The sequence below is a fragment of the Oryctolagus cuniculus genome, chromosome X (genome assembly GCF_051225735.1).
Source record: "Oryctolagus cuniculus isolate XC-2025 breed Fujian yellow rabbit chromosome X, ASM5122573v1, whole genome shotgun sequence".
Taxonomy (NCBI): Eukaryota; Metazoa; Chordata; class Mammalia; order Lagomorpha; family Leporidae; genus Oryctolagus; species Oryctolagus cuniculus.
In genome coordinates, this window is record NC_142888.1 from 35,386,406 (window position 1) to 35,458,494 (window position 72,089).

General features: G+C 45.3%; 1 long non-coding RNA gene and 1 pseudogene across 7 annotated transcripts; one reads left to right on the forward strand and one right to left on the reverse strand.

Annotated features, from left to right (window-relative positions):
* The first annotated feature begins 3,965 nt into the window (after positions 1 to 3,965).
* LOC149119603 (uncharacterized) lies at positions 3,966 to 21,126 on the forward strand. Of its 7 annotated transcripts, none has more exons than XR_016228539.1 (5): positions 3,966 to 4,360; positions 4,819 to 4,998; positions 6,364 to 6,449; positions 6,962 to 7,200; positions 8,328 to 8,454. It is a non-coding gene; the product is annotated as an uncharacterized LOC149119603 (long non-coding RNA). The 7 variants fall into 7 exon arrangements; XR_016228533.1 differs by having other exon boundaries at positions 3,967 to 4,360; positions 4,862 to 4,998; XR_016228534.1 differs by lacking the exon at positions 8,328 to 8,454 and adding an exon at positions 20,829 to 21,126 and having other exon boundaries at positions 3,970 to 4,360; positions 4,862 to 4,998; positions 6,962 to 7,105.
* Positions 21,127 to 42,401: 21,275 nt separating this feature from the next.
* LOC103345154 (26S proteasome regulatory subunit 4 pseudogene) lies at positions 42,402 to 43,842 on the reverse strand (annotated as a pseudogene).
* Between the last annotated feature and the right edge of the window lie 28,247 nt (positions 43,843 to 72,089).

The following is a 72,089-nucleotide window of genomic DNA, read 5'->3' on the forward strand; positions in this document are numbered from 1 at the left end:
GCCCCAGTTGGCGGGCCTGGGGAAGACCGAAGCCAGGATCCTGAAGAAGCTTCCAGTTCTTCCAGGAGTCTGAGGGGTGCAGACCAAGCAGACCAGGAAACCTGCTGCTGATTTCCCAAGAAGGTAATCATGGAGTTGGATGAAAGTTTCAGCAGTCAGGTCTTGAACCCGTGCTTATTGGGGATGCCTGGCCATAGCGCTGCCTGCTGCTTACCCTGCTTGGCCACAGCTCTGCACCGCCCCCAGAAGCAGGACTGAGGAACGGGTGGCTGGGGGTGGACATGCGGACTGGCGGGTGTGGTACTCCCTGTGATGCTCACACCCCACGTGGGAGGGCCTGGCGTCCAGTGCAGGCTCTGCTCCAGTTCTGACTCCTCCCAGACACACTGTGCGAGGCAGCAGGTGAAGGACAGGGGAACTTAATCCCTACCGTCCACGTGGGAGAGCTGGGATCAGAGAAGCTGACACACAGAGAGAAAGGACACCTCTCATCCGAAGTTTGCCTGCACTCACTCCGATGCAGGTAAGTAACCTGTGAATTAATTAATTAATTAATTACTACAGATCTTGAAGTTTCACTTTACCATGTAGGAGATCAGTGGGTCCTGTGGGCATTTTGGGACCAAACTAGCTGATGCATGATCACTCTTGTCTCTCTCTCTTCCTCGCTGTCTCAGTCCATTGTAGCTATCCATGAGATGCTGCCACAGAACCTGAGGACCTGGATTCACATCTGAAGTCTTACATCCGATGGTTCACTCCCCAAATGGCCACAATGACCAGAGGTGCAGTACAATGGCTGGAGCTGCATTGATCAAAGCCAGGAAGCAGGAACTGCTTCTGGGTGTTTTACGTGGGTGCAGGGGCCCAAGGATGGAGGCCATCTCCTACTGCTTTCCCAGGCCATAACGGAGAGCTGGATTGGAAGTGGAGCAGCTGTGACTTGAACTGGCAGCCATATGAGATGCCCCACTGCAGGTGGCAGCTTTACCTCCTATGGCACGGTGCCAGCCCCTGGGTGTGCCTTTTAAATGCAGACAGTTTTGATACTGAAAGGTCAAGTTGTGTGATGTACATTTGTAGCAACCGTCCTGATATTTCATGGGATGCCCATCTCCAACCTTGCAGAGCCTGGGTTGGGGTCCAGGCCCCACGGGCAATTCCAGCTTGCTGGGATACACACTGAGGGAGGCAGCAGGTGACAGCTGAAGCACTTGGGATCCTGCCACAGACCCTGGAGGCCTGGAGTCAGCTCCTGGGGCCTGGCTTCAACCTGACCCAGAGCTAAGTGTTGCTGAAATTGGGCTGGGACTGAGTAGGTGGGAGGTTTCTGTCTGTTGGTCTTTTGGTCTCCCTCTGTCGTTCTGCCTTTTATTGATTGTGTTGAGAGATTTTCTCTTTGTGAAAGACAAGAGGGACACAGAGAGCAGCAGAGACAGAAAGAGAGGTCTCCTCTGCTGATTCATTCACTGAATGATCAGAGGTTTGGCGGGGGGGTGTCCAGTGGGCAGCTAGGAGACAGAAATTGTACCACGGACTCTCCCATGTGAATGGCAATGTCCCACTTGGGCCGCCTTCCTCTTTATTCCCAGGTAACTTAGCATGGAGCTGCAAGGGCACCATGCACCAGGAATGCACCCCATCTCAGTTAAGGATTGTGGGAGTTGTAAGCTGCGTCATTGCTTTCTGAGGAAGATTGCCAGCACCCTCTCTGCTTTTGCAGATAATTAACCTATTGATTAATTAATTAATTACTATAGATCTTAAAGTTTCACTTTACTCTGACAGGAGCAGCAGTAGGTTTTGTGGGCATTGGGGACTGAAATAGCTGATGGAAGATGTTTTTTCCCTCTCTTCCTCACTGTTTCAGTCCTTCTGTAGCTTGATGTGTGTGCCTTTCAAATACAATTTTGATCCTGAAAGGTGAAATTGTGCTATATGTGTTTGTTTCAATAGTTCTGCTGCTTCTTAGGGTGCCAGCGTCCCACCTTATAGAGCCTGGATTGAGGTCCAGACCCTACTGGCCATTCCAGCTTGTCGGGACACACCCTGCAGGAGGCAGCAGGTGATGGGTGAAGCCCTTGAGATCCTGACACAGACCTGGAGGCCTGGTGTCAGCTCCTGGCACCGGGCAACACCCTGGCCCAGCACGAATGGTCTCAGAGATGTGGGGAGAAACACAGAGCATGGGAGATTCCTGTCTGTTGGTGTGTCTCCCTGTGTCCCCCTTGGCGACATGTTCCACTTTGAGATTTCTATCCTTATTTGGAAAGGCAGAGTGACAAGGGAGCAGAAGATGGTGCTTCAACTGTCCCCGCTGCCTCCTGCAGTGTGCATCCCCAGCAAGTTGGCATTGCCACTGGAGCCTAGATCCCATCCTCATCTCTGAAGGTAGGACCTGTTTCCACAAATGCACATTATACAACTTGATCTTCAAGGATGCAAATTATCTGTGTTCGGAAGGCACACATAGAGAGCTACAGATGCACTGGGACTGCAAGGAAGACTGAGAAAAAAGGGGAGTTTCATCAGCTGGCTTGGTCCCAGTTGGTCTTTCTGTCTCTCAGTGTCCCTCTCCTGGTGACATACTGCTCCTTAAGGTTTCTTTACTTAATTGGAAAGGTAGAGTGACAGAGGGAGACAGAGCAAGACGTGGTCCAAACTGGTATTCCTGGGGTTGGCAGGAGCCTGAGTACTGGGCTGTCTTCCTCTGCCTCCCAGGCACGCTAGCAGGGAGCTGCATGAGAGGCAGAGCATCGGCAGTGGAACCCCAGCTCCTACGGCTCATGCACGGGTTGGAAGCAGAGAGTTAACACCCTCAGCCACGGAGCTAGCCGGCTCCCAGCCTTTCTGTCACTTAATGACTGACTAAATTTGTTAATGATAGGTAAAACCTGCCTTCCAGTGGAGCTGTCACGTATAGGGAGGGAATGCATACTGCTGGGATTTAGGGACTGAACCAGCACATAGGACCGCTTCCCTTTCTGTTTCTCCTTGTCTCTCTGTCTTTCTCTCTGCCATTCAAACCAACAAAATAAGAAATTGATTTTAATTTTGACCATTATATTTGTCTGTTTGCTCTTCCTCTGAGATTCCTGCATCTGTTTGAAAGGCAGGGTTGTTGAGAGCCAGAGGGTCACAAAGTGGGAGAGGGACAGCGATCTTTGATGTGCCAGAGCCCTCCCCTGCTGCCTGCAGTTGCCTGGGCTGGGTTTGGCTGAAGCCAGGAGCCCACAAGACCATCAGGTGTTGACTGAGGGTGTCACGGAGGCCAGGGATCCTGGTTGTCCTCTGCTGATTTCCAGGTGCGTTCTCTGTGAGCTGTATGCCAGTGGAGCAGCAGTTACTCAAACCCACGTGCAAATGGGCTGCCTGGCTAGGGCACCAGTTTCTCATTCACCTGCCTCACCACAGCTCTGGCCGAGAGAAGCAGGATGGAGGAACATGCAGCTGGGGGTGGGGGATCTGGGCTCTGGCAGGTGTGATACTTCCTGTGAAGGGCATACCACATATGGGAGGGCTTGGCTTTCAGTCCAGGCTCTGCTCCAGAGTTGATTCCTGTCCCGAAACACTTTGGGTAGTAGCAGGTAACAGAGGAATTCTGTCCCTGCCACCTTATGGGAGACCTGGATTCAGCTACTGGGGGCCATGGTGTCAGTCTCACCCATAATTAGGGTTTCTGAAATCTAGGGAGGGAAAGAGCAGATGTGAGGTTTCCTTCTGTCTGTCTGTCCATCTCTGTGTCACCTTTGGTCTCACTGCCTTTTACTGATTGTGTTGAAAGATAGTGTGGGGAGCAACTCGGACTAGACTAAGTTACTGGAATTAAGACTTATTCTATGCATCTGCTCTCCCACAATATGGCGCTGGGAGAGGAGTAAACAACTTCTACACAGCTGCCTCCAGTTCGACCAATAACCTGCAGGAGCTGATCCTGCTCCTGATTGGAGGAGGGCAGCGTACTCGGCATGTGGGTAGCAGAGTTGGGATTGGTGGAAGAGGACTATAAAGGAGGAGAGAGACAACATGCACCAGGAACATCTGGATAACATCTGAGCAGCCCCCGAGAGAGCCGGCCGGCGGTGTGCCGCTCCCCCACGGAAGTGGGGAAAGTGGTAGGGGGAGCCGCCCTTCCACGGAGGTGGAAGGATCGGCAGCCAACCCAGGAAGAACCAGCAGCAAACCCGGGGAGGGCCGAGCAGACAAAAGAACAGCGCAGGGTTTAGTGTCGTTCCTCCGCGAAGAGGGGGAGCGACAGATAGTTTCTCTCTTTGAACAGAGGAAAACAGAGAAATCAGACACACAGCGAGAAGGTATACCTCCCCTGCGAAGTTTGCCATCCCTCTCTCTGCTTTTGCAGGTAAATTTTCAATAATTAATTAATTACAAGCAACCATGAGAATTGCGGGTCTGGGGACAGCACTAGCTGCTGGAAGGTCTCTTCTCTCCTGCTCACTGTCGCAGTCCATCTGCAGCTGTCTGAGTGGGATCCTGCCACAGAACCTGCAGACCAGGATTTAGGTCCTGGGGCCTGGCTTACACTGCCCAGAACTAGGTGTTTCTGAAATCATGGGAAGGAAAGAGCAGATGGCAGTTTTCTGTCTGTCCATCTTTCTGTCACACTTAGTCTCACTGTGTTTTATTGATTGTGTTAAGAGATCTTTTCTTTCCGTGAAAGCAGAGTGTCACAGAGAAGCAGAGACAGAGAAACAGACTTCTCATCTGCTGGTTCACTTCCCAAATGATCTCAGAGGCTGGGTGTGGGCCAAGTGGGAAACCAGGAGAAGGGAACTGCACTGAGGTCTCTCCCTCCCTGAGGTGTGGGCCCGTGGACTTGGGCCACCTTCCTCTGCCTTCCCAGGCGGGCGTGTTAGCAGGGAGCTGCATCTGAAACTGATCCACCGGGAATCCACCACTGCTCGGATATGCATTGTGGGAGTTGCAAGCTATACCTTCTCTTTCTGCCTAAGGTTGCCACCACGCTGGCAGCATTTACAGGTAACTAACCTATTATTTAATAAATAAATTATATGAATGTTAAAGGTTTGCATCACCATAACAGGAGCTTATGTGTATCATAAGGATTTGAAGATTGAATTAGCTAATGAAGATCACTTTTCTCCCTGTCTTCCTGGCTCATTCAGTCCATCTTGAGTGAGCTCTGTGTACTTTTCTATTCTTTTCTTTTTAAAGATTTATTCAGGGGCCAGTGCTGTGGCACGATGGGTTAAAGCCCTGTCCTGCAGTGCCAGCATCCTATATAGCATCGGTTCAAGTCCCAGGTGCTCCACTTCTGACCCCCACTCTGCTTATGCACCTGGTAAAGCATCACGGGATGGCCCAAATCCATGGCCCACTATGTGCACGTGGGAGACCCATAAGAAGCTTGGCTCCTGGCTTCAGATCGGCTTAGCTCCAGCAATTGTGGCCATTCAGGAGTGAATCAATGGATGGAAGACTTTCTCTCTCTCTCTCTCTCTCTCTCTCTCTCTCTCTCCAAATCTTTCAAATAAATGAAAAAAAACTTTAAAAATTATTTATTTATATGAAGCAGAGAATTACAGACAGAAAAGGAGAGAAAGACGGAGATCTTCCATCCACTGGATGACTCTGCAAATGATAGTAATGAATGGGACTGTCAGGCATAACCAGAGGCCAGGAGTTTCTTCTGGGTTTCCCACCTGGGTACAGGGGCCCAAGTAGACTGACAGACAGACAGAGACACAGAGAAGGAAATGGTCCATCCTGGTCGCCCTGGGGTTGGCAGGGGTCCTAGTACTGGGATCTTTTCCTCTGGCTTCCCAGGCACTTTAGCAGGGAGCTGCATGAGAAGCAAAGCAGCCAGCAGTGGGACCCTGGCTGCCAGGGCACCTGCCCAGGATGGAAGTGGAAGCTGAAAACCCTGACCATGGGGCTAGCCTGCTCCCAGGCCTTTATGTCTGTAATGAGTTGACAACTTAATTCATTAGTTATATGCAATGTGTGACTTCTAGTGAAGCGTTCATGTGATATTGAGGGGAGTAGATATTGCTGGGATTTGGGGACTGAAATAGCAGATAGAGACATCCTCTGTTCCATTCTTCATCTTTGTTGTCTGTCTTGATGTCTGCATTTCAAATCAAAAAAGCTATGCATTTGATTTTAATATTTGACCTTTATATTTGCTTCTTCCTACATTTATTTGAAAGGCAGGCTAATGGAAGGCCAGAGGTCACAAACGGAGAAGGAGAGAGAGAGAGAGAGAGATCTAGAGAGATTTTTAGTTTCACTATATCATGTCAGGAGCAGCAGTGTGTCCTGTGGGCAATTTGGGACCACACTAGCTGATGCAATCTCTTGTCTCTCTCTTCCTGTCTGTCTCAGTCCATCTGAGGCTGCGTGTGGGATGTTGCCACAGAACCTGGTGACCTGGATTCAGATCTGGGGCCTGGCTTCCTCCGGCCCAGTAGGTAGGTATTTCTGAAATTTGGGGAGTGAAAGGGCAGATGGGAATCATTTTTCTGTCTGTCACCCCATGTCTCTGCATATTATTGATTCTGCTGAAAGTCATTTTTTAAAGATTTATTTGCTAATGGGAATGGTAGAGTTAGAGTGAGAGCTTGGGACAGAAAAAGCTTCCGTCTGCTTGTTCACTCCTCAGATGACCACAGCTGCTGTTGCTGCATCGATGTGAAGCCAGCACAGAGGAGCCCCCTCCAGGTCTCCCACATGGGTGCAGGGACCCAAGCACGTGGGCCATGTTCCTCTGGGTTGCCAGGCCATAAGCAGAGAGCTGGATCAGAAGAGGAACAGCCAGGATATGAACTTGTACCCATGTGGGAGGCTGGCTCCTCGGCAGAGGTTTAACCCACCATGTCACAGCACCGGCCCCAGAAGATAGTTTCATTGGAAGGCCGAGTGACACAGAGAGAAGCATAGACTGAGAGAGAGAGACCTCTCAACTGCTGGTTCACTCCCCCAGTGATCTCTAGGTCAAGTGAGAAGCCAGGAGTCGGGAACTGCGCCGGGTCTCGCCCAAGACAGTGGCCTAGACCCAGGGACTGGGGCCACATCCTCTGCCTTCCCAGCACATGAGCAGGGAGCTGCATCAGAACCTGAGCCGCAGGTAATCGAGTCCTGTCCCAGGTATGGATTCTCCCAGTTAGAAGCCGGATCATCACAATCCGCTGACGTTTGCCAGCACTCTGTCTGCTTTTCCAGGTACCTATCCTACTAACTTTATTAATTACTATTGATCAGAAAGTTTTGTGTTACCATGACAGGAGCAGCAGTATCACAGGCATTTGGGGACTGAACCTGCTGATGGAGACCTCATTTCTTTCTGTCTTCCTCACTGTCTCAGTGTATCTGTAGCTGTTTTCAATGTGTGTTTCTCTTTATTTAAAATTTATTTATTGATTTGAAAGGCTGAGCTACAAAGAGGCATAGGAAGAGAGACAAAAGAGAAGTCTTCCATCCATTGGTTCACTCCCCAAATGGCCACAATGTGCAGAGCTGCAGCACAATGGCTGGAGCTGCATTGATCAAAACCAGGAGCCAGGAACTTCTTCCAGGTGTTTTACATGGCTGTAGGGGCCTAGCAACGGTGGCCATCTTCTGCTTTCCCAGGCCATAGCAGAGAGCGGGATTGGAAGTGGAGTAGCTATGACTTGAAGCAGCACCAATATGGGATGCCCCAGTGCAGTAAGTGGCTTTACTTGCTATACCATGGTGCCAGCCGTTGTGTGTGCCTTTTAAATTCAGACAGTTTTGATACTGAAAGGTCAAGTTGTGTGATGTACATTTGTAGCAACCGTCCTGATATTTCATGGGATGCCCATCTCCAACCTTGCAGAGCCTGGGTTGGGGTCCAGGCCCCACGTGCAATTCCAGCTTGCTGGGGATACACACTGAGGGAGGCAGCAGGTGACAGCTGAAGCACTTGGGATCCTGCCACAGACCCTGGAGGCCTGGAGTCAGCTCCTGGGGCCTGGCTTCAACCTGGCCCAGAGCTAAGTGTTCCTGAAATTGGCCTGGGAATGAGCAGGTGGGAGGTGTTTGTTCATCTGTCTGTCTTCTCTCTCTCTCTCTCTCTCTCTCTCTCTCTGCCTTTTATTGATTGTGTTGAGAGATTTTCTTTCTGTGAAAGGCAGAACAACACATAAGCAGAGACAGAGAGAGAGAGAGAGAGAGAGAGAGAGATCGGTCTCATCTGCTGATTCATTCCCTGAAAGGTCAGAGGTTGGGTGAGGTCCCAGTGGGAAGCTATGAACAGGACCTGACCAGGATCTCTCCAACATGAGTAGCAGTTTCCCAAGGAATTGAGCTACATTCCTCTTTCTTCCCAGGCTCATTAACATGGAGCCTCTGAGAACCAGAGCACTGGAATGTGCCCCTGTCTCTGTAAGGATTGTGAGAGTTGCAAGCTGCGTCATTGCTTTCTGATGAAGTTAACAGCACTCTTTCTATGCTTTGTGAGTATTAGCCTACTAATTTATTAACTAATTATGTAGATCTGAAAGATTTGCTTTCTGTTTCTTTCAGTTATAGATCTTTTTGATCCTGGAAGGTGAAGTTGTGCTATGCGCATCTTTTCCAGTGTATTCAGTATTACCTTGGTGCCCGTGTCCCTACATTGCAGGGCCTGGGTTGAGTTGAAGGCTCTACTAGCCATTAGAGCTTGCTGGGGACGCATACTGCAGAAGGCAGCGGGTGAGTGTTGGAGCACTTGGGATCCTGCCACAGATTCTGGAGGCCTGGAGTCAGCCTCTGGTGCCTGGCTACAGCCTAGCCCAGCACTAATGTTTCAAGAAATGTGGAGAGGAAAGTAGCAGATGAGAGATTGGATCTGCTGTTGGTCTTTCTGTCTCAGTGTCCCTCTCCTGGTGACACAGTGCTATTAAAATTTCTTTCCTCAATTGCAAAGGCAGAGTGACAGAGTGAAGCAGAGCAGGGCATAGTCCAAACTGGTACTACCTGGTGTTGGCTGTGGGTCTCTGCCACTCACGTGCTCTGACAGGTGTGCTACTTCCTGGGATGGCCATGTTCCACATGGGAGGGCCTGGCTTCCAGTCCAGTATCCTCCAGTTCCAATTCCTGTCCAGACACACTGTGGGAGGAGGCAGGTGACAGCCAGAGGAATTGGGTCCCTGTAACCACATGGGACATCTGGATTCTGCTCCTGGGGGCTGTGGAGTCAGTCTCACCCAGGACTAGGGGCTTTGGAAATCTGGGGAAGGAAAGAGAGGATGGGAGGTTTCCTTCTGTCTGTCTGTCTGCCTGTCTCAGTGTCACCTTTGGTCTCGCTGCCTTTTACTGATTGTGTTGAAAGGTATTTCATTTCTTTGAACAGCAGAGGAAAACAGAGAAATCAGACAGAGAGAGAAGGGATACACCTCCCCTGAGAAGATCGCCAGCATTCTCTCTGCTTTTGCAGGTAAATTGCCTACTAATGAATTAATTAATTTCTGTACATGGCAAAGTTTCACTTTAGTATGACGGGAAAAAACATGAGAATTGTGGGTCTGGGGACAGCACTAGCTGCTGGAAGGTCTCTTCTCTCCTGCTCACTGTCGCAGTCCATCTGCAGCTGTCTGAGTGGGATCCTGCCACAGAACCTGCAGACCAGGATTCAGGTCCTGGGGCCTGGCTTATGCATCTGAAATGAGCATGGGTTCAAGTCCTGGCTGCTCAACTTGTCATCCAACTCCCAGAATAGCTGCCTGGGAAAGCAGAGGCAGATTTCTTGGTCCACTCAGACTCCAGCCCTCAAACTCATGGGTCACCAGGTAGCTCCTGCAGGATCCTGGCTTCAGTCTGGCCCAGCCCAGGCAAGTGCAGTCATCTGGGGAGAGCTCTGGCACAAAAAAGATTTCTCTCTCTCTCTCTCTCTGTGTGTGTGTGTGTGTTTGTGTGTTTGTCTGTCTGTCTCTGTCTCTCACTCACTTTGGGACTTTCTGGCCCTCCATAAACCTGTCTTTCCATAAATGTAAGATCCAAAAATAAGCAAATATAATGAACAAAACTTAAGAAAAAGCTAATCTCTAGATGTGAAAGGAGACAGTGAGTCAAAGAGACAGAGGACCGGTACAGAAGATGTCTCTCTGCTATTTCAGTCCCCAAATCCTAGTGGTATCCACTGCCACCCCTATCATGTAATATCTTCACTAGAGTGTGTGCATTACATATAATGTACTCATTAAGCGACTTACAGGGCTGGGAGCAGGCTAGCCCCATGATCAGGGTGTTCAGCCTCCACTTCCATCCTGGGCAGGTGCCCTGGCCGCCAGGGTCCCACTGCCGGCTGCACTGCTGCTCGTGCAGCTCCCTGCTAACGTGCCTGGGAAGCCAGAGGAGGGCAGCCCTAGTGATCGGGCTCTTACCAACCCTGGCGAGACCAGGATGAACCATTTCCTGTTCTGCGTCTCCCTTGTCTGTCAGTCTGCCTTTCCAATTAAGGAAAGAAACCTTTGAGGGCAGTGTGTCAGCAGGAGGGTGACACAGTGAGATAAACAGACTGACAGACGAAAATCTCCATTTCCTGTCTCCTGCCCCACTTTTGTAAAACCCCCAGGACTGGGCCATGATGTAGCCTGGCACCATGAGCTGAATTCAGGCCTCCAGGTCTGTGTCAGGATCCCAAGGGCTTCACCCATCACCTGCTGCCTCCTGCAGGGTGTGTCCCGACAAGCTGGAATGGCCAGTAGGGTCTGGACCTCAACCCAGGCTCTATAAGGTGGGACACTGGTACCCTAAGAAGCAGAAGAACTGTTGCAACAAATGCATATCGCAGAATTTCATCTTCCAGGATCAAAATTGTATTTGAAAGGCACACACAGACACCAAGCTACAGAAGGAGTGAGAAAGTGAGAAGAGGGAAAAAACAGATCTTCCATCAGCTATTTCAGTCCCCAGTGCCCGCAAAACTTACTGCTGCTCCTGTCAGAGTAAAGTGAAACTTTAAGATCTATAGTAATTAATTAATTAATTAATTGGTTAGTTACCTGCGAAAGCAGAGAGGGTGTTGGCAAACTTTGTCAAAGTGATGACACAGCTTGTGACTCCCACAATCCTTAAATGACAGTGGTGCATTCCTGGTGCTCTGGATCCTATGCAGCTCCTAGCTAACGTGCCTGGGAAGAAAGAGGAAGGTTGCCCAAATCCCTGGGACATTGCCACTCACCGGAGAGACCCCGGTGCAGTTTCTGTCTGCTAGCTTCCCACTAGCACCACACCCAAACTCTGACATTTCAGGGTATGAATCAGCAGATGAGACACCTCTCTCTCTCTTTCTCTCTGTCTCTGTCTCTGTCTCTCTGTCTCTGCTTCTGTGTTGTTCTGCCTTTCACAGAAAGAAAATCTCTCAACACAATCAATAAAAGGCAGAGAGACAGAGGGAGATAGTCAGATGAACAGACAGAATCCTCCCACCTTTTCTTTCCCTGCCCAAGTTTATATGCATCACACAACTTGACCTTTCAGTATCAAAACTGTCTGTATTTGAAAGGCACATGCAGGGGCTGGCACCATGGCATAGCAGATAAAGGCACCTCCTGCATTGAGGCATTCCATAGGGCTGCCCATTCAAGTTACAGCTCCTACACTTTCGCCCAGCTCTCTGCTATGGCCTGGGAAAGCAGTAGAAGATGGCCCAAGTCCTTGGGCACTAGCACCCACGCGGGACACCCGGAAGAATTTCCTGGCTCCTGGCTTTGGATCAATGCAGCTACTGCCATTGCACCAAAGGTCTGGCCATTGTGGCAACTTGGGGAGTGAACCATTAGGTAGAAGACTTCTCTCTTTGTCTCTCTCTGCCTATGCCTCTTTGTAGCTCAGCCTTTCAAATCAATAAATAAATTTTAAATAAAGAGAAACACACATTGAAAACAGCTACAGATACACTGAGACAGTGAGGAAGACAGAAAGAAATGAGGTCTCCATCAGCAGGTTCAGTCCCCAAATGCCTGTGATACTGCTGCTCCTGTCATGGTAACACAAAACTTTCTGATCAATAGTAATTAATAAAGTTAGTAGGATAGGTACCTGGAAAAGCAGACAGAGTGCTGGCAAACGTCAGCGGATTGTGATGATCCGGCCTGTAACTGGGAGAATCCATACCTGGGACTCGATTACCTGTGGCTCAGGTTCTGATGCAGCTCCCTGCTCATGTGCTGGGAAGGCAGAGGATGTGGCCCCAGTCCTTGGGTCTAGGCCACTGTCTTGGGAGAGACGCAGCACAGTTCCCGACTCCTGGCTTCTCACTTGACCTAGAGATCACTGGGGGAATGAACCAGCAGTTGAGAGGTCTCTCTCTCTCTCTCTCTCTCTCTCTGCTTCTCTCTGTGTCACTCAGCCTTTCTTAGAAATAAACTATCTTCTGGGGCCGGTGCTGTGACATGGTGGGTTAAACCTCTGCCGAGGAGCCAGCCTCCCACATGGGTACAAGTTCATATCCTGGCTGTTCCTCTTCTGATCCAGCTCTCTGCTTATGGCCTGGCAACCCAGAGGAACATGGTCCACGTGCTTGGGTCCCTGCACCCATGTGGGATACCTGGAGGGAGCTCCTCTGTGCTGGCTTCACATCGATGCAGCAATAGCAGCTGTGGACATCTGAGGAGTGAACAAGCAGATGGAAGCTTTTTCTGTCTCTCCTTCTCTCTGTAACTCTACTTTTCAAATAAACAACTAAATCTTTAAAAATGTATTTCAAAAGATCAATAATATACAGAGAGACACAGGTTGAGAGACAGACCAAAAAAATTCCCATTTGCTCTTTCCCTCTTCAAATTTCTTTTTTTTCCCCTGTTCAAATTTCAGAAACCTGCCTATTGGCCAGGTGGAAGCCAGGTCCCAGATCCGAATCCAGGTCACCAGGTTCTGTGGCAGCTTACCACAGACAGCCTCAGATGGACTGAGACAGCAAGGAAGAGAGAGACAAGAGAAATCTTGCATCAGCTAGTTTGGTCCCAAAATGCCCACAGGACACACTGCTGCTCCTGACACGATATATTGAAACTAAAAATCTAAAGTAATTAATTACTTAATTAAATCATAAGTTAGTTACTTGCAAAATCAAGCGAGTGCTAGCAAATTTAGAATGAGAGGTGTCCTTTCTCTCCCTGTGTGGGCTCTCTGATCCCGGCTCTCCCACGTGGACGGTAGGGTCTGAGTTCCCCTGTCCTTCACCTGCTGCCTCCCACAGTGTGTCTGGGAGGAGTCAGAACTGGAGCAGAGCCTGCACTGGACGCCAGGCCCTCCCACGTGGGGTGTGAGCATCACAGGGAGTGTCACACCCGCCAGTCCCCATGTCCACCCCCAGCCACACGTTCCTCAGTCCTGCTTCGGGGGGCGGTGCAGAGCTGTGGCCAAGCAGGGTAAGTAGCAGGCAGCGCTATGGCCAGGCATCCCCAGTGAGCACGGGTTCAAATCCTGGCTGCTCAACTTGTCATCCAATTACCAGATTATGTGCTAGGGAAATCAGATTTCCTGGTCCATTCGGAATCCAGCCCTCAAACTTTGGGTTACCGGGATGCTCCTGCAGGATCCTGGCTTCAGTCTGGCCATGAGCAGGCTACTGCGTCATCTGGGGAGAGCTCTGGCACAAAGAAGATCGATCTCTCTCTACCTACCTATTTCTATCTCTGTGTCTCTCACTCACTTTCTTTATGGCCCTCTATAACCCTGCCTTTCAATAAATGTAGGATCCAAATATAAGCAATTGTAATGGTCAAAACTTAAGAAAGGGCTGACTTGTTGATCTTAAAGGCAGACAGTGAGTCAGAAAAAGAGGAAGAGGAACAGAACAGAGGATGCCTCTATCTGCTAGTTCAGTCCCCAAATCCCGCAGTATCCACTGCCATACCAATCATATAAAATCTTCACTAAAGTTGTACATTACATATAATGAACTCATTAACACACATAAAAGGCAGAGAGCAGGCTAGCCCCATGATCGGGGTGTTCAACTGCCACTTCCAGCCTGGGCAGGCGCCCTGGCAGCCAGGGTTCCACTGCAGGCTGCTCTGCTGCTCGTGCAGCTCCCTGCTAACGTGCCTGGGAAGCCAGAGGAGGACAGTGGGAGTACTTGCGCCCCTGCCAACCCCAGGGAGACCAGAATGGACTACCTCCTGCTCTGTGTCTCCCTCTCTCTGCCGTTCCAATAAAGGAAAGACGTCTTTGAGGGCAGTATGTCAGCAGGAGAGTGACACAGTGAGATAAACAAACAGACGGACAGACAGACAGAAATCTCCATGTGCTGTTCCCTCCCCACATTTATAAAACCCCAGTGCTGGGCCACGCTGTAGCTGGGCACCAGGAGCTGAATCCAGGCCTCCGGGTTCTGGGTCAGGATCCCAAGTGCTTCAGGCAGCACCTGCTGCCTTCCCAGTGTGTGTCCCCAGCAAGCTGCAACGGCCAGTGGGGCCTGGACCCAACCCAGGCCCTGCATGGTGGGCATGGGCGTCCCAGGAAATATGGGACTTGTTAGGAGAAATGGGCATCACACAACGTGGCCATCCAGGATCAAAATGTCTGTATTTGTTAAGGACCAGAGGGTCTATTGCTAAGACATACCCTTTGGGTTCTGTTTCATGTCCAGATCTCAATCCTGATTTCCAGGTTCTGTGGGATCTCCAGGGTCCCGAGCAGACAGCTACAGATAGGCTGCACAGTGAGCAGGAAAGAAGAGCAGTACCCACAGCTAGTGCTGTCCCCAGATGGCACAATTCTTATGGTTGCTCCCATCATGGTTAACTGAAACTTTATCATGTATAGTAATTAATTAGTAAGTGCTTTACTTGCAAAAGCAGAGAGAGTGCTGGCGATCTTCTCACGGGAGGTATATCTTCTCTCTGTGTGATTTTTCTGTTTTCCTCTGTTCAAGAAAGAAAATATCTTGCAACACAATCAGTAAAAGGCAGAGAGACCAAAGGTGACACAGAGACGGACAGACAGAAGGAACCTCCCATCTGCCCTTTCCCTCCCCAGATTTCAGAAACCCTTCGTTCTGGGTGAGACTGAGGCCATGGTCCCCAGGAGCTGAACCCAGGTCTCCCATGTGGATCGCCCCAGTTCTTTTGCCACCGCCTCCCACATGAGAGAGGCCGCAGAGCAGTTTCCCCTCTTGCTTCCCACTGGAACCAAGCCCAGCCTCTGATGCCATTTTTGAGTGGCCCATGGGTAAGATATTTCTTTCTGTCTCTGCTTCTCTAGTGTCACTCTGCCTTTCAAAGGAGGAAAAGATCTTCCAGCATTTTCAGTAAAAGGCAAAGAGGGAGAGAATGACAGACGCAAGCACAGACAGACAGACAGAAAACTCCCATCTGCTCTTCCCTGCTAAAATACAGAAACACCTAGTTCAGGCCAGCTGGAAACCATGCTCCGGCAGTAGACTCCAGGCCTCTAGGTTCTCTGGCAGGATCCCAGGTGCTCCCACTGTCACCTGCTGCCTCCCTCAGTGTGTATGCCCTGAACCTGGCATTGCCAGTGGAGCATGGACCTCAACCTAGGCTCTGCAAGGCTGTCAGGGGCATCCCCAGAAATGTCAGATCTGTCGCATGAAATGTACATTCTACAACTTGCCTTCCAAGACCAAAATGGTCTGGAATTGCAAGACACACACAGAGAGAACTACAGATGGAATGAATCAGTAAATAAGAGACAAAGAGACCTTCGTCAACAACTTTGGTCCCCAAATGCCCATAATATCCAGGGCTGCTCCTGTCATGGTAACACAAATCTTTGTGATCTATAGTAACTGATTAATTTATGGGAGAGTTACCAAGGAGAGGTAGAGACAGTGCTGGCAAAATTTAGCAGAAAGCGATGATATGCCTTGTAACTGGGACAATCCATACCTGAGAGAGTTTCGATTACCTGTGGCTCAGGTTCTGATGCAGCTCCCTGCTCCTGTGCCTGGGAAGAATGATGAAGGTGGCCCCAGTCTGGGCGTCTACATCACTCTCTTGAGAGTGACCCCAGTGCAGTTCACCACTCCTGGCTTCCCATGGGGTACCACTCAGCCTCTGAGACCCTTACAGGAGTGAACCGGCAGATGAGCGGTCTCTGTCTCTGCTTCTCTCTGCATCACTCTGCCATTCACAGAAAGAAAATATTTTTCAACACAACAAGCAAAAGGCAGAGATGATATAGCGAAACTTAAAATCTAAAGTAATTAATGAGTGATAATTAATTCAGAGGTTACTTACCTGCTTCAGAGCGAGTGCTGGCAAACTTGGAATGAGAGGTGTCCTTTCTCTCCCTGTGTCTGCTTCTCTGATCCCAGGTCTCCCACGTGGACTTTAGGGACTGAGTTCCCCTGTCCTTCACCTGCTGCCTCCCACAGTGTGTCTGGGAGGAGTCAGTACTGGAGCAGAGCCTGCACTGGACGCCAGGCCCTCCCACGTGGGGTGTGAGCATCACAGGGAGTGTCACACCCGCCAGTCCCCATGTCCACCCCCCAGACACTCGTTCCTCTGTCGCTCCCCCTCTTCGTGGAGGAGCAACACTGAACCCTGTGCTGTTCTTTTTGTCTGCTCGGCCCTCCCCGGGTTTGCTGCTGGTTCTTCCCGGGTTGGCTACTATCCCTTCCACCTCCGTGGAAGGGCAGTTCCCCCTGGCCACATTCCCCACTTCCGCAGGGGAGCGGCACACCGCCGGCCGGCTCGTCTCGGGGGCTGCACGGGTGTTCCTTCAGCTAGATGTTCCCCTTAGATGTTCCTGGTGCATGCCGTCTCTCTCCTCCTTTATAGTCCTCCTCCGCCAATCCCAACTCGGCTGCCCACACGCCGAGTACGCTGCTCTCCTCCAATCAGGAGCAAGTCCTACAGTTTATTAGCTGAACTGGAGGCAGCTGTGTGGAAGCTGTTTACTTCTCTCCCAGCGCCATATTGTGGGAGAGCAGATGCATAGAATAAGTCTTAATTCCAGTAACTCAGTCCAGTCCAGATTGCTCCCCACATCCTCAGTCCTGCTTCTGGGGGCGGTGCAGAGCTGTGGCCAAGCAGGGTAAGCAGCAGGCCATGTTGTGGCCAGGCATCCCAAATAAGCATGAGTTCAAGTCCTGGCTGCTCCAACTTTCATCCAACTCCCAGATTACCTGCCTGGGAAAGCAGAGGCAGATTTCTTGGTCCTCAAACTCATGGGTCACCAGGTAGCTCATGCAGGATCCTGGTTTCAGTCTGGCCCAGCCCAGGCAAGTGCAGTCATCTGGGGATAGCTCTGGCTCAAAGAAGATTTCTCATTCTCACTCTTTCTCTCTTCCTATCTCTATCTCTTGTTCTCTCACCCACATTCTGACTTTCTGGCCCTCCATAACTCTACCTTGTAAATAAATGTTGGAATCCAAAAATCAGCAAGTATAATGGTAAAAATTTAGAGAAAACACTAACTCTGCTCATTTGCAAGACAGAGAGCAAGCCAAAGAAGAGGAGGAACAGAGCAAGGATGTCTCCGCTGTTTCAGTCCCCAAATCCCACCAATATCTACTGCCCTCCCTATCATGCAATATCTTCACTAGAGGCTGTACATTACATATAATGGACTCATTAATGGACATACAGGGCTGGGAGCAGGCTAGCCCCATGGCTCAGGGTGTTCAGCCTCCACTTCCATCCTGGGCAGGTGCCCTGGCCGCCAGGGTTCCACTTCATGGGTTCTCATGCAGCTCCCTGCTAATGTGCCTGAGAAGGCCGAGGAAGACAGTCCAGTACTCGGGCTACTGCCCACCCCAGGGACTACCAGTTTGGACCATCTCCTGCTCTGCTAGCTCTCTGTCTGTCTGTCTGCCTTTCCAATTAGGGAAGGAAGGAAATGTTTGAGGACACTAGGTCAGCAGGAGTGTGACGCAGTGAGATAATCAGACTGACGGTTGGATGAAAATCTCCATCTGCTGTTTCCCTCCCCACATTTTTCATAGTTTTATTTTTTAAAGATTTATTTGAGATTCAGAGTTACACAGAGAGAGGAAAGAGAGAAAGAGAGCAAGAGAGAGAGAAAGAGAGAGGTCTCACATCCTCTGGTTCACTCCCCAATATCCGCAATGGCTGGAGCTGGGCTGATTGGTAGCCAGGAGCCGGGGTCTTCTTCCACTTCTCCCACTTGGGGGCAGGGGCACAAGGACTTGGGCCATCTTCTGCTGCTTTCCCAGGCCATAGCAGAGAGCCGGATTGGAAGAGGGGCAGCCGGGACTAGAACCGGCACCTATATGGGATGCCAGCAATGCAGGTGGAGAATTAACCTACTGCACCAAGACGCCAGCCCCTCTCCTTATCTTTTTAAAGATTTATTCAGGGGCCAGTGCTGTGGCACAATGTGTTAAAGCCCTGGCCTGCAGTGCTAGCATCCCATGTAGTGCTGCTTCAAGTCCTGGTGCTCCATTTCTGACCCGCTCCCTTCTTATGTACCTGAGAAAGTAGCAAGGGATAGCCCAAATCGTGGCCCACTGTATGCACTTGGGAGACCCGGAAGAAGCTTTGGCTCCTGGCTTCGGATCTTCTTAGCTCTGGCAATTGCAGCCATTAGGGATGAACCAAAGAATGAAGACCTTTCTCTCTCTCTCTCTCTCTCTCCAAAGGTGACACAGAGACAGACAGAAGGAAACCTACCATCTGCTTTTTCCTTTCCCAGATTTCAGAAAATGCTAGTTCTGGGCGAAACTGACTCCAAGGCCCCCAGGAGCAGAATCCTCATCTCCCATGCAGGTGGCAGGGACCCAATTCCTCTGGCTCTCACCTGCTGCTCCCAGAGTGTGTCTGGACAAGCACTGGAATTTCAGCAGTGCCTGGACTGGAAGCCAGGCCCTCCCATAAGTGGTGTGCCCATCACAGGAAATATCACACTAGCCAGAGCCCATGTCCACCCCCCAGCTCATGGTCCTCCATCCTGCTTATGGCAGCCAGAGTCGGGTTGAGGCAGGTCAATGAGAAACTGGCACCATGGCTAGGCAGCCCATTTATGCATGTGTTTGAGTAATAGCTGTACCACTCGACATCAGGCTCACAGAGAATGCACCTGGAAGTCAGTTGAAGGGTCTGGATCCCAGGGCTGCCTGGCTCTCTCATTCGACACCAGGATGGATGGTCTTGTGGGCTCCTGGCTTCAGCCAAATGCAGCCCAGGCAACTGCAGGCAGCTGGGGAGGGCTCTGGCACATCGAAGATCGCTGTCCCTCTCCCACTTTCTGACCCTCTGGCTCTCAACAACCCTCCCTTTCAAGCGGATGCAGGAATCTCAGAGGAAGAGCAAACAGACAAATATAGTGGTCAAAATTTCAATACGGTGCAGAATTTTGTTGGATAGAATGGGAGACAGACAGACAGACAAGGAAAACCAAACAGAGGCGGTCCTATGTGCTGGTTCAGTCCCCAAATCCCAGCAGTACGCACACCCTCCCATTATGTGACAGCTCCACTGGAATGCATTTTTACTCACAATTAATGGACTTATTCAGCAATTAAGTGATGTAAGGCTGGGAGCCCACTAGCTCCGTGGCTGAGGGTGTTAACTCTCTGCTTCCAACCCGTGCATGAGCCGTAGGAGCTGGGGTTCCACTGCTGATGCTCTGCCTCTCATGCAGCTCCCAGATAACATGCCTGGGAGACAGAGGAAGACAGCCCGGGTACTCCGGCCCCCTGCCAACCACAGGGAATTCCAGCTTGGACCATGTCATGCCTGTCTCCCTCTGACTGTCACTCTGCCTTTGCAATTAACGACAGGAATTTTAATAGCACTGTGTCACCAGGAGAGGGACACTGAGACAGAAAGTCCAACAGGCAGACTGAGACCTCCCATCCACTATTTCCCTCCCCACATTTCACAAAACACTAGTGCTGGACTAGGCTGTAGCTGGACACCAGGAGCTGACTGCAGACCTCCAGGGTGTGTGGCAGGATCCCAAGTGCTTCAGCCCTCACCTGCTGCCTGCTGCAGTCTGTGTCCCCAGCAAGCTGGAATGGCCAGTGGGGGCTGCACCTCAGCCCAGGTTCCGCAAGTTCGGACATGGGTACCCTAGGGAATGTTACACCTGTTGGAAAAGATCACATCGCACAACTTGAGCTTCCAGGAGCAAAATTATCTGTAACTGAAAGACACAGACAGGTAGCTATGGATTGTCATAGACAACAAGGAAGAGAGAGAGAAAACAGAACTTTCATTAGCTAGTTCAGTCCGCAAATGCCCACAATACCTACTGCTGCTCCTGTCAAAGTAAAGTGACACTAAAGATCTGCAGTAATAAATAAATAGATTAAAGGTTATTTACTTACAAAGCATAGAGGGTGCTGGCCAACTTCGGCAGAAAGCAGTGATGCAGCTCACAACTCCCGCACTCCATATCTGAGGCAGCTAGGATTCCTGGTGCTCCTGTTCCCGTGCAGCCCCCTGCTAACGTTCCTGGGAAGGCAGAGGTTGGAGGCCCAAGCCTAGGGACACCACCACTCATGTTGGAGAGACCCTGGTGCAGTTCCTGTCTCCTGGCTTCCCACTGGGACACCAAAGGATCTCTGCTCAGTTGGAATATGAACCACTAGATGTGAGCTTGCTCACTCTCCTTTCTCTCTCTCTCTCTCTCTCTCTCTCTCCCTCTCCCTCTCCCTCTCTCCCCCTCCCTCCCTCCCTCTCTCTCCTTCTCTCTGTCACTCTACCTTTCAAAGAAAGAAAATATCTTTTAACACAATCAAGAAAAGCAAACAGACTGTGAGTGCCAGACAGGCTGACAGACAGAAATCTCCCAAACTTCGGAAACATCTAATTCGGGCTCTGGTTTAAGCCAGGTGCCAGGGGCCGACTGCAGGACCCCAGCGTCTGTGTCACCCGATCCCAAGTGCTTCAGTCCTTGCTTGCTACCTCCCACAGTGTATATGTCCAGCAAGCTGGCACTGCTACTGGTGCCTGGACACCTCCCCAGGCTCTGAAAAGGAGGACGTGCCACCACAAGAAATGTCCAACCTATTTCCACAAATGCATATCGCACAACTTGATCTTCGAGGATCGAAATGATCGCCCGTGTCGCCCCGTCCTTCTTCCTGGTGGGTCCTGCCTGCGTGGGACATCTGGAAGAAGCTCCTGGCTCTTCGGCTTTTGGGGAGTGAACCAGCAGATGGAAGGCCTTTCTCTCTGTCCCTCCCTCTCACTCTCTGTAACTCTACCTCTTCAATAAATAAATAAAATCTTAAAAAAATGATCTGTGTTGGAAGGGCACACATAGAGAGCAACAGATACACTGAGACTGCAGGGAAGAGGGAGAGAAAAGGGAACTCTCATCAGCTGGCTTGGTCCCTAAAAGCCTACAATACGCATTGCTGTTCCTGTTATGGTGACGTGAAATATTAACACCTATAGTAATCAATCAACCAATATGTTTGTCACCTGCTGAAGCCAGGAGACTAGTGGCAAACTTTGCAGAAAGAGATTACGCAGCTTGCAACTCCCAAAATCCGTATCTGAGGCAGGATGGGTCCCAGCTGATTCGGTTCTGATGCAACTCCTTAAATTGTGCCTGGGAAGGCAGAGGAAGGCGGTCGCAGTACTGGCTTCTACGCCACTCTCGTGGGAGAGACCCAGGGCACTCCCGTCTCCTGGTTTCCCATTCGGGCACCACTCAGCCTCTGAGATGCTTTCAGGAGTGAGCCGGCAGATGAGCGGTCTCTGTCTCTCTCTGTCTCTGCTTCTGTCTGCGTCACTCTGCCATTCACAGAAAGAAAACATTTTTCAACACAATAAGCAAAAGGCAAAGAGACACAGGTTGACAAACAGAAAACCCCCATCTGCTCTTTCCCTCCCAGATTTCAGAAATACTTACCTACTGGGCAGGAGGAAGCCAGGCCCCAGATCTGAATCCAGGTCACCAGGTTCTGTGGCAGCGTCTCATGGACAGCTACAGATGGACTGAGACAGTGACGAAGAGAGAGACAAGACAGATCTTGCATCAGCTAGTGTGGTCCCAAAATGCCCAGAGGACCCGCTGCTGCTCCAGACATGATATAGCGAACTTTAATATCCATAGTAAATAATCCATTAATTAATTAATTCACAGGTTAGTTACCTGCAAAATGAGAGTGAGTGCTGGCAAACTTGGGATGAGAGGTGTCCTTTCTCTCCCTGTGTGGGCTCTCTGATCCCAGGTCTCCCATGTGGACGGTAGGGACTGAGTTCCCCTGTCCTTCACCTGCTGCCTCCCACAGTGTGTCTGGGAGGAGTCAGAACTGGAGCAGAGCCTGCACTGGACACCAGGCCCTCCCACGTGGGGTGTGAGTATCACAGGGAGTGTCACACCTGCCAGTCACCATGTCCACCCCCAGCCACACGTTCCTCAGTCCTGCTTCGGGGGGCGGTGCAGAGCTGTGGCCAGGCAGGGTAAGCAGCAGGCCATGTTGTGGCCAGGCATCTCAAATAAGTATGGGTTCAAGTCCTGGCTGCTCCAATTTTCACCCAATCCCAGATTACCTGCCTGGGAAAGCAGAGGCAGATTTCTTGGTCCACCCGGACTCTAGCCCTCCAACTCCTGGGTTACCCGGAAGCCTCTGTAGGATCCTGGCTTCAGTTTGGCCCAATGAGGCTACTGCAGCCATCTGGGGAGTGCCCTGGCACAAAGAACATTCTCTCTCTCTCTCTCTTTCCTTCTCAGTTTGTGACCTCTGGCCCTCCATAATCCTGTATTTCAAATAAATGTATGAATCCAAAAATAAGCAAATATAACAGTTGAAATTTAAAATAAAATGTATATCATTGCTGATTTGAAAGGCACACATCAACACACACAGAGCTAAAGCATGGAACAGAGGATGTCTCTATCTGCTATTTCAGTCCCCAAATCCCAGCCATATCCGCTCCCCTCAATATCATGGGAAAGCTTCACTAGAAGTCACACATTGCATATAATTAATGAAGTAACTCGCTAACTCATTAACAGACATAAAAAGCTGGGAGCTGGCTAGCCACAAGGCTCAGGGTGTTCAGCCTGCACTCCCATCCTGGGTATGCGCCCTGCTAGCCAGGATCCCCATGCTACCTGCTCTGATTCTCATGCAGCTCCCTGCTAGAGTGCCTGGGATGGTAGAGGAAGACAGCCTGAGTAATCAGGTCCTTGCCAACCCCAGGAAGGACCAGTTTGGCTCATCTCCTGCTCTGTGTCTCTCTCTCTCTGTCAGTCTGCCTGGGCCCCTGCACACATGTGGGAGACCCAGAAGAAACTCTTGGCTCCAGGTTATGCCCCACAGTCCCATTCATTACTATCATTGGCAGAGTCATCCAGTGGATGGAAGATCTTTCTCTCTCTCTCATTTTCTGTCTGTAATTCTCTGCTTCATATAAATAAATAATTTTTAAAGATTTATTTTAAATATTTGCACAGAGAGAAAGAGAGAGAGAGAGAGAGAGAGAGAGAGAGATGTCTTCCATCTGTTGGTTCACTTTCCAGTGGCCGGAATTGCCGGAGCTAAGCAGATCCAAAACCAGAAGCTAAAGCTTCTTCTGGGTCTGCCACATGCATACAGTGGGCCATGGATTTGGGCCATCTTGTGATGTTTTACCAGGTCTATATGCAGGATGGGGGTCAGAAGTGGAGCACCCGGGACGTGAACCGATGCTATATGGGATGCTGGCACTGCACACTAGGGCTTTAACATATTGTGCCACTGCACTGGCCCCTGAATAAATCTTTAAAAAGAAAAGCACTCCCTCAATGTCTATGGCCTCAACCTGGCATTGCCAGTGGAGCATAGACCTCAACCTAGGCTCTGCAAGGTTCTAAGGAGCATCCCAAGTAATTCAGATCTGTCGCATTAAATGTACATTCTACAACTTCCAAGATCAAAACTGTAATTGAATGACACACAGTGAGACCTACAGATGTAACGAGACAGTTAGTAATAGACAGAGACCTTCTTTGACAACTTTGCTCCCCAAATGCCCACAATATCTAGGGCTGCTCCTGTTACGGTAACACAAATCTTTATGGTCTATAGTAGCTGATTAATTTATAGGAGAGTTACCAAGGAGAGGTGGAGACAGCGCTGGCAAAATTTAGCAGAAAGCGATGATATGCCTTGTAACTGCGACAATCCATACCTGATGAGGTTCAATTACCTGCGACTCAGGTTCTGATGCAGCTCCCTGCTCCTGTGCCTGGGAAGGCTGATGAAGGTGGCCCCAGTCTGGGCGTCTACGTCACTCTCTTGAGAGAGACCCCAGTGCAGTTCACCACTCCTGGTTTCCCGTGGGGCACCACTCAGCCTCTGAGACCCTTTCAGGAGTGAACCAGCAGATGAGCGGTCTCTGTCTCTCTCTGCCTCTGCTTCTCTCTGCATCACTCTGCCATTCATAGAAAGAAAATATTTTTCAAAACAATAAGTAAAAGGCAGAGAGACATAGGGTGACAGACAGAAAATCCCCATCTGCTCTTTATCTCCCCGAAATTCAGAAATACCTAGTGCTTGGCCAGTTGGAAGCCAGGTCCCAGATCTGAATCCTGGTCACCTGGTTCTGGGGCAGCGTCCCATAGACAGCTACAATGGACTGCAACAGCGAAGAAGAGAGAGACGAGAGAGATCTTGCATCAACTTGTTCAGTCCCAAAATGCCCACAGGACCCACTGCTGCTCCTGACATGATAACACTAAACTTCAAGATCCATAATGGCCGGTGCCCTAGCTCAACAGGCTAATCTTCTGCCTAGCGGCGCCGACACACTGGGTTCTAATCCCAGTCGGGGCACCGGATTCTGTCCCGGTTGCCGCTCTTCCAGGCCAGCTCTCTGCTATGGCCCGGGAGTGCAGTGGAGGATGGCCCAAGTGCTTGGGCCCTGCACGCCACGGGAGACCAGGAGAAGCACCTGGCTCCTGCCTTTGCATCAGCGTGGTGCGCCGGCCGCAGCGCGCTGGCCGTGGCGGCCATTGGAGGGTGAACCAACGGCAAAGGGAAGACCTTTCTCTCTCTCTCTCACTCACTGTCCACTCTGCCTGTAAAAAAAAAAAAAGGATCCATAGTAATTAGTTAATTAATGAATTCACAGGTTGGTTACCTGTAAAATCAGAGCGAGTGCTGGCTTCGGATGAGAGGTATCTTTTCTCTCTCTGTGTCTGCTTCTCTGATTCCAGGTCTCCCACGAGGATGGTAGGGACTTGGGCCACCTTCCTCTGCCTTCCCAGGCATGCTAGGAGGGAGCTGCATCAGAACCTGATCCCCGGGAATCCACCCCTGATCAGATATACATTGTGGGAGTTTCAAGCTGCACCTTCTCTTTCTGCTGAAGGTTGCCAACACTCTGTCCGTTTTCATAGGTATTAATGAAGCTATTAATTAATAAATTATTGTTGATCTTTAAGTTTTGCATTTCCGTGAAATGAGCTGCATTGACTATCTCAGGTATTTGGAGACTGAATTAGCTAATGAAGATCTCTCTTTTTTTTTCTTTCTTTTTCTTTTTTTTTTTTTTTTTTTGACAGGCAGAGTGGATAGTGAGAGAGACAGAGAGAAAGGTCTTTCTTTTGCCATTGGTTCACCCTCCAATGGCCGCCACGGCTGGCGCGCTGCGGCCGGTGCACGCGCGGACCCGAAGGCAGGAGCCAGGTGCCTCTCCTGGTCTCCCATGGGGTGCAGGGCCCAAGCACTTGGGCCATCCTCCACTGCCTTCCCAGGCCACAGCAGAGAGCTGACCTGGAAGAGGGGCAACCGGGAAAGAATCCAGCGCCCCGACTGGGACTGGAACCTGGTGTGCCGGCACCGCTAGGTGGAGGATTAGCCTATTGAGCCATGGCGCCAACCGAAGATCTCTTTTCTCCTTTTTACTTTCTTTCTTAGTCCATCTGGAGCTAGCCGTTTGTTCTTTCTATTCTCCTTTTCTTTTTAAAGATATATTCAGGTGCAAGCACTGTGACACTGGGTTCAAACCCTGGACTGCAGTGCCAGCATCCAATATGGGCACTGGTTTAGTCCCAGGTGCTCCACTCTTATCCACTCCCTGCTAATGCACCTGGGAAAGCAGCACTGGATGGGGAAATCCATGGCCCCTGTACCCTGGTGGGAGACCCAGAAGAAGCTCTTGGCTCCTGTCTTCAGATTGACTTAGGTCTGGCCATTGGGCTGTGAACCAAAAGATGGAAGACTCTCCCTGTCTCTCTCTCTCTCTCTCTCTCTCTCTCTCTCTCTCTCTCTCTATATATATATATATATATATATATAATATATATTATTTATATTATATATATAATGCAAGTCTTTCAAATAAATAAATCTTTAAAATTATTCATTTATATGAAAGAGAGAGTTATAGACAGAAAAGGGGAGATAGAGAGAGATCATCCATCCACTGGATGACTCTACAAGTGATGGTAACAAATCAGTGTCAGGCCAAGCCAGGAGCCAGAAATTTCTTCCAGGTCTGCCACGTGTGTGCAGAGGCCCAGGGACTTTGCCCGTCTTCCAGTGCTTTACCAGGCACATTAGCAGGCACCTGAATCAGAACTGGAGCAGGCTAAACTCGAATCTGAACCCAAATGGTATGTCTTAGCTAGAGTCCATGGCTTAACCTTCTGTACCACAGCACCAGACCCTCTGTGTGCTTTTCGAATACAGTTTTGATCCTGAAAGGTCAAGTTGTGTGATGCCCATCTGTCATAACGAGTCCCATATTTCCTGGGACGTCTGGATCCCAGCTTGCAGAGCCTGGGTTGGGGTCCAGGCCCCACTGGCCATTCCAGCTTGCTGGACACACACTGTGGGAGCCAGCTGGTGTTGCTTAAAGCACTTGGAATTCTGCCCCAGAACCTGGAGACCTGGATTCAGCTCCTGGTGTCAGGCTACAGCCTCTCCCAGCACTGATGTTTTATAAATGTGGAGTGGAACACAGCAGATGGAGATTTCATCTGTCTGTCAATCTGTTCGTCTCACTGTGTCACTCTCCTGATGACATACACCCCAAAGGGTCAGAGGCTTGGTGGGGTCCCAGTGGGAAGCCAGGATACAGGAACTGAACCAGGGTCTCTCCAATATATGTGACAGTATCTCAAGGACTTAGGACACTTTCTTCTGCCTTCCCAGGATGTTAGCAGGGAGCTGCATGGGAACTGGAGCACCGGGAAGGTACTGCTGTCTCAGTTAAGAATGGGGGAGTTGGAAGCTGCATCATCACTTCTGCTGAAGTTTGCCAGCCAGCACTCTCTGTGCTTGACAGGAAACTACCTTTTTAATCAATTAATGAATTATTATAGAGCTTAATGTTTCATGTTACCATGACAGAAGCAGCAATCGGTATTGCAGGCATTTTGGGCCCGATGTTGCTGATGAAGGTATCCTTTCTCTATCTCTTCCTCACTGTCTCTGTCCATCTGTAGCTAGCTGTCTGTGGGACCCTTTCAAATTCAGACAATTTTGTTTAAGTTGTGCAATGTGCATTTTTTTTTGCAATAGATCCGATGTATCTTTGATTGCCTGTGTCCCACTTTGCAAAGCCTGGGTTGATGTGCAGGTCCCACTGGCCATTCCAACATGCTAGGGACACACACTGCAGGAGACAGCAGGTGAGGGTTGAAGTACTTGGGATCCTGACACAGACCCTGGAGGCCTGGAGTCAGCTTCTGGTGCTGGGCAACACCCTTGCCCAGCAGCAGTGTTTTGAGCAATATGGGGAAGGAAATATAGGATGGGAGAAATCCATCTGTCTGTCGATCTGTCTATCTCCCTGTGTCACTCTCCTGCTGACATACTGCTCTCAAAGATTTCTTTCCTTATTTGGAAAAGCAGAGTGACAGACACAGGGAGAGACAGTGCAGGGGATGGTCCATCCTGGTCTCCCCTGTGGGTGTAGGTGTCTGAGTACTTTGGCTGTCTTCTGTTGCCTTCCCAGTCCTGTAGCAGGCAGCTGCATGGGAAGCAGAGCAGCTGGCAATGGAACCCTGGCTGCCAGGGCGCATGCCCAGGTTGGTAGCAGGTGCTTAGCACCCTGAGCCATGGAGCTAGCCTGCTCCCAGCCTTTTATGTCAATTAATGAGTTAATCAGTTAATTCATTAATTATACATAATACGTGACTTCTAGGGAAGCTGTCACATGGCAGGGATGGCAGTGCATAATGCTGGCATTTGGGGACTGAAACAGCACCTAGGCAATTCTTCCATTCCACTCTTCTTTCTCTCTGTCTTGCTGTCTGCATTTCAAATCAACAAAATTATACATTTGATTTTAATTTTTGACCATTGTATTTGTTTATCTGATCTTCCTTTGAGATTCTTACATTTATATGAAAGGCAGATTTGTTGAGAATCAGACGGTCACAGAGTGAGAGAGCGAACAAGCGAGCAATCTTGGTGCTGGGGCACTCCCCAGATGGCTGCAGTTACCTGGCCTGGGAAAGTCGAAGCCAGGAGCCTGCAAGACCATCCAGGTTTCCCGTGAGGTTGGTAGGCAGCCCAGGGAGCCCTGGACATCTTCTAGTGCTTTTCCAGGTGCGTTATCTGGGAGCTGTGATAAGTCCAGAACCCGGACTGGAAACCATCTTCATATGTGATGCCTGGCCACAGCACCAGCTGCTCCTTAACCTGCCTGTCCTCAACTCCAGTGCCCAGAAGCAGGACTGAAAAATGTGTGGCTGGGGGATAAGCATGTGGTCAAGGGGATCTGATAAATCCTGTGATAACCACACCCTACAGGGGAAGGCCTGGCTTCCTGTCCAGACCCTATTCCAATTCCAGCTTCCTACCCAGTCACCCTCTGGGAGGCAGCAGGTGACGGCCAGAGGAATTGGGTCTCTGCCACATGAGAGACCTGGAATTAGCTTATGGGGACAGGCCTCAACCTGGATCAAAACCAGGTGTTTCAGAAATTTGGGAAGGTAAAGAGCAGATGGGAGGTGTCTGCCTGTCTGTCTGTCTGTCACTCTCTGTCCCTGTGCCTTTTACTGATGGTGTTGAAAGATATTTTCTTTCCTTGAAAGGCAGAGTAACACAGAGAGAAGCAGACAGAAAGAGAACAAGACCTCGCATCCACTGGTTTACTCCCTAAATGGCCTTGGAGGCTGAGTTTGGTCCCAGTGGGAAGCCAGGAGACAGGAACTGTACTGGGTTCTCCTTCATGTGGGTGGCAGGAGCCCAAGGACTTGGGCCACCTTCCTCTGCCTTCCCAAGCATGTTAGCAGGGAGCTGGATCAGAGGCGGAGCCCCTAGAAATCCACCCTGCCTCAATATGGGTTGCAGTAGTTGCAAGCTGTATCATCAGTCTCTGCCAAAGTTCGTCAACACCTTCTCCACTTTAACAGATAACTAACCTATTTGTTTATAAATTAGTTACTGTACATCTCAAAGCTTTGCTTTACCATGCCAGGAACAGCAGTAAGTAAGTATTGCAGGTATTTGAGGACTGAACCAGCTGATGGAAGTTCCCTTTTCTCTCTCTCTTCCTCACTGTCTCAGTCCATCTGTAGTTTTCTGTTTGTGACTTTCAAATAGACAGTGTTGATCCTGGATGGTCAATTTGTGCAATGCACATTTGTTGCAACAGATCCAATGTATCTTTGGATGCTGGTATCCCAGAACATCCAAAGAGCTCATGTGCAGAGCCTAGGGTGGGGTGGCCATTGCAGCTTACTGGGTGAGGCAGCAGGTAACATTTGCAGCACTTGGGATCCTGTCACAGACTCTGGAGGCCTGGAGTTAGCTCCTGGGGCCTGGTTTAAAGCTGGCCCCAAATCAGTTGTTTACAAAATTTGGGGAGGGAAGGAGCAATGGGAGGTTTCTGTCTGTCTGTCTGTCTGTTATCTTCTGTCTTCTGCCTTTTATTGATTGTGTGGAAAGATATTTTCTTTCTGTGAAAGGCAGAGTGCCACACAGAGAAGCAGAGACAGAGAGACCTCTCATCCCCTGGTTCACACTCCCAAAGGGTCTCAAAGGCTGGGTTGGGTCCCAGTGGGAAGCCAGTTGACAGAAACTGCATCCAGATCTCTGCCTCATGGGTGCTGGGTGCCCGTGGACTTGGGCCACCTTCCTCTGCCTTTCCAGGCATGTTAACAGGGAGCTGTGTTAGAACCTGATCCACCGGGAATCCACCCTGCCTCAGATATGCATTACGGGAGTTGCAAGCTGCACCTTCTCTTTCTGCTGAAGTTCGCCAGTACCCTCTCTGTCTTACAGGTAACTAACCTATTTAATTAATTAACTAACTGCTATATATATTAAAGTTTTGCTTTACCATGACAGGAGCAGCAGTGAGTTTTTCATGCCTTTGGGGACCAAACTAGCTGTTGGAAGATCTCTTTTATCTGTTTCTTCTCCCTCCCTATCCCAGTCCATCTGTGTGTGCCTCTCAAATACAGACAGTTTTGAACCTGAAAGGGCAACTTGTGCAATGTGCATTGTGGCAACAGGTGCAACATTCCTGAGAGTGCCCATGTCCCACCTTGCAGAGCCTGGGTTGGGGTCCAGGCCCCACTGGCCATTCCAGCTTCCTGGGGCTACACACTGCAGGAGGCAGCAGGTGATCGTTGAAGTACTTGGGATCCTGACAGACTCTGGAGGCCTGGAGTCAGCTCCTCAGGCATGGTTTTAACCTGGCCCTGAACTAGGTGTTTCTGAGATTTGGGCACGGAAAGAGCAGATGGGAGATTTCTGCCTGCCTGCCTGTCTGTCAATCTGGTATAACCCTCTCTCTCTCTACCTTTTGTTGGTTGTGTTGAAAGACATTTTCAGGGCTGGTGCCTTGGCTATGGTGTAGCAGGTTAAGCTGCCACCTGTAGTGCTGGAATCCTATATGGGCACCACTTCGAGTCCTGGCTGCTCCACTTCCAATCCAGCTCCCTGCTAATTCACCTGAGAAAGCAGTGGAAGATGGCCCAAGTGCTTGGACCCCTGCACCCACATGGGAGACCCAGAAGAATTCCTGGCTCCTGGCTTTGGACTGGCCCGGCTCCAGCCATTGCAGCTATTTGGGGAGTGAACCAGCATATGGAGAATGCTCTCTCTTTGCCTGTGCCTCTTCTTCTCAATAACTCTGCCTTTCAAGTAAATAAATATATCTTTAAAAAAAAGATATTTTCTTTCTTTGAAAGGCAGAGTGACCGAGAGTGAAGCAGAAACAGAAAAAGAAAACAAACTCTCATGTGCTAGTTCACACTCCAAATAGTCTCAGAGGCTGGGTGTGGTCCCAGTGGGAAGCCAGGAGACAAAAACTGTACCGGGGTCTCTCCCACGTGAGTGATGATGTACAAGAACTTGGGCCTCCTTCCTCTTTCTTCCCAGACACGTTAGCAGGGAACTGCATGGGAGCCAGAGCACCAGGAATGCACTCCTGTCTCAGTTAAGGATTCCGGGAGGTGCAAGCTATGTCATCGCTTTCTGATGAAGTTCCCCAGCACCCCCTCTACTTTTGCAGGTAACTAACTTATTAATTAATTAATTACTATAGATCTTAAAGTTTCACAGGAGCAGCAGTAGGTATTGTGCGCATTTGGGTACTGAACTAGCTGATGGAAGCTCCCTTTTCTCTTTCTTCCTCACTGTCTCAGTCCATCTGTAGCTGTCTGCGTGTGCCTTTCAATCACAGACAATTTGGATCCTGGTAGGTCATATGGTGCCATGTGTCTTTTTTTGCAACAGGTTTGATATTTCTTAGGATGCCCGTGTCCCACCTTATGGAGCCTGAGTTGAGGTCCAGGCCCCACTGGCAATTCCAGCTTGCTGAGGATACACACTGCAGGAGGCAGTAGGCCTAGAGTCAGCTCCTTGCTCTGATATTTAGCCTAGCCTAGCACTAGGGGTTTTATAAATGTGGGGAGGGAAATAGCAGATGGGCCATTTCTGAATGTCTGTTGATCTCCATGTGTTCCTGTTCTCTCTTACTTTATCGTTTTTAACATTTTTTTTCTTTCTTAGAAAGGCAGTGTGACACAGAGAGAAGCAGAGACAGAGTGAAGTAGATCTCCTTTCTGCTTGTTTAAACCCCAAATAGCCTAGAGACTGAGTCCTGGCCACATTGAAGTCAGGAGAGGGGAACTCCATAGCGGTCTCCTGTATATTTGTGGTAGGGCCCCACGTACTTGAATAACCTTCCTCTGCCTTCCTAGGGACTTTTGCTTAGAGCTTGATTTGAACGAGAGCAGCCTATATTTGAACTCTGGCTCTCATATTAGATGAAGTGGTAGAAATCTGTGGCTTGCCTCCTTATGATACAATGTCTGCCCCTGTCTTCCTTTTTAATTATTTAATTAATTAATTTGTTATAATTAAGCCATTTCCATGGTAGATAGGTCTGTATATTGTGGAGATTTGTGGAGTGAAGTAGCAGATGGGAGATGTCTCTCCCTTTCAGTCTTTCTTTCTCATTCTTTGAATTTAAAACAAATCAAAGTTTGTTTTAAAAAAGTAAATCTGTGAAATGTTCATTTGGTCCAACAGGTCATATATTTACTAGGTTTCCCACTTCCAATATTGGATTCAAGTCCATGGTCTGTTCCCAATTCCAGCTTACTGGCATTACTCACTGTCATATTAAGCCTGTGATCGCTCAAGTAATTGGGTCCCTGCCAGTCACCTGGGAGCCCATGACTGTGATTTCAACTCTTAGCCTTAGTCTAGCCCAGTGCTAACTGTTGCAAGCATCTGGTAAGTGAAGCAGCAGATTGGAGATTCTCATTTCTCTCTCTCCCTCCCTTCCTCCCTCCCTCCCTTCCTCCCTCCCTCTCTTTCTCTCTTTCTCTTTCTCTTTCTCTTTCTCTTTCTCTTTCTCTTTCTCTTTCTCTTTCTCTTTCTCTTTCTCTTTCTCTCCCTTTATTTCTCTGCCTTTCAAATGATTTTTTAAAAAAGCTTTTAAAAAGCAAATTAGGCTGGTATGGTGTTTTACACAGCAGTTACACATCCACCTCTCACTTTGGAGTGCCTGGAGTCTTGGCTCTGCTCTCATCTCCTACTTCCTGCTAATATGCTCTCTGGGAAGCAGTAGGTACTAGCTCAAGCACTTGAGTTCCTGCCATCAGCTTCAGAGACTTGTATTGAGTTTCTGGCTCCTGACTTTGGCCTTTCTCAGTTCCAGCTATTGCAGGCATTTAAGGAGTGAAACAATGGTTGGGTGCTCTTGCTCTCTCTCTCTCTCTCTCTCTCTCTCTCTTTCTCTATGCCTTTCAAATAAAAAAGTAAAAATTTAAAATAGTTCTACACTGTCATCAAAAAAAGGAGTTAGAGTGAAGAATGATGGAAATGAAACCAGTAAAGAAATTCCATCTGCCTCCTTTCTCCTATTTCTCCCATCTCCTGATGTGCTTCTCTGGTATGTGATCAGTACACACTTAACCTCTGACCTACTGCTGGGGTGTACTATTTAGAGAGCCTTTCTTGGACCACAGAGCTAAGAGTCCATTATAACACAGGGATATGCCCCACTATGTCCCCATACCCTAGTACTTTTGTAGAAAATGTTTCTGGCATCCTCATTCCCCAAAGATGCATGCAGGGCTTATCAGGCAGTGTTCTCCGGGATTTCCTAGGGTACACATTCTCTTCCACCCAACTGATGTGCAAGCAGCCACTTTTGGTGATAGTAAAGGATGGACATAACCTGGAGGTGCAGGCTAAGGTATTCTTAGGACTGTTGTGTGAGATGCCCCATGGTATAGGCCATAGCTGGCAATGGGAAGAGGAGACTAAGGACGTGAGCCCGGGGCCTTCATTTGTACTTTTGCTCCCCAGACAGTGCAAAGTTTAGTGGCTGGTCTGCATGTGTAATAACCTGTCTAGCCCAGTTGCAGAGTTTTCCAGATATGTATAGAGGCCACACCTTGTCCCTGCAGGTGATCCTGCTCACACAATACTCCGTCACATCCCAGAGGTTGGGAGAAGCAATATGTGCTTAAGACCCTAGGTCAATGTGCTTCTGGCAATGAGCCAGCATTATAAGCCACATCAGAGATGCCAAAACACCCTTCTCTATTCTAGTATAGGCATTTACCTCCTGGGCTTTTGATCCACTTAGAAATGGACTCGAATCCGATGTCTTTAACTCAAGCACTTCATATTGAAATTGAGTGCCAGCTTGTCTTCCTTCTTTTGACCTCGAATCTTTCCCATATTCCCTCCTGATGGAAGTACCAGATACCATCACACAGCTGCCCTCCACACTGCAGAATGCAACGGGGACTTTTTAGGCATCATGTACTTGACCTTTTGGCAGCACTTGACACTATTGATCACTCCCCGACCTGAGTCTTTAGAGACTGCTGTCTGTTCACCTACATCCTCCTGGACCTTTCTCACTTTCCACACCTCGGAGTGTTGCAGTGCTCAGACCTCGGTTACTTATCCTTTTTTTACTACACGTATTTACTTCCTAGGAAGTTCTAGCTAGTTTCATGTCTTTGAGTACTTCTTAAGTTGGTGACTCTAAATATTGTGTATCCAACTCTGCTCATTCCTCCATGCTTCTGTCATATACATCCAGCTGCCAAGTTGACTTTGCCACTTGAGATGTTTAAAAAGCATCTCAAACTTCAGTAATATGATGGAATGCTGAGTACTAGAAATATAATGTTAGCCATATGTAATTTAAAATTTTCTTTAAAAAAGATTTATTTATTTGGAAGGCAGTGTTATACAGAGAAAGAGACAGAGAATGCTCTTCCATTCCCTGGTTCACTCAACAAGTGGCCACCATGGCTAGAGTTGGGCCAAGCCAAAGCTGGGAGCCTGAAACTCCATTTGGGCCTCCCACATGAGTGAAAGGGCCCAAGTATTTGGACCATCTTCTGCTGCCTTCCCAGGTACATTAGCAGAGACCTGAATGGGAAGCAGAGCAGCTGGGAATGGAACCCATGCTCACGTAGATGCCGACATTGTAGGCTGCTGCTTAACCTGGTGCACCACAATTCCAGCCCCAATTGATATTTTTCTAGTAACTACATTTTAAAATGTATAAACTTATGATAGCTTTAATAATATAACTCCATTTACCAAAAATATTATCATTTTTAACATGTAAGCAATATAAACTTATTAATTAATGGGTATTTGGTATTCCTATAAGATCTTCCAAATCTGGTGTTCTATGCTAGAGCACCCCTCTGTTCTGACTAGACACATTACAGGTCCTCAATAGTCACATGTGTGAGCATGTGTGATCAGCACATGTTTGGACCTTCTCATTTTTTTAGTGGCTTTTGTTCATTCCCTATGGAATTGTCATTCCATCTGCAGTGATTTCTCATCATCGTGAGCTCCTGTCCTGGAAAGGAGCTCCGAGGTATCAGCTGGGTTATGCTGCTCCAGCACTTCAGCTGGAGCAACCTTGAAGTCACTTGAGGTTGAAAAATTTTCAGCTGTTCTTGCCAGTGAGTTGACTATTTGTGATTCTCTCATTATCAACTTTGACAGAAGCTGTACCATTGTGACAGTCGACCCTCAATATCCATGGGGGATTGGTGGCAAGATATAGATAGCAACATCTGCAGATTGTCATAACCCTTAAAGAAATGGTGTAGTGGGGCCAGCGTTGAGGCATAAAGGGTAAAGCCACCACCTGCAACACCAGCATCCCATATGGGCATTGGTTTGTGTCCTGGCTGCTCCACTTCCAACCCAGCTCCCTGCTAACAGCCTGAGGAAAAGCAGCAGAAGATGGCCCACGTGCTTGGGCCCCTAAACTCACATGGGAGACCCAGAGGAAGCTCATGGCTCCTGGCTTCAGCTTGGCTTGGTCCTGGTCATTGTAGCCATTTGAGGAAGGAACCAGCAGATGGAAGACCTCTTTCTCTCTCTGTAACTCTGACATTCAAATAAGTAAATAAATCTTTTTAAAAATGGTATAGTATTTGCATAAACCCTGTGCACATCCTCCAAGATACTTTAAAACATCCCTAGATCACTAACAGTATCTAATCCAGTCGAAGTGCTGTGCAAATAATTGCTTGACCAGGTTGTTTAGAGAATAATGACAACAAAAATGTCTTTACACTTTTAGTACCTGAGCAATTATTGTCCAGATATTTTCTGTCTGGTTGGTTGCATCTGTGGATGTGGCATCTGTGTAAGTGGGAAGCACACTGTACTTTTCCCCCCTCATACACAGATATTGCTTTCAAGTAGGTAATGTGATTGTTGGTGGTCTGTCCTTATCTACCTGAATTTGGAAGTATTGGTCGATACCTTGTAAACTAGACTTGTTAAAATGCTATCCATGCATTTTGCTTTTGCTCTCTGGCTGCCCTGAGAGGTTAAAATACTGTATAGACCTGGCTGTCGCACCATCTTCCAAGAATCTGTACCCCCAAATATCCTTCATCCTTCAAAAATGTGCTACCTCTTCCTTGAGTATTTTCCCAATGTCTGGTGCTAACAACAATGTGCATACTCAGACCTCTGGCAACTATAAGACAACACAAAAGAATCTGTCATTTGTATGGGATGTCTTTGAAAAGTTCATGGAAAAAATACATATTATGAAAAGTCTAGGTCTGCATTTAAAATATTTTGCACCAAAATGAACTTACCTTTTCATTATATTTTCCCATGTACTTTTTGAAGAACCCTCATCATAGTGAAATGAAAAATGGAAAAAAATAAATTTAGGAATGAGAACAAAAATCTATTGGGTATGCCACTAAATATCTTTGGACAATTTTTTGGAGAAAAGATTTGAGAACATGTATTCTAAAAGCTTTCACTTAGTTATGCTTCTTTTTCTTGACTAATTCTGCAGATATCCAAAGACTAAGATAAGAAGTAGACTATTTTAATGCAGCAAGTCTCACTACTTCCCAGCACTAGAGGACCTACATCATTCCCATTTTACAAATGGGTACATTGAGGCCCAGGGAATTTTTTTAAAAATTATTTTCAAGCTCTTACAGCTTTTGAGCTTGATTTTAGAGTCATAATTCCTGGGTTTTGATTCTGGTTTCCACATTGTCATTGCCTCACTGTCTTTTTCTAACCAAGGTAGTTAATCTCAGAGCCTATGTTCCCTCATTTGTCAGTTGGGCACAGTAAGAGTACATGCCTTCTAGATTGATGTAAGAATTAAAGTGCGCATTAGGTGATTCCAACAGTGTCTGGCTGATCATGAGTGCCTATCTCATTCTCATTAGGATTCTGACCAGGATTCTGATCATGGACTCAGATATTTCTCACTGCTACAGCTAGAATCTTAATATTTTACTGGTCTATCCTAGGCAATAGTATTTTCAAATCAGATTGGCTTTTTTTCTGTACTCATTTTAAAATATGAAGGCATTTCCACAGATGACTTTGAGCAAAATTTTTGCCAATATCATTGGCCATTGTACAAAAATATGAAAAACAGAGTTGAGTTTCAAAGGTGTAAGCCTTTATGTATGTTAGGAATTTAGCAAATATGTGCTGGAAGTAGTTATGTGAATGCTTCTGGAATGTGGTTCTCTTCCAGGTGTTATTTGCATCTTTTTTCAAATTAATATTTTATTTTTCATTTTTTATATAACATACTTGCATCTTAAGTCATATAAATTGTTCATTTTAATGAATGCATGGAATGTACCTGGGATTGACATTATGGATTGCAAGTTGCCTTTTTTTGGCATGCAGATATAAGAGGTAAAGAGCAAGGTAAGCGTATTCAAGGGGACTTCAAACTTTTCATGGAAAAATGGAACTAAAAGTTAAAAATTAGAAATGTAAAAATACAAAATATAAATTTTATTGCTCAACATAAACTCCATCAAATTCAAGACAGTTTTGTAAGCAATGATACCAGCCATTTAGTCCATTCCTGAAGAACTAGATCCTGGGGATTTAGCCATGTCAGTGCAATCTTTTTTACATTATTAACTGAAGACAAATGGATGCTGCTTTTTAAGATTAGCAAACAAGAAGTCAGAAGGAACCAAATCAGGACTTCAAGGTGGACACTTAATGATTTTCCTGGAGAAAATGTCTCACTGGATTAATGGTGATAGTACAAGCTACACACTTAATAAAGAATAATAGTTATGCACTCAAACAGGTTTTTTTGGGTGTGTATATGTGTGTGCAAATTGTTAAAATCTTTACTTAGTATAGAGTTGGACTTCTGTGTACAAAGTTAATTGAAAATGCATCTTAATGAAGAATGGGACTACGAAGGGGAGAGGGAGGAGGAGGAGGAGTGGGAGTGTGGGTGGGAGGGCAGGTATTGTGGGGAGACTAATTATATTCCTAAAGTTGTACTTACAAAATTTGTATTCCTAAAAAAATAAAATAATTAATTAAAAAACTAACAGTTAATTTATAAAATACTTATAAACAATGTATAGGAAATATATATATTTTTAAAGACTTTATTTATTTGAGAGGCAGAGTTACAGGCAGAGAGAAGGAGAGACAGAGAGAAAGGGTCTTCCATCTGCTGGTTCACTCCCCAAGTGGCTGCAACAGCCAGAGCCACGCCAATCTGAAGCCAGGAGCAGGAGGTTTTTCCAGGTCTCCCATGTGGATGCAGGGGCCCAAGGACTTGGGCCATCTTCTGCCACTTTCCCAGGCCACAGCAGAGAGCTGGATCAGAAGAGCAGCAGCAGGGACACAAACCAGCACCCATATGAAGTACCAGCACCACAAATAGAAGCTTAGCTCACTACACCAGAGATCCAGCCCCAAGAAATATATATTTACATACATATTAATATATACATGTTATATATGTTATATAACATATATATTTAATATATAATACATATAGTATATATTATATAATGCATATTATATATTATGTACTATATAATATCATATAATATATACTATATCATATTATGTATTATATATTATAGTACATTAAATATATGTTATATAATATACATAATATAATATAGAATATAGATACACTATATAACATGTAATACATATAACATATACAATATATAATATATAATATATAATATAACACAAAATCAAGGACTTGAACTAACAAATCAGTAGAATTGTTAACCACAGTAGGTGGTATTACTCAGAATGAACTAGGGGCATGCTTTAAAAGGGTAGTCCATCCTTCAAGCCTAGGATCAGAGGAGACCTAGATGCTTTATTCACAGTCACTGGCCTGTGGTCAGGCACAACAGGGTTCACCTTGCTCTAGGTCTGACCTTGGTATGGTCAGCCCCAGGTTCCTATGCAGTGGCTTTCCACCTATCTATTTGCTTACTCCATGTACACAATTACTCTCTCCATTGTGTGCTGCCTGCAGTTAGGGAAAGAATGGAGTTAATAGTTCCATGTCCTTCAATGCCACAATGCTAGATCACAGTCAGAGACCAAAGCCTTCCATGACCAATGCAACACAGGGAATAGGACCAAGGTCCACACTGCTATGGGATACTTGTTATATTGAGTTGGACTCATGGCCTGAGCTTGCTACAATCAACAACTGGTGATGCTGGGCCTTCAGGTCTCGAATTGCACTGAACCTCCATCCACACTGACCTGGAAATAAGGATCATTAGAATCTGGGACCATTAGAATCTGCCCAGTATTGGGCTTTGCCAGGCTAACACTAAGTTCCATGGCACAATCCTGTGTTAACTTTCCTGTCCTACTCCCTAGTGACTAGAATCTTGTCCCTCATTGTCTGCCTTAAGATTGAGGGAGGGGTGATATAGGCAGTTCCTTGGCCAGCCAGGGTGACACTAAGCTGGGTGAGCTGGGTCATACCTGATTCTCACAGGGCCCTGCACAGTCTTATGGATGAACATCAGGCTTATGCAAACCTGGTAGTGATTCAGGCCAAAACACTAGTCCAACCCACTGGGGCACAGATCTCTGTCTGTGTAAGGTCTAGACTGAGAATGGAAGCCTTGGGACTCTATCTGGTGCTGGGTCTCACCACAGCAGGCCCAACATTGAGTTCCTGTGTATACATCGCCACTCTGTTCCCAAGCAACTGGAATCCTGCTCCTTGCTCTCTGCGTGAGATTGGGTGAGGTGTGGTAGAGGTAACCACTTGGCAACCTGGCTGAGAAGGGTCTAGAGGCTCAGTACTAGCCTGGGGGCAAAGGCTGTGGGGCCCTGTCTGGAACTGAGTTTCACTATGGTGGGCCTGGTACTGAGTTGCAAGTCCAAGGCTTGGACTTAACCCTCTCCCTTCCCCAAGTGGGAGGCATCTCTTTCTATACTGTGCTGCCTGGGGTTGAAGGAGAGGAGATGTGGGCAACTCTCTCCATTCTGCCTTCTTCAATGTGTAGTTTCTTCTTATTGCACTAAAACCAGGCTCTGTGGTCTCTCTCCTGTTTTCTGCAGTTCCTGTGAAGGTGACTGGTGCACGAATAGCTCTCCAAACTGGTTCTGAGGATTGGGAGGAGGCTATTGCTGGAGCACCTGATATGCTTGCCGTCCTGCTCTGCCCCTCAATTGTTCTCATTATTTTCTTATCACCACTTTATTTTTATGGAATTTATTAATACATTAGATTCTCAGAGCCACAGCAAATATATGATAATCACTACAACACAATTCTAATGTGATTTTTTTTTTTGTGACAGGCAGAGTGGACAGTGAGAGAGAGAGACAGAGAGAAAGGTCTTCCTTTTGCCGTTGGTTCACCCTCCAATGGCCGCCGCGGCCGGCGCGCTGCGGCCGGCGCACCGCGCTGATCCGATGGCAGGAGCCAGGATCCAGGTGCTCTTCCTGGTCTCCCATGGGGTGCAGGGCCCAAGCACCTGGGCCATCCTCCACTGCACTCCCTGGCCACAGCAGAGGGCTGGCCTGGAAGAGGGGCAACCGGGACAGAATCCGGCGCCCCGACCGGGACTAGAACCCGGTGTGCCGGCGCCGCTAGGCGGAGGATTAGCCTATTGAGCCGCGGCGCTGGCCCAATTCTAATGTGATATTAATACAAAGAGAACAGATTCAATGCACTTCATAGACACAATTCTAAAAATATGATACTTCCCTTCCCATCCCCCTCTCTCTCTCCTCCTTTTTTAGTTTTTAAGATAACATATTTTTAATTTATATTATAGCAAAGGTTTAATGCTCCACTAAATAAAAGAGTTCAACGAGTAAAAAGTTAAAAAACCCTAGTTCAGCAAGAATATAGGCAAGGGCTATAAACAAAAATCAAATGAAAAGGCATCTATTTCATTCATGTACAGTAAATTTTAAAATAATCAAAGACCATTAAAATCATAATGGTATCATTCTTAACCATTTAATCTGTCGAATCTTGGACGATGTTTCTTCTCATTCCTGATACTAACAATTTGTTTTCCTTCTCTTTCCTGAAAGTAAAAAGTTGAACTCATGGGAACAGAGTAGAATGGCATTACCAGGGACTGGGGAAGGAAGTTTAGAATATGTTTTTTTTAAAGATTTTATTTACTTATTTGACAGGTAGAGTTACAGACAGTGAGAGGGAGAGACAGAGAGAAAGATTTTCCATCTGTTGGTTCACTCCCCAATGGCCGCAACGGCCAGAGCTGCGCCAGTCCAAAGCCAGGGGCCAGAAACTTCTTCCAGGTCTCCCACATGGGTGCAGAGGCCCAAGGACTTGAGCCATCTTCCATTGCTTTCCCAGACCACAGCAGAGAGAGGGATTGGAAGAGGAGCAGCCGGGACTAGAACTGGCGCCCATATGGGATGCTGGCACTGCAGGCAGAGGATTAGCTACTGTGTCATGGCGCCAGCCCCCTAGAATATGTTAATCAAAGGGTATAAAATGTCAATTAGATAGGAATAATTAGTTCAAGAGACCTATTGTATAACAGGTATAACTATAGTTATATAACTATATATATAACTATATATATATAGTCTGACCTTGGTATGGTCAGCCCCAGGTTCCTATGCAGTGGCTTTCCACCTATACCACTATAGTATAGTTATATAGTTATATTGTATAACTATAGTTAATAGCAATATATTATTGTATTCTTTGTGTGTGTGTGTGTGTGTAGTAAAGAGCACAGTTTGTAGGGAAAGTAGAGTGCAGCAGTTACCAAAGGATGCCTCACACGCCGAATGATACACAATATGTTTCCTGATATAAATCAACTGGAACGTGATTCCACTTCTTTTTTTTTTTTTTTTTTTTTGACAGGCAGAGTGGAGAGTGAGAGAGAGAGACAGAGAGAAAGGTCTTCCTTTGCCGTTGGTTCACCCTCCAATGGCCGCCGCGGCCAGCGCGCTGCGGCCGGTGCACCGCGCTGATCTGATGGCAGGAGCCAGGAGCCAGGTGCTTTTCCTGGTCTCCCATGGGGTGCAGGGCCCAAGCACCTGGGCCATCCTCCACTGCACTCCCTGGCCACAGCAGAGGGCTGGCCTGGAAGAGGGGCAACCGGGACAGAATCCGGCGCCCCGACCGGGACTAGAACCCGGTGTGCCGGCGCCGCTAGGCGGAGGATTAGCCTAGTGAGCCGCGGCGCCGGCCGGAACGTGATTCCCTCCAGGCAGCTTCCCCATTGGCGCCTCTGTTTGGTGTAGGGGAAACTCCAGCCATTATCCTGAACACAGCTGTGATCCACTAAAGATAGAGCCCTCCAGGAGTACATTCTTTTTTTAAAAAAATATTTTATTTATTTGAAAGGCAGAATTAGAGGGAGAGATAGAGAAAGAGAGGTCTTCCATCCACTGGTTCACTCCCCAAATGGCTGCAGTGGCCGGGGCCAGGAGCTTCATCTGGGTCTCCCACGTGGGTGCAGGAGCCATAGTACTTAGGCCATCTTCCACTGCTTTCCCAGGCACATTAGCAGTGAGCTGGATCAGAAGTGGAACAGCTGAGACTTGAACTGGTGCCCATATGGGATGCCAGCATTGCAGGCAGAGGCTTAATCTGCTAAGCTACAATGCTGGCCCCTATTGTTTTCCATAAAGAACATGCTCTTTAGATTTTTTGAAGTCTTCATTTGTTACGTTCATTCTGTGATCTCTCAAGGGCATCAGACCAGCTTCTGTACAGATTGCCTTGATGTCAGCACTAGATAGGTCATCTTTAGCCATGATCACATTGTCCAGGGTTACCTCACTGGCCAGCATCATCCTGCTCATGTGTGAATCTGAAAGATGCACTTCCTAGTCTTTTCATCAGGCAAGGGGAGCCTCATCTTCCTGTTGATGTGGCCTGGTCTCCTAAATGCCGGATCCAAAGTTGCTATTCAGTTTGTGGTGATAACAACTTTCCCATCTCCTCTTGAATCCAATCCAATCCAGCTGGTTCAAAAATTCCAGCATTATTCGCTGAATTTCTCTCTCACTGCCAGAATTTGAGTCATATCTTTTTGTGCCAATAGAATCAAATTCATCAATAAGCACCATGGATGGTGCATGTTCTTCAGCAACAAGAAACGCTTCCTGTACAAGCTTGGGCCCATCGCCTAGGTAATGAATTCTTCCTCCGTGAGAAGATAGTCTTTATTTTTTTTATTTTTGACAGGCAGAGTGGACAGTGAGAGAGACAGAGAGACAGAGAGAGAGGTCTTCCTTTACTGTTGGTTCACCCTCCAATGGCCGGCGCGCTGCGGCCAGCACACCGCACTGATCCAAAGCTGGGAGCCAGGTGCTTCTCCTGGTCTCTCATGAGGATGCAGGGCCCAAGCACTTGGGCCATCCTCCACTGCACTCCCTGGCCACAGCAGAGAGCTGGCCTGGAAGAGAGGCAACCGGGACAGAATCCGGTGCCCCGACTGGGACTAGAACCTGGTGTGCCGGCGCCGCAAGGCAGAGGATTAGCCTATTGAGCCACGACGCCGGCCAAGATAGTCTTTAATTCTCTCTAATGTCAATAATTTTAGCTAGCACTGAGTGTGGGTGTCACCAGCAGCAGTTTGCTGGCAGCATCTGGTCCCTTTGTTTTCTCCTTCTTTTTCCCCACTCTGGTTGGTACAGGAGGTCCATTCCTTTTTCTTGTCCTTGTCATCCTTCTTGCCACCTCTAGAACCATGATCACAACTCTGACTTTGGCCCATCTTGATTTGACCTCTTTCAATATATTGTATTCTTGAAAATTGTTATGAGAATAGATTTAAATGTTCATATCACAAAAAAGTATAGGTGATAATGTATATGTAAATTCGTTCAATTTAGCCATTTTACAACATATGCTTTCAAAATATCATATTGCATACAATAAATATAAACATTTTTGTTTATGAATTAATAATAAATAGGAGCCAATATTGTGGCATAGTAGGTAAAACCACCACCTGCGAAGCCAGCGTCCCATATGGATACAAGCTTCGCGTCCCAGCTGCTCCACTTCTGATCCAGCTCCCTGCTAATGCACCTGGGAGAGCAGCAGAAGATGGCCCAATTTCTTGTGCCCCTGTTACCCATGTATGAGACCTGGAAGAATCTCCTGGCACCTGGCTTCAGCCTGGCCCATCCCAGCCATTGCAGCCATCTAGAGTGTGAACCAGCAGGTGGAAGATTGATTCTCTCTCTCTCTTTCTCTCTCTCTGTCTCTTTCTATCCCTCCCTCCCTCCTTTCCTTCCTCCCTCCCTCTCTCTCCCTCTCTTCTCCCTTCTATCTGTAACTCTGACTTTTAAATAAATAAACAAATCTTTAGAAACAGAATAAAATACATAAATTAGAGAAAAATAAGAACTAAAAAAAGAGATTTAAAACAAAAGAAAGTATAATGGTAGTTTCCTGGGGCTGGGGGGAGGGTGAAAATCAGGAGCTATTCTCTAATGAGTACATCATTTCATTTGGGGGAAGATGAGAATGTTGTGGAGTTAGATGGTGACCATGATTGCACAACTGTGTGAATGTACATATTGCCAGATATTTATACCTGAAAATGGCTAAAATGGTAAATTTAGTTTATGCATTTTAACACAATATGAAAATTATGCAAGTGTCAGACTTTCCCATACCAACTATAACATCAAATAAAATATGTGAGATTCTGAGGTAGGGCAAGACCTTCAAGTATAAAAGCTATACATATTTCAGAAGTATGCAATAATATCTAAAAGACTTTCTAAAAAACCTAGTGGATTTTTGTTTATTTAAAAGGCAGAGTTACAGAGAGGCAGGGACAGAGAGAGAGAGAGAGAGGCCTTCCATCTGCTGGTTTGCTCACCAAATGGCCACAACAGCTGGAGCTGGGCCAATCTGAAGCCAGGATCCAGGAGCTTCTTTCAGGTCTCCCACTCGGGTGAAGGGGTCCAAGGACTTGGACCATCTTCTACTGCTTCCCCAGGCCATAGCAGAGAGCTGGATTGGAAATTGAGCAGCCGGACTTGAGCCAGCACCCATATGGATGCCAGCACCACAGGCGGTGGCTTTACCTACTACGCCACAGTGCTGGTCCCAAAAAACTAGTGGATTATTAAATACAATTAATAGGTAAATAAAATTAACTTCGAAATGATCAAATCTTGTGAGCAGCGTTGAATCCTTTACAATCTATGGATAGGAGCAAAGGGCTATGAAAATTATGTTCTCAGTGTTTTGGTATACTCCAAAATTCCTACACTGAAGACCTAACCACCAATGTGATGGTGTTGCTAAGCAACAGGTTGACTCCACCACACTCCTAAAATTAAAAAGAAAAAGTAAAAGACCTGTATCTTTTTTTTTCTTTTTGAGATAGAGAGAAACTTTATTTACAAGGCAACAAAGTAAGGAGATTGGGGGAGGTTACCCAAATCGACCTTCGTTCAAAAAGGATTTGAGAATTTATGAAGTTAGGGTAAATGGAGCATACATAGACAAAACTGAGTAATGGTACAGTATAGATGAAGGACAAAGGGGTGTGGAACATCCCCTGAGCATGTGACAAGTATCCTTTGTTCAAATCTGGCTACCACAATGTCATTTAGCATGATAATGACTCATAAGGTAGCTCTCTGATAAACTTGAGTCAGTGTGCTCAGATTCCAGTTTTATCTTGGCTGTAGCTTGTTCCCTTGGCTTTATCAGAGACCTTCCTAAAGACAGTTCACAAGAAGTTTAGCAAAAACAATGGGTTTTTGATAGAAAGTTACTATGTACCAGGCTGGCAAATGACTAATATAGGGTATGCTAGGCGACTCAGGGAAGCTTGCTATAGAGCAAGGGGTACGGAATCCTTTCTTGCCCATGGCGTTGATAGTATTAGGCAGTTAGACATTTGAGAGATAATTTGGCAATGAGGTCAGAGCCCTAATGAATGGGATTGGTGCCCTCATAAAAATATCCCAAGAGAGCTGCCTTGCCCTTCCTCAGTGTATGGTGTTATATTATAGCTGACCAAATGGACTAAGACAAAAGCTGGTACCAAGACATGCAGGTGCTGCTCTAAGAAATACCCAAAAGGTAAAATCGGCTTTGAAATTGCATAATGAACAGAATCTGAAAAAAACATGTTGAGATTGATACTAGAGAAAGTTTATGTTGCCATGCATGGATCTCAAAGGATGACTCTGGTGAGGCCTCATCAAAACAGGAATGCTGTAACGAAAGCCTCAGTTTTCTTAGAGAGTGCCTCGGTGGTCACAAGCAGGATGTTGGTGGAAATGTGGATGGTAAAGGCTGTTTGGAAACTGGTGTAAAGGCAGTCCTTGTTATAAAGAACATGGCTGGATTCTGTTTCTATCCTGGTGTTTGGTGGAAAATAGATCTTGTAAGCAATGAAATAAAATATTATGCTAGAAAAAATTTCTAAACCAGATGTTGATGATGGAGCATATCTCCGCAAGAATACTTGACTTGTAAAATTTGAAAAGACAAAAAAGATTTAAAGATGGAATTTTTCATCAAAATGCAAATAGAACTTAAGGATTTGGAAAATTCTGGGCCCATTTTATGAGAAAATGAGAAAGCATATTGGGGAGAGAGCAGCAAGGGTGTGGCCAAGCGACAGGTAGGGAGAGTCGTATGGAACAGCCAGGTGTTATTCATTAAGATAACACAAAAACAACCACACAGGCATTTCATATATCACCCAGTGGTGCCCAGAGTGCAAGGGTGGGTAGAGTATTTCAGAAGAGGAACAGAGGACGCATAGAGCCCTGGTACTTGTTGCTCAGCACTGCTTCAGGCTTCTCCTCTCTGAATTCTGGCTCAGAGTCCATTGACCATCCCAAGTATTCCCTCTGTGGGTCCAGGTGTGCATGGGCTATAATGGTCACCCCTCCAGAGAGCACCAAGAGTAAACCCTGGTGGCACCCACGTGGTACCATCTCCACTGGTATACAGAGTACAAAAGGGTGGGATGGTGGCTACTTCTACCTAAATTTTGATGGATGGAACCACTTGGAAGCACTTGGTTGGGTGTGCAACCCAGATAAAGGGCTGCCCTGAAGCCAGGGCCACTACAGAGAGTACCCATTAGAACAATGCTTTAGAGGACTTGAGGGACTGGGGACACCACTGTGATCCCAGACCAGTAAAAGCACCAGAATGTGCTTCCAGCCTGGGAGAGCTGCAGGCACTTGATTCTAACCCTTAAGGGCTGCCTTTGAGCGGCGCCCAGCAAAGCTGTGGGGGAAGGGCTGCTCTGAACCTTGGAGGCCAAACTAATGCTGGGAAATCTACAGAGGTGGGAGCTCCTACCAAATAAACCTGGAGGACAGACCCTCAAGTCAAAGATTATTCTTGAGCATTAAGATGTTAGACTTTTTGGGACCTGTTCTTTCTTTCTTCTTTCCTATTTCTCCCTTTTTCAGTAGGAGTATCTATCCTTTGCCTGTCCCATCATTGTGCTTTGGGCGCATGTAACTTGCGTGATTTCGTGATTTCACAGGCTCATCAGTGGAAAGCAACTTGTCTCGGGATAAAACATACCTTGAATCTGGCTCATATCTGATTTATATGACATTTAGGTGATATTTTGGGCTTTTTGAATTGATACTTGAATTAAGACTTTGGTGGTTATTTGGATGTAATGAAAGTATTTTACATGTGAGAAGGACATGAATTTTAGGGGTCCAGCGGAGGAGTGCTATGCTCTACATGTTTTGTCTGCCCACGATGCGTATGTTGAAAACCTAATCACCAGTGGGAGGCCATCAGAAGGCTGCTTTACTCCTTACACTATGTGTGGACACAGTGAGAAGGCTGTGACTGCGAACCAGGGGAGGGCCCTCACCAACAATTTAATCTGGCAGAATCTTGATCTTGGACTTTCTAGCCTCCAGAGCTCTAAGACAAAAGTTTCTTTTGTTATTAATCTACTCAGTTTATGATATTTTGTTATAACACCCTGAATAGACTAAGACAATTGCTAAAATATATGCAGGTGTTTTGTGCTTTGATAAAAAGAAATGAGAATAATACACCAACAAAATCATAACTTGGCAGGAAGAAGAAAGCATTAAACATGTAACATTTTTGACATTTTATTTGTGTATTTAGAGTTTATACATATACCATAACTCAAGCCCTTAACATTTATTTTTTAAAGATTTACCTATTTATTTGGAAGAGTTACACAGAGAGAAGGAGAGGCAGAGAGAAGTCCTCCATCCGTTGGTTCACTCCCCAAATGGCTGCAACAGCCAGATCTGTGCCTATCTGAAGCTGGGAGCCAGGAGCTTCTTCCAGGTCTCCCGCATGGGTGCAGGGGTCCAAGCACTTGGGCCATCTTCCACTTCTTTCCCAGGCCATAGCAGAGAGCTGGATCAGAAGTGGAGCAGCTGAAACTCAAACCGGTGCCCATATGGGATGCTGGCACTGAAGGTGGCGGCTTTACCTGCTATGCCACAGCACCGGCCCTAGCCATTAATATTTAAAACAGCTCCAAGACACTTGGTCTTTTCTGTGTCCCAAGCATGTCCTGAGATAGAATAAGAGCATGTGTTCCCACTTACAAGGTGACTGAGGGCCAGAAACCCAGTCAGGCTGAGTGGCATTGACAGACATGGAGAGCACTGAGGAGATGCCACAGGAGAAAATCTTAAAGTCTACCTGAAAATCTTTATTTTGAAATTTTAAAGAAATCACATACTCATTCCAACAGCTTTAGCGGGCTTGGCCACCCAATAAGGTACACGTACACTCAGGTACTTGCAAGGCTCCTGTGCACCCATGTAGCTGATCAAGTCAGGGCAAGTGGTCACCTGCCCACAAGCAAACGCCAAATTTGTCTCCCACAGGGAGATAACTATCTTTCAGAAGGAGTATATGAATATCGTCAAAAGTTGAAATGTATCTTTAAAACACTGGGATCCACATTTTGGTGTAGCTGATGCTTGCAACACTGGCATCCCGTATAGGTGCTGGTTCAAGTCCTGGCTATTCTGCTTCTGATCCATCTCTCTCTTAATATGCATGGGAAGGCAGCAGAAGATGGCCCAAGTGCTTGAGCCACTGTCACCCACATAGGAAACTTGGTGAAGTTCTGGGCTCCTGGCTTCTGCCTGGTTCAGCCTTGGCCATTGCAGCCATCTGGGGAGTGAAACATTGGATGGAAGATCTCTCTCTCTCTCTCTCTCTCCTCACTCCTCACTCCTTCACTATCTATCTCTCTGTGTCACTTTGACTTTCAAATAAATAATTTTTTTAAAGATTTGTTTATTTACTTATTGGAAAGTCAGAGTGACAGAGAGACAGAGAGAGATCTTCCATCCAATGGTTCACTCCCCAAATGGTCACAATGGCCGGGGCTGGGCCAGGTAGAAGCCAAGAGCCAAAAGCTTCTTCCGGGTCCCACGTGGGCATAGGGCCCCAAGCACTTAGGCCAAGGTCCACTTCTTTCCCAGGCACATTAGTAGGGAACTGGATTGGAAGTGGAGCAGCCAGGACTCAAACTGGCACCCACACGGGATGCCAGCATTGCAGACAGTGACTTTACTGGCTATGCCATGGCAACAGCTTCCTCTTTTATTTTTTATGGATTAATTTATGTGTTTCAAAGTCAAAGTTACAGAGAGAGGGAGAGAAGGACAGAGAAAGATATGAAATATTTTTAAATGGAAAACCAAGTCTCTTTTAGAAGCTAAAATATACTTTTGTGAGGAAATGAAAGAAGACATATCTCTCTGTACAAACACAACAAATTTGATTCATATTGATCATTTTTCATAATTCAGCATATGAAAGTACATATTGGGGCTATGCGCCATGGCTCACTTGGTTAATCCTCCACCTGCAGCGCCGGTATCCCATTTGGGCACCGGATTCTAGTCCTGGTTGCTCCTTTTCCAGTCCAGCTCTCTGCTGTGGCCCGGGAGTGCAGTGGAGGATGGCCCAAGTGCTTGGGCCCTGCACCCGCATGGGAGACCAGGAGGAAGCACCTGGCTCCTGGCTTCGAATCGGCGCAGCGCCGACTGTAGCGGCCATTTGGGGGGTGAACCAACGGAAGGAAGACCTTTCTCTCTCTCTCTCTCTCTCTCTCTCTCTCACTGTCTATAACTCTACCTGTCAAATAAAAAAAAAAGCACATATTTACTTTTAAAAAGTTACTCATTTTCTACTCTGTCCTTTGACTACACCTTTTTAATTTTTTGTAAGTATAATTCTGTCTCACTAATGATTAGAAATGATCTTTTGATCCCAATATCTCTTCAAAAAGTAGCCTTTCCCTTTACCTAATTTGTGACCTGGCTAAGGCAAGGGGAGTTCCGGAAAGAGACCTGTGAATTTCAGACGAGAATCCTGATTTCAAGCAAGTATTAAGACAAATATTAAGTGTTCTTAAACTGACACCCAAAGAAGTTTCTTATAGGAAACAAAACATGTATCCCAAATCTTTTAAAGACATTGGTCAGGTGTCCTTACAGCCTGAGAAGTCTCACTCACTTAATTGAAATGTCAGATGAAATAGATATCCATATACTGAATTTGTACTTAAAACTCTTTGTAAATTTCTATATGGAGATGATTTCACCTAAAAATTCAACCAAATATTTGAAGAAATAAATTTTCTAGGTAGTCAAGTCAAGAAAATAAAGTAGAGTGAACACTCTCAACCTCATTTTAACCTAATGCCAAACTAAGACACACACATTACAAGTAAGAAAGCTGTGAGCCATTTTTGTCATGAATATAGATGCAGATTTCCTAAACAAAATATTAGCAAATAAAATCTGTCAATCAATAGAAATACTAATGCACTAAAACCAACTGGGCTGTATTCCAAATATGCAAGGTAGGTTTGGTATTAGAAACCCAGGCAAGGGGGCTGGCATTGTGGCACAGCAGGTTAAGCCACGACCTGTGATGCTGGCATCCCATATGGGTGCCAGTTCAAGTCCTGCTGCTCCATTTCCAATCTAGCTCCCTGCTAATATGCCTGGGAAAGCAGCAGAGGGTGGTTTGAGTGTTTCAGCCCAGGCCACCCTTTGGGAAACCTGGATGGAGTTCCAGACTCCTGGCTCAGCCTGGTCCAGCCTGCAGCCATTTGGGGAGTGAACCACTGGATGGAAGATTTTCTCTCTCTCTCTCTCTCTCTCTCTCTCTCTCTCTCTCAACTCTTCCTTTCAAATAAATAAATGAATCTTTAAAAAAAGAAAAGAAATAAAGAAATCTAGTCAAGATAATCCATCATAATAACAGGATAAAAAATTGCATGATCAAATAAGTTAATGGAGACAAACCTTATGACAAAATCCAACATGTATTCATCATGAAAAATGCCAGCAAACAATAAATAGAACCTCAACCTGTTGAACAGCATTTACAAATACGAAAAACTATAGTTAACCCCATAGTTAATAAAGAACCACTGAACACTTTTCTTCCAAAAAGGATGACAAGGAAATTATATCCTCACTTACCATTCCTATTCAAAATAGTACTGGAAGTCCTAGACAGAGTGATAAAGCAAGAAAGGGAAATAAAAGACATACAGAATGGAAAAGAAAACAATAAAACTGTCCATAGTGGAAGATGAAAAATTATTTACTGAAAAATGCAGCAGACACTTTTTTAAAATAAAATACACTATAACTAATAAATGAATTTAGTAACATCATAGGGTACAAAATCAGTAGACTGTGATGTCAATAAAAGGAGGCCTCCTCTCCTTTGGGAAATGAATATAAGAAAGTCAAAACTTTAAAAAATTTGTAATTTTTCCAAAATAAATAAGGAGAAATATAACAAACCTGTGTCTGAATCTGTATGCTTACAATTAATACATTCTCATGAAATAAATCAAAGAAAAAACAAGTTGGAAGAGAAACCATGTTGAAACATTGGGAGATTCGATCTGAATTTTCATGTAATTCTTATAAAAATCAGCAGTTGATTCCAAAATGTGGAAAGGTAAAGTAACTAGAATATAAAAATAGTTTTGAAGAGGAGGAAAAAAGAGGAATCATAATCCTTTTTAAAAGACTCTCCATATATCTACAATCAAGACATTGTGGTACAGGATGAAGGACATGGAATAAAATAAAGAATATAGAAAGAACCCCCCCAAAATTATGCCTATGTATTATTGAAAAAGTTGTTAAAGTCATTTAATAAATAAATAGTCTCTTCACCAAATGGTCTTCAAACAATTGCATTTCCATAGGCAAAAAAGGAGAAAAGAATCTTGACCTAAATTTCACATTATATTAAAAATTAACTCAAATGGAGAAAATATTTAAATGTAAAATGAAAGATTATGTAACTTTTGGAGTTAAGCATAGTGGAGCATATTCACGACTTGGGTTATGATGCCACACATGGCTCCAAAAAGATCCACAACAGAAAACAAATATTTAGATTTCATCAGAATAAAAAATGCTCACAAAAAAACCTTTATTAAGATGAGGAAAAGACAAGCTTCCAACCAGGAGACAATATTTGCAGAGTACATATCTGCTGAGGGACTCATATTTAGAATATACAAGTAGGGACCAGTGCTGTGGCACAGCGGGTTAACGCCCTGGCCTGAAGTGCCGGCTTCTTATATGGGCACTGTTTCTAATCCTGACTGTTCCTCTTCAGATCCAGCTCTCTGCTATGGCCTGGGAAAGCAGTAGAAGATGGCCCAAATCCTTCAGCCCCTGCACCCGCGTCAGAGACCCGGAAGAGGCTCCTGGCTCCTGGCTTCAGATTGGCCCAGCTCTGGCCATTGCAGTCATTTGAGAAGTGAACCAGCAGATATAAGACCTACCTCTCTCTCTGCCTCTCTTCTCTCTGTACAACTCTGACTTTCAAATAAAAAAAAATAAATCTTTAAAAAAGTAGAATATACAAGTAACAAAACAACTGTGAATAAACATTTTATCAAAGAGGATTCACAAATGGAAGCAACAGAAGCACAAAAATAGGTTTAACATCATCAGACACTAAGGAAAAATAAACAAAAGCCACACTGAGACACCACTGTACACAACAGAATGACTGAAATTTATATATAAATCTCTCTCTATGTCTCTGTCTCTCTCTGTCTCTTCTCTCTCGCTCTCGCTCACTCACTTGCGTGCACACACACACACACACAATACTAAGTGCTCTTGAGGATAATGAACAACTGAATCTCACTTATTTCCATTGGAAATGCAAAGTGGTATAACCACTCTGCAGATTGCTTACAAAGCTTGGCAGGTTCTTTTACAGATAAACATAAACTTACCATACAATCTAGCAATCATAATACTAAATATTTATCCAAGGGAAACAAAGCTATATATTTACAGAAAAATCAGTATATGAATATTCATATCAATTTTACTTTTTAAAATAAACCCATATTTGGGGCCAGTGCTGTGGCGTAGTGGGTAGAGCCGCCGCCTGTGGTGCCGGCATTCCATGTGGGCGCCTGTTTGAGACCCAGCTGCTCCATTTCTGATCCAGCTGTCTGCTATGGCATGGGAAAGCAAAAGATGGCCCAAGTCCTTGGGCCCCTGCACACATGTGGGAGACCCAGAAGAAGCTTCTGGCTCCTGGCTTCTAATTAGCGCAGCTCTGGGCATTGCGGCCATTGGGGAGTGAACCAACAGATGGAAAACCTTTGCAGAGAGACAGAGAAATACAGACACACAGAAGGAAGGAGCGCCCATCAACTGGTTCACTCTCCAAATGCCCACAATAGCAGGAGTTTGGCTTAGGCCAAAGCCAAAAGCCAGGAACTAAATGAAGGCCTCTTCTATGGATGGTAGGAACCCAGTCATCTGAGCCACCAGCATTGCCTCTCAGGGTCTACATTAGCAGGAAGTTGGAATCAGGAGCCAGATCTGGAGATTGAACACAGGTACTTTGTTAGGGGTTTGGGGCTTCCTGACCAGCATCTTAGCTGTTGGACCAGTTTTATTTTTATTAGCCCTAAACTGGAAAAAAAATCCAGATGTGCTTCAATGAGTGAAGAGATAAACTGTGGTATACATACAATAAAATACTTATTAACAAAAAAGAGTGAACAATTATGCAACTATCTTGACTGGACTTCAAAGGTGTTAAGCCAAGTGGTTAAAGCCAGTTTTAAAAGGTTGCATGCTATATGACTTGATTTATATAATAGTCTCCAAAAACCAAAATTATAAGTATATATGAATTTAGTTATATATTATATGTGTATATAAATAAATATAATGATAAAAATATGGTACTTTTTTAAAAAAAGAATTGGGGAACTGGCGTTGTGGCATAGCAGGTAAATCCGCCACCTACAATACCAGCATCCTATATGGGCACCAGTTCGAGTCCTGGCTGCTCCACTTCAGATCCAGCTCTCTGCTATGGCCTGAGTGGCAGTAGAGGATGGCCCAGGTCCTTAGGCCCCTGTACCCCTGTGGGAGACCTGGAGGAATGGCTCCTGGCTTCAGATCTTTGGGGAGTGAACCAGTGGATGGAAGACATCTCTCTATGCCTCAGCCTTTCTATAACTCTGCCTTTCAAATAAATAAATGCATCTTTAAAAATGTATTATGAAGTATTATGAATATGGACAATGTTATCATTGGGGAAACCTGGATAAAAGTACCTGTGAATTCTTTAATACTTTTTTCAGTAGCTTATTGAGATACAATTTACATACTATAAAATTACCTACTCAAGATATATAATTAAAAGGTTTTTAGTGTGCTGACAGGGTTGTGCAGTCATCACCATAATCTAATTTTAGAATGTTTTTATACCCATCAAAAAGGAAACTCATTCCTATTGACAGTCATGCATTTCCTCACTCCAGACCTAGGGATCATTTAATCTACATTCTGTTTCTATAGAATTGAGTGTTATTGACATTCATATAAATTGAATAATACAATTATGTGATCTTTGATGATTGGCTTCACTTTATAGGTGAAAAGTTCATCTTTGTTGTGTTAATCATCAATAATCAATCTCTTTTATTAATGAATAGTAACTTACTGTAAGGATATGCCGCATTTTGCTTACCCATGCACCAATGATGAACATTGCCTATGAATAATGCTTCTTTGAATACTTATGTACTTTATGTGTACTGTGTTTTCATTTCTCTTGGATAGATACCCAGAAAGTAGAATTGCTGAGTCATATGAGGTTACTTTTAAAAGTTCATGAAAAGTGGGATTAAAAGATAAGTTTATTTTGGTGTAAAATTTTGAAATGTATGCATAGGTTTTTTCAAAATATGCATTGTCCATGAGCTTTTTTAAAAGATACATTTATTGACTTGAGAGGCAGAATTACAGACAGAGGGAGAGACAGAGAGAGAGGTCTTCCATCCGCTGGTTCACTCCATAAATGGCCACACTGGCTGGAGCTGAGTGGATCTGAAGCCAGGAGCCAGGAGCTTTCTCTGGGTCTCATACATGGGTGCAAGGTCCCAAGCACTTGGGCCATCTTCTACTGCTTTTCCAGGCCATCAGCAGAGAGCTGGATTGGAAGAGGGGCAGCCAAGATGGGAACAGGTGCCCACATGGGATGTCAGCGCCACAGTGCCAGCCCCCATGAAATTTTGAATACCCATTTATATGCATGCATTTCAAAAACTTGCACCAAAATAAATTTATCTCTTAATTAATTTTCCAAGATACACCTTGTATAGTAACTGTTTATTTAACATTTTAAGGAAATACTGGTTTTCCAAAGAGGCTGCACCATTTTTTACCTTCTCACTAGCAGTGTATGAGAGTTTTTATTTCTCCTAATCCTCCAAAACCTAGCATGTTTTATTGTCTGTTATTTTTATTATCATTTCTATGATTATCCTAATAAGTCTAAGGTAACATATCAGTGAACTTCTATTTACATTTCCCAAAGTATTAATGATGTTGATCATGCTTCCATAATTTTGAGAAAGTATATCAGATCCTTTGCCCATATAACATCTGGGTTATTTGTCATCTTTTTTTTTTTCAAATTTTTTTACAGGCAGAATGGACAGTGAGAGATTCAGAGAGAAAGGTCTTCCTTTGCCGTTGGTTCACCCTCCAATGGCCTGCAGCCAACGCACCGCGCTGATCTGAAGGCAGGAGCCAGGTGCTTCTGCTGGTCTTCCGTGGGGTGCAGGGCCCAAGCACTTGGGCCATCCTCCACTGCACTCCCGGGCCATAGCAAAGAGCTGGCCTGGAAGAGGGGCAACCGGGACAGAATCCAGTGCCCCGACTGGGACTAGAACCTGGTGTGCCGGCGCCGCTAGGCGGAGAATTAGCCTATTGAGCCACGGCGCCGGCTGTCATATTATTATTGAGGACTTGCAGAATCTTTCATGTATTCTAGATACAAGTCTCTTATCAGATACATGATATGCAAATATTTAATCAATCAATGAGGAGCATTTTTTCACTTTCTTGATAGTGTCATTTTATGCAAAAATTTTAAATTTATATGCAGTCAGTTTTTCTTTTTTTTTTAACTTTTATTTAACAAATATTAATTTCCAAAGTACAGCTTATGGATTACAATGGCTCCCCCCCATAACTTCCCTCCCACCCGCAACCCTCCCCTTTCCCTCTCTCTCCCCCCTTCCATGCACATCAAGATTCATTTTCAATTCTCTTTATATACAGAAGATCAGTTTAGCATATATTAAGTAAAGATTTCAACAGTGCACCCACATAGAAACACAAAGTGAAAAATATTGTTTGAGTACTAGTTATAGCATTAAATCACAATGTACAGCACATTAAGGACAGAGATCCTACATGAGGAGTAAGTGCACAGTGACTCCTGTTGTTGATTTAACAAATTGACACTCTTGTTTATGGCATCAGTAATCACCCTTGGCTCTTGTCATTAGTCGCCAAGGCTATGGAAGCCTTTTGAGTTCATCAAATCTGATCATATTTAGACAAGGTCATAGTCAAAGTGGAAGTTCTCTCCTCCCTTCAGAGGAAGGTACCTCCTTCTTTGATGACCTGTTCTTTTCACTGGGATCTCACTTGCGGAGATCTTTCATGTAGGTTTGGGTTGGTTTTTTTTTTTGCCAGAGTGTTTTGGCTTTCCATGCCTGTAATACTCCTATGGGCTTTTCAGCTAGATCCGTGTGCCTTAAGGGCTGATTCTGAGGCCAGAGTGCTGTTTAGGACATCTGCCATTCTATGGGTCTGCTGTGTATCTCGCTTCCCATGTTGGATCGTTCTCTCCCTTTTTTATTCTATCAGCTAGTATTTGCAGACACTAGTCTTGTTTATGTGCTCCCTTTGACTCTTAGTCCTATCATTATGATCAATTGTGAACAGAAATTGATCACCGGGGCAGTCAGTTTTTCAATATTTTAAATTGTGTGTATTCTGGTGTATGTCTGATAAATCCATGACTAAAAAAAGACCAGGAATATTTATTCCTGTGTTTCCTTCCGAAAATTATATTTTCTTCTTTTCCTACACAGAATTCTCTTGCCCACCCCCCTTTTTGACTTTTGCTGCTTCTTTTATTTGCTAAAAGAGTTTGTGAAGAAATAGCATTCACATTTAAATGATACTTAGGATTCACCAGTAATCCATGTGGACCTGGGCACTTTTTGTGGGAACTTTTTAGATTTTATATGTTTGTTTGAGAGGTAGAATTACAGAGAAGAGAGAGAGAGAGAGAGAGAGAGAGAGGTCTTCCATCCACTAGTTCACTCCCCAAAATGGCTGAAGTGGCAGGAGCTGGGCCAATCCGAAGCCAGGAGCCAGGAGATTCTTCCAGGTCTCCCATGCGGGTGCAAGGGCCTGAAGACTTCGACCATCTTCTACTGCTTTCCCAGGCCATTAGCAGAGAGCTGGGTTGGAAATGGAACACATGGGATGCCAGTGCCACAGACAGAAGCTTAGCCTACTACTCCACAGCACCGGCCCCTCTGCTATTGATTTCTACTATTTCTACTGTGATGAGAGGATATGTTTGTAAAATTTCTAAATTTTTCTATTTATTATGGGTTATTTTATGGTATTTCCTATTGGCTATCTAAGAGACTGTTCCTTGTACACTTGAAAAGAACATGTATTCTGCTATTTTAGAGTTAGATGTCCTATAGACATCCTTTTTTTTTTTAGTATATTTTGTGTTTTATTGACTTCCTCTCCATTAATAAATATTTAGGCTATTTCCTACCTGTAATTACACATAGTTCTTAATTATTAATCTCATAATACATCTTTTCAATGGGTGCTAGCTTTTCTATGGGATAAATGGCCAGCGTGGAACAGCTGAGTCTAAGAATATGTGCCTTCTTCCATGTCCTTTTGAGTTTCTTCTGACACATTGCATCTTGGAGTTGCTTTTGTAAATGTGGTCTTTGCTTCCATTATAACTTCTAACTGGCTACTCTTCAAACACAGTGTATGAAAGCTATTCATTTTTCTTCTTTTTTTTTTTTTTGCTTTCAAACTTTTATTTAATGAATATAAATTTCCAAAGTACAGCTTATGGATTACAATGGCTTCCCCCCACAGCGTCCCTCCCACCCACAACCCTCCCCTTTCCCACTCCCTCTCCCCTTCCATTCACATCAAGATTCATTTTCGTTTCTCTTTATTTACAGAAGATCAGTTTAGCCTATAGACATCCTTTAAGTCTAGTTGGTTTATATTGTTCAAATTTTCTATACCCCTGTTGATATTTTGCCTACATATTTAAAGTATGATATTTAAGTTATTGACTATTAGTATTAAGTCACCTATTTCTTCCTTCATTTTTGTTATTTTTTGCTTCATGTGTTATATAAAGATATGTTTGTAATTGTTATATCTTCCTGATAGAGTGACACTTTTATGAACTCTAGCAATATGCTTGACCTAAAATATACTTTTTCTGATATTAGTATAGCCCCTCCAGCTCTGTTATGGCTGCTATTGCATGCCATGCCATTTTCCTTTCTTTTACTTTTAAAAAAAAATTTTAACTTATTTGACAGGTAGAGTTAGACAGTGAGAGAGAGAGACAGAGAGAAAGGTCTTCCTTCTGTTGGTTCACCCCCCAAATGGCTGCTACAGCCGGTGCGCTGCACCGATCCGAAGCCAGGAACCAGGTGCTTCTCCTGGTCTCCCATGCGGGTGCAGGGCCCAAGCACTTGGGCCATCCTCCACTGCCTTCCCGGGCCACAGCAGAGAGCTGGACTGGAAGAGGAGCATCTGGGACTAGAACCTAGAGCCCATATGGGATGCCGGAGCTGCAGGCAGAGGATTAACCAAGTGAGCCATGGCGCCAGGCCCATCCTTTTACTTTCAACCTCTGTGTATCTATAAATGAAGAATCTCTTTTTAAAATTTATTTTGTGTCTTTGAAAGGCAGAGAGACAGAAAAAGACCATGGATTCTCCCATCTGCTGGTACATTCCCCAAATACCTGAAATAGCTGGAGGTATGCCAGGAACCTGGAACTCAATCCAGGCTTCCCACGTGGGTGGCAAGGACCCAACTACTTGAGTCATCACCTGTTACCTCCTAAGATATGCATTAGCAGGAAGCTAGAATCAGAAGCAGTGCCAGGACTTAAACCCAGGTACTCTGATAGGGACTGTGGGCATCCCAGATGGTGTCTTTAATCACTATTGCAAATGCCTGTCCCAGTATGTCTTTTATAGACAGCTTAGGTAGGGTTAGTTTTTATTTTTCTATGCAGACAGTTGCTGCCTTTTTATTGAGTAGTTTAATTCATTCACACTTGATGGTAATATTGATACATTTTGAATTATGCTTACAGTTGTGCTTTGGGTTTCTATGTACCTGATGTCTTTTTTGTTCCTTTGTTCTTTTTTTTTTTCTGACTTTATATTAAGTAGATATTCTCTAGTGTACCTTTTTAATTCCTCTAATAAGTTCCAATACTTTTTAAACAATACTTATTGATTTATGTATTTGAAAGGCAGAATGATAGAGAGGAAGGGGGGGCACAACAGCCAGGTTGGGCCAGGTTGAAACCACAAGCCAGGAACTCCATCCAGATCTCCCACATGAATGGCAGAGGCCCAAGTACTTAGACTATTTTCTGCTACTTTCCCAGGTATATTAGCAGGGAGTTGGATCAGAAGCAGAGCAACCAGGACTGGAACCAGCACTCCAATATGGGACATGGGCATTGCAAGCAGCAGCTTAACCCACTGTGCCACAATAGTGGCACCAATTTCCAATAAATTTATGAATAACTTTTTAAATTATTACTTTGACTTACAATGTATGAGGGTAGTTCAAAATCATTAGAAAATGGAATTAAAAGGTTGAAGTCTGCATATAAGGGTTCTTCAAATAGTTCATAGAAAGTGTGCATTACACTAAAACTATGCATGGATTTAAAAATGTCTTTTTCCAAAATAAACTTGTCTTTTAATTACATTTGTACATGACCTTTTTGAAGTATCCTCATACTTGTCAACTTAAACTAGTTTAGGGGCCGGTGCTGTGGCGTAGCAGGTAAAGCTGCCGCCTGAAGTGCCGGCATCCCATTTGGGTGCCAGTTCTAGTCCCGGCTACCCCTCTTCCAACTCAGCTCCCTGCTATGGCCTGGGAAAGCAGTAGAAGATGGCCCAAGTCCTTGGGCCCCTGCACCCACGTGGGAGAGCTGGAAGAAGCTCCTGGCTCTTGGCTTTGGACCGGCGCATCTCTGGCCATTGCGGCCAATTGGGGAGTGAACCAGCAGATGGAAGACCTCTCTCTCTGTTTCTCTGTCTGCCTCACCTTCTATCTCTGTGTAATTCTAACTTTCAAATAAATAACTAAATCTTAAAAAATAAACTAGTTTAGGTTTTTGCTGTTAACTCCAATAAAAGAGAACATTTTAGCTTCATTACCACCCCTTCTTTCCTGTCATATTGTATGTTTTATACAGAAGCACATTAGAAATGCAGTGCTTCAATTATTGCTTTAAATAATTTTATGTCTTTTAAAGAAGGTAAGATAATAAAAGAGAAAAACATTTTCCAGAGTTTTTGATATTAATCTTATTTATAATTTCTCACTCTCTTGATTTATTCTGCTGGATTCAGGTACCATGAAGTATCATTTCTTTACTCTGATGTACTTCGTATCTGACCCCCTTTCTTCATGCTATTGTTACTAAACATACTGTATTTCTATATGTAATAGGCCAAGTATATAATCATATAGAATTCTATATAATACTTTCTTAAGTTAACTAAGAAATGCAGAATTACATGGTCTTTTATAATTATCAACATAATTATTTTACCAGAGTTCTCTGTTTTGATGTGTGGATTTGAAGTATTCTATGTTCTCCCTGTTTTCATTCTGAGGATCTGCTAGCATACTAGTTTCCTATGCTTCTCTAACAAATTGCCAACAACTCAGTGGCTTAAACAGCATACATTTATCATCTTACGTTTCAGAAAGTCTGAAGTCCATCCCGCAAAGGTGTCAGCACTTGGCTGCACTTACTTTGGAGGCTCTACAGGAAAACCTGCTTCCTCATTTTTTTCTAGTTTCTGGAAGTCTGCTGCATTCTTTGAGTTATGATCCCTTCTTTCCTCTTCAAAGTCATCACTCCATCCCTGTTTTCATAGGCTACAGGGATTAAGACAGGAACATCTTTGGTGCGCCATTAATGTGCCAAGCAACGAACTGTCTCAGTTTTTTTTGTTGGTTTGTTTTTCTGGAAATATATTTTGCCTTCACTTTTGAAAGATAGCTTTTTTAGATATAACATTTTTGGTTGAGATATTTTTAATTCCCTTTAAAAATATTCATGTATTTATTTGAAAGGGAGAGAGAGAGAGAGAGAGAGAGAGAGAGAGAGAGAGAGAGAAAGAGTGCATCTGCTGGTTTACTCCCCAAAATGCCCATATCAACCAGCCTGGACCAGGCCAAAGCCAGGACCCAGGAGCTTCATGTAGGTTTCGCACATGAGTGGCAGGAACTCAAGTACTTGGGCCATTGTCCCACTGCCTTCCCAGGTGCATTCATAGGAAGCTGGATCTGAAGTGTGAAGTATCAGGACTTTAGCCAGGCACTCCAATATGGGATGTAGGCATCCCAAGCACTGTTTAACCTGCTGTGCTATAACGTCTGCCCAGCATTTTTATTTCTTTAAGCACTTTGTATCTGCCACTGCCTCTGTGCTCTATGGTTTTCGACAGAAAGGCAATATTAGTCATATGGGGAGGAGGTTCCTTGTACATGATGAGCTGTTTGTTGCTGACAGTAGGGTTTTCTCTTTTTCATTTTCAGTAGGTTGGTTATGGTGTATGTGTGTGTGTGTGTGCACATATGGGTGTGTGTAACTCTCTGCATTTATCCTACTTCAATTTTATTTGGCTTCTTGGATTTATACGTATAAAATAGCCTTTCTACAATCTAATTGAGGAAGTTTTCAGTCATTATTTCTGCTCATGTCTCTTCCCCTTTCTCTTTTCTCTTTCTTTTTTTTTTTTTTTATTTGACAGGCAGAGTTAGACAGTGAGAGAGAGAGACAGAGAGAAAGGTCTTCCTTCCATTGGTTCACTCCCCAAATGGCCGCTACGGCCGGCGCTGTGCCCATCCAAAGCCAGGTGCTTCCTCCTGGTCGCCCATGCGGGTGCAGGGGCCCAAGCACCTGAGCCATCCTCCACTGCCTTCCCGGGCCACAGCAGAGAGCTGGACTGGAAGAGGAGCAACCGGGACTAGAACCTGGTGCCCATATGGGATGCCGGAGCTGCAGGCAGAGGATTAACCAAGTGAGCCACGGCGCCGGCCCTTCTTTTCTCTTTCTTTAACTGTTATTTTGTACATATTAGTATGCTTCCTGGTGTTCCTCCTTTCTCTAAGACTGCTCATTTATCTGTATTATTTATTTTATTTTATTTTATTTTATTTATTTATTTGAGAGTTAGAGTTACAGACAGAGAGAGGGAGAGACAGAGAGAAAGGTCTTCCATCTGCTGGTTCACTCCCCAAATGGCCCAGAGTTGGACCTATCTGAAGCCAGGAGCCAGGAGCTTCTTCTGGTTCTCCCACGTGGGTGCAGGGGCCCAAGGACTTGGGCCATCTTCCACTGCTTTCCCAGGCCACAGCAGAGAGCTGGATGGGAAGTAAAGCAGCAGGAACATGAACTGGCACCCATATGGGATGCTGGCACTGAGGGCAGAGGCTTAGCCTATGATGCCACAATGCTAGCCCTTATCTGTATTCTTGTTTCTATCTATTCCTTAGGTTAGAAAACCTCTATTGATATGTCTTGAAGTTTTCTTATTCTTCCTCCTGAAATCTGAGATTTGCTGTTGAGTACCCACTGTGACTTTGAAATTTTAAAAAAGATTTATTTATTTATTTATTTGAAAATTGGAGTTACAGAGAGAGATGGAGAAAGAGAGAGAGATCCTCCATTGGCTGGCCGACTCCCCAGATTGCCGAAATGACCAGCACTGATCCAGGCTGAAGCCAAGAGCCAGGAGCTTCATCCAGGTCTCCCAAATAGATGGCAGGGGCCCTAGCACTTAGGCCATTTCTACTGCTTTTCCAAGCCATTAGCAGGGAGCTGGATTGGAAGTGGGGCAGCCAGGACTTGAGCTGGTGCCTATATGGCATGCCAGTGTCACAGACAGTGGCTTTACCCACTATGCTACAATGTGGGTCCTATCTTTTCAGTTGTTACCTACTTTTTAAAGATTTATTTACTTATTTATTTGAAAGACAGATCATGAGAGAGAGAGAGAAAGAGAGAATATGAGAATATTAATTTGCAATCTGCTATCTTCCACTGCCTTCCCAGACAACTTAGCAGGGAACTACATAGGAAGCAGAGCGGCTGGAACTTGAGTCGGTGCTTCAATATAGGATGCCAGTGTTGCAAGTGGCAGCTTAACCCACTGTGCTACAATGCCAGCCCCAAAGTGACTGCACTTGTTGATTCTGGAGTTTTACTTCTGTTCTTTTAAAAATAATTTCTACTTATTGATTTTTTTCCATATAATGACTCATTACATCATACCTGGCTGTAATTATTTAAACACAATCCCCGTGAGTTACTTAAACATTCGTAATAGACATTTTATAGCCTTTGCCCAGGAACTTATCATCTGCCTCCTCTAAAGCAGCTTCTATTGCTTGTGTTTCCCCTTTGTAAGAGTCGCCTTTTCTTATTCCTTTTAATATCATTTTTGGTTAAAAATAGATATTTTATAAAACATATGGCAGTAACTTGTGGTTCTGATCCCCCTCTGCGGCTAGTTGTTCTTCTTTTTTTAAAGATTTATTTATTTTATTTGAAAGTCAGAGTTACACGGAGAGAAGAGAGGCAGAGAGAGAGAGAGGTCTTCCACCCAATGGTTCACTCCCCAGTTGGCAGCAATGGCCAGAGCTGTGCTTATCCGAAGCCAGGAGCCAGGAGCTTCTTCTGGGTCTCCCATGTGGGTGCAGGGACCCAAGGACTTGGGCCATCTTCTACTGCTTTCCCAGACCATAGCAGAGTGCTGGATCAAAAGTGGAGCAGCCAGGACTCGAACCAGCACCCATATGGAATGCCGGCACTTCAGGCCAGGGCATTAACCTGGTGCACCACAGTGCCGACCCCAAAGCTGGTTGTTCTGAATGTTGTTTGTTTAGTGACTTGGCTTCACTGACTCTCTTTCTTCTGCTTTGTGCAACTTTAACATTCTGGATTCAGGTTATTTTACATTTTTTTTTTTTGCTGTTGTTCTTGTCTTATTTTAAAATATTTATTTATTTGAAAGTCAGAGTTACACAGAGAAAGGAGGAGAGGCAGAGAGAGAGAGAGAGAGAGAGAGAGAGAGAGAGGTCTTCCATCTGCTGGTTCACTCCCCAATTGGCCACAACGGCCAGGAGCTTCCTCAGAGTCCCCCACGTGGGTGCTGGGGCCCAAGGACTTTGGGCCATCTTCTGCTGCTTCCCAGGCCATAACAAAGAGCTGAATTGGAAGTGGAGCAGCCAGGACTCGAACCAGCACCCATATGGTATGCCAGCACTGGAGGTGGTGGCTTTATCTGGTACACCACAGCAACGGCCCCTGTCATTGTTATTTTTTAAGCTTTGCTAACTAGGTTTTCTCCCTGGGTCAGTGTAGCCCAATGATCAGCCACTGATTGGTTGAAAGTTATGCTTAAGGTCCCTGACCCAGCAAGGATGTCTTCCTTTGTGGCATCAGGGTGTGGCTTGTAGACTGCCTGCAGGTTATGCATCAGCCCCTCAATCAGCCAAGGGCTATAGCTTATAGCTCAGAATTTCTCTCAGTAGTTATTCCTGAGAATGTGCTGACTTGAGCAAGTGCACTGTCTTTATGAGTATGATGTTGGAAGGGCCCTCTTTCACTGTCTCCTTCACTGAACTTATTTTTAGATTTCAGATGCACTCTCACCACTGGCTGATTGTTCTGTTGTTTTAGAAAATGTTCTAGGGGCTGGCATTGTGGCGTAATGGGTAAAGCCACCGCCTGCAGTGCTGGCATCCCATATGGGCGCCGGTTCGAGACCTGACTGCTCTATTCCAATCCAGCTCTCTGCTATGGCCTGGGAAAGCAGTAGAAGATGGCCCAAGTCCTTGGGCCCCTGAATCCGTGTGGGAGACCCGGAGGAAGCTCCTGGATCCTGACTTTGGATCAGTGCAGCTTCGGCTGTTGGAGCCAAACGGGGAGTGAACCAGTGAATGGAAGACCTCTCTCTCTCTCTCTCTCTCTCTCTCTCTCTGCCTCTTTGAATGGAAGACCTCTCTCTCTCTCTCTCTCTCTGCCTCTTCTCTCTCTGTGTAATTCTGACTTTCAAATAAATAAAATAAATCTTAAAAAAAAAAGATTTAAAGCACTCAAGATTACAAAAAAAAAAAAAGAAAGAAAGAAAATAAAAAGAAGAAAAAAAAAAGAAAAGAAAATGTTCTAGGCCTTAAATTGCTCCATGCATTGGCCCAAATATTGTCAGCCCACTCAGGCAGAGCCAGAATGTTACAATTCTGGGCTTTCCTCCCTCTTTCTGGGCAGAACATTTTCATTGTGGAGCAGGAGCTGAAGGTGAAAGTATGGGCTGATGTCACTCCTTGGCTTCCACTGCTTGCTCCCTACAGATTTTCCACAAGAGGTACAAATGTAATACAGACCAAAAAAGGGAGGCCATCATTGTGTCGCAGCAGGTTAAGCCATCGCTTAGGAAGCCGGCATCCCTTATCAGAGCACCTTTTTGAGTCCTTGCTTCTCTTCTGATCCAGATCCCTGCTAATGTGCATGGGAAGGCAATACAAAACGGCTCAAGTGCTTGGTCCTTTGCAAAATATGTGGGAAATTGAGATGCAGTTTTGGGCTCCTGGCCCAGCCCAGTCCTTGTCGTTGTCATTTTAGCCATTTGGGGAGTGAACCAGTAGATGCAATCAATCTCTCTCTCTCTCTCTCTCTCTCTCTCTCTCTCTCCCTCAATCGGACTTGCCCCAAATGGTGGAGTTAGAAATGTGCCAGGGGATTCCAATACAATCCCATCAAGGTTTCATGTACCAATGCCATCTCACTAGTCCAAGTGATCAATTTCAGTTCACAATTGATCACACTGATAGGTCTAAGAGTCAAAGGGATCACACAAACAAGACTAGTGTCTGTGAATACTAACTGATAGAATCAAAAAGGGAGAGAACGATCCAACATGGGAAGTGGGATACACAGCAGACTCATAGAATGGCAGATGTCCTAAACAGCACTCTGGCCTCAGAATCAGCCCTTAAGGCACTCGGATCTGGCTGAAGAGCCCATGAGAGTATTTTAGGCATGGAAAGCCAAGACACTCTGGCAAAACAACAACAACAACAACAAAACAACAACAACAACAACAACAACAACAAAAAACAAAAAAAAACCACCTAAATGAAAGGTCTCTGCAAGTGAGATCCCAGTAGAAAGAACGGGTCATCAAAGAAGGAGGTACCTTTCTCTGAAGGGAGGAGAGAATTTCCACTTTGACTATGACCTTGTCTAAATAAGATCAAAGTCAGCGAACTCAAGAGGCTTCCATAGCCTTGGAAACTCATGACTAGAGCCTAGGGAGATTTCTGACGCCATAAACAAGAGTGTCAAATTGTTAAGTCAACAACAGGAGTCACTGTGTACTTACTCCTTATGTGAGATCTCTGTCCTTAATGTGTTGTTCAATGTGAATTAATGCTCTAACTAGTACTCAAACAGTATTTTACACTTTGTATTTCGGTGCTGGTGCAAACTGTTGAAATCTTTACTTAATATATACTAAATCGATCTTCTGTATATAAAGATAACTGAAAATGAATCTTGATGTGAATGGAATGGGAGAGGGAGCGGGAGATGGGAGGGTTGCTGGTGGGAGGGAAGTTATGGGGGGGGGGAAGCCATTGTAATCCATAAACTGTACTTTGGAAAATTATATTTACTAAATAAAAGTTTAAAAAAAATAAAAGGGACAATATTGGAGCTGAAGTTGTGGCGTAATAATTAAGTCTCTGCCTGCAGTGTTGGCATCCCATATGTACCTCGGTTCAACTCCCAGCTACTTCACCTCCAATCCAGCTCCCTGCTGTGGCCTGAGAAAGCAGCAGAAGATGGCCTACATGCTTGGGCCCCTGCACCCTCGTGAGAGACCCAGAAGAAGTTCCTGGCTCCTGGCTTCAGATTGGCCTGGCTCTGCCACTGTGGCCATTTAGGGAGTGAAGTAGCAGATGGAAGACCTCTCTCTCTCTCTTTCTCTCCCTCTCATTGCTTGTACTCTACCTCTCAAATCTTTTTAAAAAGGGGAATATATTAAGTTTTACATGGCAGCAAAAGGAAAAGAAGCCTATCTTCATCCCTTTTCTTCAAGTATCTACTTCGGAATAGATAATTTTTAATTAGATAATTTTAAATTAGATAAATAGATAATTTTTAATTGTGAATTCTTTCTCTAATCCTTTGAGATACTTGTAAATCTTTTTAAAAATTGTTAGGCAAAAATGATGAGAGGTTGTGGTTTCGGACTGAGCTTCTGCACTAGGCTTCAACAGATAAGACCAAGCCAAAATAATCATTGATACTAAATGTCACATAATCAAACTGAAACTTTTAAGGAAGCAGAGATATCCCAAAATAGACGAGTTTTCCTGATATTGGGAGCTACAGGTATACCTGAATCAGTGTAGTGAATTCTCTCTGCTTTGACCCTTAAAGGAAGGAACCTGACGTTAACCCATCAGCTTTTCTTCCCTATTGTTCTGTTTACTTTCTTTCACACAAGCCCCACTGGACTGACTGCCATTGTCCAGTGTTATCTCTTTTTCTATTTTGTAGAAAGGAGGCTCTCCCAATTCATGAATCCAAAGTTAAAGCCAATTAGATCTTTAACTGAATTTGTTATGATTTTGCATTTTGACAAAGCTAAAGAGTGCTCTCTTTGAAATACAAGTATCATGGAAGATAGCTCCTTTATGTCTTTAGGAGTTTAATTCACCTATCTGGCTCCAAATTGTGACTACCCACTTGTCGTTAAGAGAGGCTTTCTGATTCCTTTGGACAAGGGAAATTAGCAAAGGCAAGTAGCCGCCTCAACAACCAGGTAAATTGACTATGAACTATGTATAAACTGATGGTGTTGTAAAATCCTCTTAATGAGGATTAGTTGTTTATCTTGAGAATATGTGTGTAATGACTTGCCTTTGCCTGGACCATATAAAAAAGTGACATTTCTTTTTAGTGGATGTTGGATTTAGAAAGATCAATGAAACCTAGCTGTTTTCATTAAAGGTCTTATAGTCAGGTGTGGGAGACAGATGGAAAAACAGAAAAGTACAGTAGGTGCTGAATTAGAAATCTGGGCTAAGAAGTCAGATGTGAGGAGAGCCAAAACCCAAAGATGAATGGCCAAGAAATTAAAAGAAAAATCAGAGAAACTATGATATTTTGAGTGTGAGAGCACTCACCTACACACAGCAATTCAACAGAACTCTGGGTTCACATCCTTGTTGGCTCTTTCCATGTAACACTGAATGTAAACCCTCCCCAAAATAATTTGCACACTTTTATTCATTCGATCATGAATGCAATCAATTATCATTTTATGGGATTTCTCTCTTCATCAATTTCTGTTTATCAAAAAAACTTCAGTGCATTATTTGATGAAGTGCTACTGTAGGATAAGATCTGAAGGAAAGGGAGTGATTCTTCATGGAGCCAAGTCAAGAACAGAAGTTTCCAAAAATGAGAGCATGCAGTAAAGAACAGACAAATAATAATAATAATAAACCTCAAGTGAAGAGAAATGTGAATGCAGGTATTTCCTATGTCAAGTCATTTTTCCACATCTATTTTCCAATAAAGACTAAACTAATACACTGATACCAATACTTTATCAAGTAGGAAGCAAAGTCACAATGATTCATTCAACAAACATTTATACTAGGCACTGTGTTCTGTTCTGGAAACAGAGAGATGACTCAAGCTGGATTTCAGCCCTCAAAGACTTCATGTTCTAGTGGACACAAAAACATGTAGGTCGATAATTCAATGAAAATTTGAGGTGTGCAATGAAAGGGATAAGCATGGGGGACCTTGGGAAACAGAGGAGTGTTCCTTGACCTATGTGGACATGAAAGCATTCCCATCAGCTTATGAATTAGGTACTGTTATGATCTTCCGCATAAGATTAGAGAATCACAGATCAGGACAGCCAAGATCACATGGATTGTCAGTGATTGAGCCAGTTTTCCTTCTTGGTAATGATGGACTCCCGAACCTCATTTGTTTTCCTTGTGTGTCACCACTAAGATTTTCAGTAGCCCTTCCAGCTTCAAAAAGAATTTTCTTTATCTGCTACATTTTATGAACCACAGAGAAATCATAACTAGAAACTCCATATCTGTTGGTTCAGTTACAACTCTGCATTCTAACTAATAGACTTTGGTGTGATACAGAATTCTGAGCAATCTAGAACTAAATCTTTTGCTTTTCTGCACATTCTCAAGTGCTAAATGGCTTATGTAAATCTTTAACATTAACTAGTTTTAATCCTGTTTCAACCACTCTTCAAAGCAATTTTAACTTAATGCCTTCCACCAAAATCCAAGGAAATCACAGTATAATGTGGATCATTATCAAGATCCAAGAATTTCCTGCCCTGGAACATTATCCAATTGACTGTCCACAACATAAGGTGAACATGGATTATTAGAAAGATCCTATTCAAAAGCGTATGTTAAGCCATTGCCGTTTTCCAGTAAGCACAAATACATTTTTAATTTAAAAGGTCCAGTTAAAAACATGCTTCTCCGGCCGGCGCCGTGGCTTACTAGGCTAATCATCCACCTTGCAGCACCGGCACACCGGGTTCTAGTCCCAGTCAGGGCACCGGATTCTGTCCTGGTTGCCCCTCTTCCAGGCCAGCTCTCTGCTGTGGCCAGGGAGTGCAGTGGAGGATGGCCCAAGTGCTTGGGCCCTGCACCCCATGGGAGACCAGGAGAAGCACCTGGCTCCTGCCATCAGATCAGCACAGTGCACTGGCAGCAGCGCCCGGCGGTGGCCATTGGAGGGTGAACCAACAGCAAAAGGAAGACCTTTCTCTCTGTCTCTCTCTCTCTCACTGTCCACTCTGCCTGTCAAAAAAAAAAAGAAAAATGCTTCTCATGGGACTCCAGAAATAGCGCCAACCTCACTAGGTTCTTAGGAAATTTCAGTGACTTAGTATAGTATAAATAGTATAGAATATTGCCTGGGGCCAGAGTTGTGGTGTAGCAGGTTAAGCCATTGCTTATGATGCTGGCATCCTATATGGGAAATGGTTTGAGTCCTAGCTGCTCCATTTCCAATCCAGCTCCCTGCTAATGGCCTGGGAGAAGCAGTGGAAGATGATCCAAGTGTTTGGGCCCCTGCCACCCATTTGGGAGACCCAGATGAAGCTCCTGGCTCCTGGCTTCAGTCTGGCCAAGTGCCAGTTGTTGCAGCCATCTGGGACAGTGAACCAGCAGATGGAAGATTTCTCTCTCTTCTGTCTCTCTCTTCTCTCTGTAACCCTGAATTTCAAATAAATAAATAATTTTTTTCAAAAAAGAACATTGCCTGGAATGTAGCAACTGCTATATGTTTCTTAAAGATTTATTTATTAATTTGAATGCAGAGTGATGGAGAAAAAGAGAGAGACCTACTGTCTGCTGTTCATTCAGCAAATGGCCACAATAGCCACAACTGGGTCAGGCTGAAGCTAGGAGCCAGGATCCTGGAACTCCATTCTGGTGTGGGTGGCAGGGGCCCAAGTACTTGGGCCATCCTCTGTTGCCTTCCCAGGGGCATTAGCAGGGAGCTAAATCACAAGTGGAGCAGCTGGGACTTAAACCAGGCACTCTGATATGGGATACCAGCATCACAAGCAGTGGCTCAACTCACTGCACCACAACTCAGGCCCCAGCAACTGCAACATGTTTGACAAACACATTGAAAATACATAATTCAAAGTTCACTGCAAATTTCACAGGGCATGAAAGCAATGAATAGTTATTATGTCACTATAATCTCTTCCAAAGTCTTGATTAAAAAACGCCATGAGGCTTTAGAGGTGGGTTTGTCAGTTAAGACACTTGTTACCATGCCCGCATCTCACATCAGAGTACCTGGGTTTGAGTCCTGGCTCCCCTCCAGATTTCAGCTTCCTTCTATTGAGCATCCTGAGGGACAGCAGGTGATGGCTCCAGCAATTGGATCCATTGTCACCTATGTGGGATACCTGGATTGAGTCTCCCACTCTCGGCAGTAATCCTAGTCCAACCCCAGTTTTTGTTGGCATTTGAGGGGAGTGAACCAGCAAATGGGAACTCCCTCTCTTCCTCTCCCTCTTAAATAAATAAATAAATAAAATGGTTCTTCACAGCTCAGAATTATCTTTAACTTTAAAGTGAAATACCACTGTTGAATCCTACAGCTCCTTGAAGTATTTGTCCAATTTACCCACTAAACTGTGACCATGACAGAGATGGTAGCATGGATTTTTTTTAAAAGATTTATTTTATTTGTTTGAAAGTGTTACAGAGAGAT